Genomic DNA, 72,089 nt, shown 5'->3' on the forward strand with positions numbered 1-72,089 from the left:
CTTCGATTATGGTCGGAGGATACCCTGAGTTCACTCAAAAAAAAAAAAAGTGATCTGCGGGTTGGATTAATTTGACAGGTTGAGTTTTTTTTTTTAATTTAATTAAATAAAATATCTTATTTTTCTTTTAAAATATCTCATTTAGTTTCCCTTATTTTTTTTTCTTTTTTCTTATTTTTTTTACTATAGATGAGTTAACAAGCAACCTACTATAAGACGATATATTTTAAAATCTTTAACTCATTTTTAAAAACAAGCGAGACTAATTAACACGGGCTTTTCAAAATGATTTATCACCCAAATTTAGGAAATATATATACATTTTAAAAGTTGAATAATAAATTTTATCCAACTGATAGCTAGCCACTATGTGGGACAAATTCAATCCTCCATGAGAAGTCTCTCACATAAAAATCATATTGCAATGTGTATTTGGTTAAGAATGTACCAAGCAAACGGAGAAATCATGGTGTGTGATTTTCAATGAACCTTTAACGCTTTCCATAGTGTTTATTTTATATTTATACGAAGGATGTTCCCTCTTTCTTTTATTTAAGCGTGTAAGCGTGTATTTATACGGACATCAAGTATGAAGTTAATTCCATAAAAATTAAATTTAAGAGTTTTGAATAATTGAAAATTTTCCCGAATCTAATTAGCAAAGTTAATCAAGATGAAAAAAGTTGAAAACTTGAAATAAAAAAGTAAAACAACTAAAAACAAAGGCTGAGGCAAATTTAATTGGGATATGTTATTTTACCTACTATTTTTTCTGCCTACCTTTGCTTATCACTTTAAAAAACCATTGGATTAGAATTTTAATTAACATTTATCTTTTTCTCTCCTTTTTAGATTCTAATCCAACGATATTGGAGAGTGATAGACAAAAGTAGGCAGAAAAAATAGTAGGTAGAATAATCTATCCTAATTTAATTTGATTAAGGATCGGATATACCCAATTAGTTTTTTTCATTAATTATATCAAATATATTACTTTTAAATGTTCAACAACTATAAAGATAAAAAAATGTATTCATGAAAATTTTGTCAATTAAAATCTTAAAAAGTAATTAAGTATATATTTTAATTTTTTATCTAATAGAAATTTATCAAAGCATTAATTGTATCTTTTTATTTAAAAAATATAATTGCTACATAGCACATGCAAATTAAAAAATTGAGAACAAATATATACATAGGGATAAGAATCATTTTATACGCATATAAGTTACACTAAAGGTTATTAGTGGTTTTTTTGACCCTTTTGCCCCTCATTAATTAATTAATAACCAATTTGCCCCTGATCCAGAACTATCCACCAACCTGCCCCTTTTAGTCGATTACCTTGCATTTTTAGTCGAGCAAATGATCAAAATTCAGAATGTGGACTACACCAAATTTAGTCGACTAAAAAAGCATCTTGATCGACTACATTTTTGGGATATTTAGTCGACTAAGGCACGATATTTAGTCGACTAATCGACTGAAACCCTATATTTTTCATGTTTTCGGTCTCATTTCGATTGTTATTGTTGTGTAAACCAAAATAGCTCCCTTTGTTCATGTGTAATCCTCTCAATCCGATTGTATTTCATCCCACCATCTCTACAGCCTTAATATTGTGAAATCATTGTCATTGCACAATTCCAAACCCCCAAAATCCGAACCCAAACCCCCAATTTCAGAACCCTAGTCCCAATTTCGTGAGGAAGATGAGCACAAGTCCAAACATGTATGTGACAATGATCTACTATGATGGAAAGCATTATGAAGGCCCCAATGGTGTTCAATTTGAAGGAAAAACGAAAATGTTGAAAATCAAACGGAGCACTACATACAATGAGTTAAAGGGGAGAATTCAGCAAAAATTGGGTCTGCAAGGCAGCCAATGCGTTCAACGGATGATTGCCAGGGTAGAGACTACAGTTAGTAAGGATACTATTTACTACATTGGTAACGATATATGTGATGATGAAGATGTCGAATGTGTCATAGATGCAATTGTTGATCGAAAATTTCAAAATTTTATTGAGATATATGTTGAATTAGATTGTGGTCAATCTTCATCTGCACCCATGCATACAAGAAGTGAACCGTATTTTAGTCATGAAGAAAGAGTAGTCGATTTATCTGCACCTGCACCTGTCATAAGTCAGATAACACTGTGGGAAATAGATGAGGATGAACAGGATGCCGATATGGACAGCGATGAGGACGGTGAACCTGAGAGTGTTATTCCGCTAGGTGACACGTCAGATACTGACATAGAGGGTGATTTCGACGCTGACACAAGCTCACCATCCCCGGGTTCGCAGGTTACGAGACCACTTCGTGTTGACCCTGTTAGCAGTGGTAAGATTTGTTTTTTAAAGATTTAATTTAGCAATTATTTTTTTTGTTATGAATGGTATTGACGGTGGCATTATAATGCATCCGTAGGTTCTGAGGTCGAGCCATTTTGGAATGAAAGCTCACATTATTCCTTCATTAATTGGGCCCACCCTAATGATGAGACAGAGATATTGTATGGTGACAATGATGATCACGGTGGCTGGCAATTAGGGGATCCTTTATATTTGTATCAGGAGTTTCGTAGCAAATTTGAAATGCAACATGCAGTCAAATTATATTGTATGAAGGCTCACCGTACTGCCGTTGTGGCAAAAAGTGATGACCATAGATTTGTGATGAAGTGTCGACACCATAATGATGGATGTCCCTGGTATGTCGACACCAGTACAGGTTAATCGACTAAATTGTTAGTTTAGGACCCCAAATCTGTTTTACACATGTTTTTTGCACTTGGTTTCCACTCTACACTGATCCACTAAGGGAGTGTGACTTAGGGAGCATAAGGACCCCAAATCTGCCAGCGCCATTGTAAGAACCCGCACCGTTAATTAAGGAATTTAATTAATAAATTATGAGAAAATAGGAAATGATGTCTCCGTGTGATTCCACAGCTAGTTCCTCGCCATACATTTCACTGCTGCAGGCCAGGAGAGCGTTGCGAGCAGGGGCATTGGGTTATGTCATGTTGGATGGTTTGGTGAGTGGGACACAGGAGGATATCACTGGCATTTCTGTGGTGGGGGAGTTTCTGGAGGTGTTTCCTGAGGAGATCCCTGAGTTTCCACCGCAGCGGGAGATAGAGTTCTCCATTGACTTGTTGCCCGGTGTGGGGCCGATTTCTTTAGCTCCTTATCGGATGTCGCCACCGGAGTTGGCTGAGCTTAAGAAGCATATTGAGGATCTTTCGGCGAAAGATTTCATTAGACCGAGTGTGTCTCCTTGGGGAGCACCGGTTATCTTTATGAAGAAGAAGGACGGGACAATGCGATTGTGCACCGACTACAGGCAGTTGAACAAGGTGACAATCAAGAACAAGTATCCCCTTCCTCGGATTGATGATCTGTTGGATCAGCTCAGGGGTGCTTGTGTGTATTCCAAGATTGATCTCCGGTCCGGATACCATCAGATTTGGGTGAAGCCGGAGGATGTCCCGAAGACCGCGTTTCGTTCGAGATACGATCATTTTGAGTATTTGGTGATTCTGTTTGGACTCACAAATGCGCCGGCAGTGTTCATGGATTACATGAACAGGATTTTCCAGCCGTATCTGGATCAGTTTGTGATTGTCTTCATTGATGATATTCTGATCTACTCCAAGACTAAGAAGGAGCATGTGGGACGCTGTGCTACGGGGCAGTTGTTGTGCTTCAAGTGTGGCAAGGAGGGCCACTTCTCTAGAGATTGTCCGTCGTCGACGGCGAGAGCTGCAGCTGTTCAGGCAGTTCCTTTGCAAATGGTTCCGATGGCATCTTCTTCGGCACCTGCAGTGCCACCTTCTGTTGGGAGAGTGTATACACTGGATATGCAGCAGTCAGACCGCGCTCCGAACCTTGTCAGAGGTATTGTGTCTATTGGTGATTCTTTTGTTGATGTTATCTTTTGCACGGTGTGTAGGTGATAGACGTATACCTGCACAGTCTCTGGCCAGTAGATTAGTATTGACACACATGGCATGATTATCTGCTGCATTGCATTGTTTTAGAAATGATAAATGATAAACTGCTTTTAAACTTATATTGCACATGTAAGTGAGCTTGGGGTGGAAGATCCTTGAGGACTCACTGACTTACTGAGATTTCTAGATTAGAGATCTTACTCCACGTTTGGGGAATGCTTATTTCAGGATCAGGTAGTATGGGTACTGATGCCTCAGGCGGCAGGAGGCCGGAGCTTAGCTGATTATGTTTTACTGCTTTATGTTAGCATGACTGGATTTGGATGCTATTTATGTTTTCCGCTATGTATGGTATGTTGTTGTTGAGACTGATGTTAGGCATGTTGCCTTATTTGAGTGAGCATGGAGATTGTCCATGACACTTTCTGTTAGTACTCTTAGATTGGAGTTGTATAAACTGTTAAATGGCCCGGTCTACATTGTTGTAGTTCCGTGACTAGAGCCACACTTATATTATCTATGTTAAGAGGTATTTCAGTTAGCTGTTTTATTGCAATTACATACAGGAAATGTTTTATTAATTGATTATTAAGCAAGTTGGTAATGTTAATGGCATCATAATTGAAAAGAAAAAGTAATTCCGCATTTTTAATTAAGCGCGGCTTAATACGATATTATGATAACATTGCCGGATATATATACGGGGTCTTACAACCATCTTTCCTATCTTCTTTGTCATTGCATTTATGCCCTTCATGACATCACGCAGTGAAAATCCACCTTCAGGTTCAGCTATCTCCTCAACCTCAGCCACATCCTCCTCCTCCTCCTCCGCCTCTGGCTCAACAATGTGGTCATCTGGGGCAACATAAGGAACCTCAACCTGGGGCATACCACTGAACTCCCACACACCCGATCTTGTGTTCTTAGTAATCTTGCACTGCTCCAATAGACGCTTTCCGAACTTGCAATTATAGCTCGTGGTCTTCTTCAACAGCTCAGTCTCCATGGGAACACCAAAGTGAATCAATATCCTCTGTACCAGACAGGCGTATGGAATATGACCCTTATGTTTGGCCTTAAACATAAACCAACAGATATAGTGCCTCTAGTTCACCATCTGGGCATGTCGGATAGCCCACAAAATGGGAATGTCATGTTCCAACACCCTGGAATGATTAAAAGATCGCAGAAACAGAATGTGGGTGAGGACATAGTGTAGTATACAGGACTCCACAGAAAGCAACCCCACCGTATAGTGCAAGTGTTCCCCACAGACTCTTCTCTGCTCCTGCACGACATCCTCTCGTACATATCCTGGAAGTACTACACCACTATCAGCGTCATACGCCACAGTCTGAGAAGAGTCAAAATCATAGCCGAGTATCTCCAACCATGCAGGTGCCGTCATGATGATCTCTATTCCACAGACCCTCGACTTCAGCTCGCCCTGTACGTAGCTGAGGTTATGGTAGAAGGCCCGCACCATAAGCTCTGAATACGGACATAGGGTCTCGGCCAACACTCTCAGATGTGCCGCCTCCAACACCCCTACAATTTCAAATCCCTCCTTAGCAAAAAAAGTTGTATCCAAAGATTTTGGAGCACATAACGGCCGGTTCAAATGGTCACGTACGAATGAAGTGTGGATGGCAGGGTCGTCCTCAAACAGGTACCCATACGGGAGGTCAACAGTATCAGGCTCTTCGTCTTGTGGCCTTGACGAAGAAGGCCGCTCTTGCCTATGCTTGGTGCGTCTCTCAAGTGACTCATTGCCCTCATCGCTTGGTCTTCTGCGGACTGTCATTTGTTTAGGGTACCTACAATGAAACATGTCAGCATTTAACTATATGAAACATGTAATGATGGTAATGAAAACTTGCAACATAAGAGCTATAAACCAAAAGCAAACTTTTCCCACATACAAACTTTTCAAACAAAAAAATTCACACAATGCAAAAAAATAAACCTTAGTAGATTAGGGTTACAAAACCTAAAACAAAAAATTTGATTAGGGTTCAAAAATTCGGACAGCAAACAAATAAAAAAAATTCCAAAACCTAAAACACAATGCAAGTTAAGAAACCTTACCTATCCTTGAGATTTCACGATTTGGACCATGATTTTGGTGCAATCCACACGCCTGAGGGAGGGGTTTGGGGCGTTCTTCAGCTGCTCCTGCGGATTTGGGGTTTGGGCCGCCTCCTTAGTCGATTAGGTTTACTACACCCCCTCTGTCGAATGGGGGGTTTTTAAAAAACAAATCTGTCGATATTTAGTCGACTAAATATCGTGCCTTAGTCGACTAAATATCCCAAAAATGTAGTCGATCAAGATACTTTTTTAGTCGACTAAATTTGGTGTAGTCCACATTCTGAATTTTGACCATTTGCTCGACTAAAAAAGCAAGATAGTCGACTAAAAGGGGGCAGGTTGGTGGATAGTTCTGGATCAGGGGCAAATTGGTTATTAATTAATTAATGAGGGGCAAAAGGGTCAAAAAACCGGTTATTAATTCTATTTATATGCAACAAATATGATTTATTAAGGGTGTGCATGACAACCTTATCAAATTAATTTTTTTTCTTTTTTCAATTTTTGTTCCCTGAACAGAAATGGATAGAAACAGTGTTTGATAAAATCGATTTATGTTTTTGTTTCTGAGAATGAACCAAATTAATTTTTGTGCTATAGAATAAAAAAAGAATAAAAAATTTCTATTTTTTTGTTTCCGGACACAAAATGAGAAATTCTTGTCTCTCAATCACTCTACGCCACTACACCACTATCATCACTGTCATTACCACTATCACCACCACCACCACCACCGTCACCAACTACCATTATCATCGCCGCAACCATTGTCGTCATTATTACCATCACCACACCACCACCACCGTCACCAACAACCATTATCATCGCCGCAGCCATTGCCGTCATTATTACCATCACCACACCACCACCACCGTCACCAACCACCATTATCATCGTCGCAGCCATTGTTGTCATCACTACCATTATAATTTCACCACCACCTCCATCGTCACCATGCCACTACTATCGCCACAGCCACTGTTGTCACCACCACTACTATCAGCACGCCTCCGCCACCGTTACTATGCCACAACCACCACCACCGCCACACCATATGAAAAGAAAAGTAATGATCTGAAAAAAATTTATGCTTAATATAAATGTTTTTTATTCTATTATTTATTGTGTTATCAAACGCAATTCTCATTCTCGGAATAAATATAGAACATGTTATCAAACACATTTTTTCCTTCAGAAATTGTTCCAAGACACAAAAGTAGAAAAGAATTGTTTCTTTTTAGAAATAGTGTCAGGGAACATAATAGTTGTCATGTATACCCTTATAAGTGAGTCGTTAGATGCAAGCAAATCAATAGTACCTATTTTAATATTTGGATTAAAACTTTTTATTCTTATACCAATGCAAGAATAACCCTCCCGTCAGAGGAATAATGCTACTTCTAATATTTTTCTACACTATATCTTCGCAATTTTATTTGTTAAAAAAAAAACTTATTTAATGCCTTAAGTTGATAAAAAAAAATAGTGGGTATTCTTGCTTGTCTTGTAATCTAATTTCAAAGTGCTTCCAGAAGGATTGCACATCGTAAGGGTTGAGAGTAAGGCCGGCAAAATGGGCTCCACCTCGGTAGGATAACTAGCCCCGCCCGCTGGGGTGGGCGAGTTTTACAACCCGCCAACTCGCTTAATTCATTTTTTAATTTTAATGCAAAGTGTGTTCGGCTCGGCGGGTCGAGTTTTTCAACTCGCTTTTAAAAAACATGATAGAATGAGTTGTTTCGTTTTTTTGTCGAGTTGATGGCGGAACGAGCCTTCTACTTTGCCACCTTGTGAGGCTTCACATGCTTAGGGAATAGGGAAGCAAGGAATAAATTTATACTTTTCTTATTAGAGTATTTTCACAAATATTACTGTAAAATTATTTTATGAAAATTTTTGAGTACTATATAGTATTGTAATATTGGGTTCACGCTACATTTACTATAATTAGAAACAAATGATTTATTTAATTGTCTTATGTTACTTCTTTGTTTCTTCTAAATAATGTATCGCTATTAAAAAAGTATGGATTAGTAACGAAAATTGAAAATGGAAAAAAACTGTCAAAGATGAAATACCAATACCTAACGAATAGTGACATATATGTCCACATATTTTTAATTTTAGTGACAAAAGGCCTTGGTTTAAAGTTTCTAAATTTACCTTTAAATAGTTTTATCTAATGTTTATCAAAATACACACAAAAAAGATATGTGAGATTTATGTGGATAAATGTGAAGAGAAGAGAAGAGAAGAGAAGAGAAAAAAACAGAAAATATGGATCTCACATATTTTTATGTGTGTATTTTTGTAAATATTAGATAAAACTATCTAAAATAATTTTAGAAACTTTAAACCCTTAAACAATTAATTTTTCAACTTTGGTCTTCTCTCTTGGAATATGAGTTGAAGGTGTTTGGTAGAGGGTTTATTTTCAGATTCTTGGAAAAGTGAGGGTGATAATCCAATTTATTCATATTTAGTAGAAGATTTCTGAAAAAAAATTCAGAAATGTGATTTTCTCGGGATTTTATTTTTGTGTAAAATATAAACCAAAATATCACCTTGGGAAAATAAAAAATTAGATGTGAAAATTCTGATAAAAATTCTGGTAATATTTTGATCTACCAAATAATTTTTTGATAATATTTTCAGGAAATTCACTTTTCCATATTCTCGGGTAAAAAAAAAATCCTCTATCAAACACTACTTATTCAATAAATTCTATTTTGTTTGATACCGTTTGCTACTTTTTTATTAAAAATTATTTTTAAGCTAAAATTAAAACAAAATTTTAGAAATAAAACTGAAAGTAATTGGGTGATTATGTAATGTTGTTATGATAGTTTTGAAGGAGAAAGATAAAATAAATTATTAGGGTAAATGATAAAATTTATAAATATAAATCTAAAATAAAAGTAAAACTGTAAAATAAATATAATAAGTCAAAAAAGTTAGCATACATCTTAAAAAAAGCTCTTCTAGAGAGCTTTTAATTTTTAGCTTTTTCCTTTATTATAAGAGTTTTTATAAAATTTATTTGACTAAGTTTGTACTTTTAAGAAAAAAAAAAAAACCTAAACATAAAGAAATACCAAACAGACAACTTTATGTCTGTATCTACCGGTTCAATTCTACTTTGGTTATACTGTTCTAGTTATCAGTCATGGTTTGAAAAGAAAGTTTATTTGCAGCTTAAGAGCTTGTTTAATGGATACAATAGACTATATATCCTATTTTTATTTGTTATTTGGTGACCTAATAGTATATGATAAATTTATATTATTGATTCATTTTATCTTACCCACAACTCAATAAGCTTTCCTAATAAAAGAGAAATTTTAGCGAATAATAAATATGATAAATCAAAAAATATATTATTAACATTTTAATTTATCTTTGTAAAGAACGATATTTTTTTTTTTGGACCTATATTGAACCCATAATGCGGCCCAGTTTTAAATCCTAATTCTAAACTTACACTCTTCATTCTCATTTCCACACATTTTTTCTCCTTTATATGTTAATTTGAGCGTTAGAGTCATTATAAATACACCACCTCCTCTTTCCTATCAAAGCTTGCAAAGAATCCTCCCTCAATGATCATAATCACCATTCACATATAATATAAGATAATGATGCATCCTTTAACTCAAGCAACAAATATTCAAATATGCTTGAAAAGATATCCTTAATCAAATATCATATATGGTTTCATTATTATTATTTTCCCTTCATTTCACTTTTTATTAAATCAATAATAATTATAAATACACAAAAAATGATAATATATAATGAATTTAATAGAGGATTGAAATTTGGGTACGGAAATAATATTTTACCTAGTGAAGTTAGGATTTACGCCAAAATACCAAGGTTTAATCAAATGGACAAGTTATATTTAAAGGAAAACAACTCTTACAAAAGTTAAATGTGACTTGTAAACGTCGAGTGTCCATTTTCCTGTAATTTTTTATATCAAAAGTTACTATATTAATAACTTGATTTATAATTATGGACACCTTTTCATTAATCAAATTGGACAAGTTGCTTATCTTTCAACTTACATCTTTTTACGTTTTGTTTTTTTCATGTGGTTTTAGGATATTCTACATGTGTGTTAATTACTAGTGTGCTTTCTAACTTCTTTTTTTGTTTTTCTTTGTCCCTTTTATTATGAATTTTTTTCAATTAATTTTGAGATATAATATTATATTTATCTTTTTCATACTTACTCTTCACCAATATTGTTAAATTAGAATCACAATTAACTTTCACTCTTTCCTCTCGTCTTGAAATTCTAAATTAACAGTATTGGAAAGAAATAAGTAAAATAGGCATAAAAAAATAGAATGACCCATTTGGATGAGTTTTGTAAAAAAGAACTTTTTATGTCTTTTTTATTTTATAAGTATTTTTTTCACAAAAGGTAAATCTATATAGAGTTCTTAAAAAATATTTGACTTTTGACTTCTATATTTTTTAGAAGTTAAAATTTTTAGCTTCTAGAAAAAACAGATATTTAACTTTTTTTATATGATTTCTGCTTTTAAAAAAAGCAAATATCTAAACGGAATTTGTGACGAAAGTGTTTTTTTTTCTTCTTTAAAACAAAAAACTAGCTTTTGGAGTGAGAAAAATCCCATCCAAATGGCCCATAATATCATATCCCATTAATTTTTATATTTATTTTGTCTCCGATCTTGCTGTTCGTTTTAGATCGAGAGCTTTATTTTGTTAAATCGTTAGATAGCGTACCAACAAAGATTGGGTGCAATAGTAATTATTACTTTATTAGGAGTTGCGGATTGAATTAAATCAGATTTAGTTGATTCATTTTAATAAGCTTTTTTAACAATATCATTTAATTAATTTTATTCAAAATATAAATTTAATAAACTGACAGATTAAACAAAAACGATTGATTCTGTTATCAAAAAAAAAAAAAAAACGATTGGTTCAATTTATTTTTTTATATATAATATCATTCTAATAATTTAGTTTAAAATGTAATTTTAATTCAATCCAATTCCATTTGGATTAGATTTATTATTCTACATTGTGTTGTAATTTTTTAATATATAAATTCATAATAAAAATTAAATTTCATTACAATATATGAAAATACAAATTTAATTTCTAAATATAGTTATAAATTAATTGTTAATCTTACAATGTCTATCCAAATTCAAGAAAGGAAATTAAGTTTAAAAAAGTTTTAACATACGTATGAATATGTGGGAACTTCCTTAGTAAAATTTTATAAGATATACATGTATGTAATTAATTAATTGGTCTAAATCAATACATTTTAACTGTTTGATGGACAAAAATCAACGACTGAGATAGCAAGTAAGACTAGTTAGTTTTTCACTGGAGTATGATCATTTGATACCGATGTCATACGAGAGCCATTAGATTAAGGCATATAAGCAATATCACATGCTTACAAATCAGAGTCATTGAATTAAGAAAAAATCAACAACTCTCAGATGAGATGTTAAACTCTTATTTTACTGAACAAACTCTTAAAGAAACAAACTTCTTATCATTTAAACCAATAATTATTAGTATTTATTTTTTGGAAACATAGTTATTAGTATTCTAAATATATTTTATAGAACAGTTTCATTCTTTGTTTCTTTTAAAAATATATTTGGATCGGATTTGATGCGTTCACATTGTATAAGATTTTTCAATTTTACAAACTTGTGAAAAATAATACATAATAGCAATGCATGATGTACATGACTCTCATAATTGTGACCTATCTTGCGGCTTATTTGCTCCACACGATCTTCTCTCTGGCCAACATGTCACATTACTATTTATTTATTTTGCAAGTACACCTCGTTGTTCTAGCCTTCTAGGAATCCTATGCTCCTTCTCACTTTCCTTTCTAAGTTGCAAAACTTTCTATTCTATTCTATGGGTTGATTTACTTGCACGTGATATTATAAGCATTCCATCCATATATTGTTAAAATTTCTCTGACATTAAAATAAGGAAAAGAAAGAAATTATTTTTCTATTTATGTCTTCTTGCATTTCACTCTTAAATCATGCATAGATGACAACAAATATAGGAATAAGGCCTATTAAGGAATCTAACACGACTACACGCGTGTTCACGGTCCCACATCGATCCTAATCACAGAACATGGTTTTTATTTAAAAAAAAGAAATTATTGAATATTTAATTTCTTACAACTTTGGCATACAAAAATTCAAAAAAAATTATCGATAAGAGTGTTTTTAAATTAATTTACATGTTGGTAAAGATTAAGTATGAAAACATTCATATTTATTTATTTTTTTATGAAAACATACATACTTAAAAACTAAGTTAATATATATTATATGGAAAAATGTAATGTTCTCGAACCGTATTTTGGTCCTTACCTAGTTCAATTTTCTTGATCTCATCTCAATTCATCCATGAATAACCGGTTATGGTTACCTATTCTTGATATGGTTTATAATTATAGTTATAATTATTGGGTCTTCATCCCTTGAAAATCATTTAAGCTAAGTATATCCTCTTCCCTAATCCTATAGACTTTAGTGTCAAATTAAAGTATAGGCAGCTACATAACCACCAAGATGGGAGGAACAAATTCTTATTGTTTAGATATAACTACACTAAACATATATAATATTTTTAACTTAGATGTATGTGGTGATAACTATTTATTTTGAATAATAATAATAATAATAATAATTGGCTGATTCCCTATTAATGAGGGCTATGAAGTTTGCAATAAAAAGAGAATTGTATTGGTAGGTGGGTTCGGGTAAGACAAGAATGGGATAACAGGTGGTTTCAAAAAACAAATGACGTAACATTACTACGAGCCACATTTAAAACAAATGCAAGCAAGTTGATTATAGTAATCAATAATAGCGGCAATTAAGCTGTCAAATTAGTAGCAGTATAATAATTAATAAAACCTTAGCTATTTTATTTTATTTTTCCTTCTATATGAGATTCTATATGCTAAGCACAGAGTAGGGGATGAAGCTGGATTTGTTTGATTTAAAGATATGCTAATCAATTATAGATATTTCATGCGAAAGGATATTGTAACAACTAATTAGTGTTACTACCAATGTTACTACTAATTAATTTCACTGTTAGATCGATTATGTTGATCCAACGGTTATATTTATTTTCATTTTTGTATGGTTATGATTTCCCATATTTAATACTTTATATTTATTTTCATCTTTGTTTGGTTATGATTCCCCGTATTTAATGTGGAAAATCACAACCATACAAAGGTGAAAATAAATATAACCGTTGGATCAACATAATCAATCTAACGGTGAAATTGATTGATGGTAAGTTACAATATCATATCCCATAATTCATTTCATTTTATTGTTCTGTATAGTATATACTTATGCTATATATATAAATATATGCGTGAAGCATGCGAGTGATTGGTTTCAGTCTACATGTTCATGATCTGGTGACAGAGAACCAGTGACCCACATTGGTCATTGGGGTGGCCTATTTCATTGCTTCTTTCAAATTGAATGAAGCAAATTCATCTCCACACGCACCCTTATTGGAGCGTGCACTTTAATTACCCTTCTAGCTGAGAAAGTCTCCAACTGAAGAAAAAGAGAGGCTTCTTTGGCATCTGCTTATGAATTCAAATGAATATCTGAATAACTATCTTTGATTACTATCTATCTATCTATCTCTCTTCAATCTAGAGAATCCTTATTTGTTTTTTTATATACAAAAAACATCCTTAGTGAAACTTGTTTGTGTTTAAGGAAAACATAGATATATGATTAAACTCTGCATATGCAACAGAAGCCAACAAAACAACAATTAAAACACACCCAGAGAGACATCCTTTAAGGCTTGCTTTTACTACTACTGAGCTACTACAGAAGTGGCCCTCCATCATATTTTGTAGTTTTGTTATCTTTTTTTTCTTTTTCTTTCCACTACTATTTTTCTCTCTTGTCTTTCAAGCATAGGTTAGATGATTCTCTTTTTTCAGCACTTTTTTTATTGAATCACATCCAATCTCAAGAAACTTTTTCTTCTTCCTTGTTGCCTTTGAATTTCTCCTAATCCTTCTGGGCAACCCATATCCTTGTAGAATTGATGTCTGGTTTGTACAATCAGATTTCCTCACCTGCATCCCAAAGGGCCAATTCTCCAAATATAAACATCAGAAGCAACTTTGATGTTGATAGGTACGTACCCTTATGATACTTCTGCCATTTATTGTGAAAGTTTTGATTTTCAGTTATCTATATATATGTGTGTGTTTCTGTGTTGAATTCAATTAATTTCTGGGTATATGTTCTTATTTACGTTTGTTCTAGTCAGTACTTAACGGAGTTGCTAACAGAACACCAGAAGCTTGGACCTTTCGTGCAAGTCCTACCCTTGTGTAGCAGACTCCTCAATCAAGGTCAGTTTATTCCATATCTATGAATTCTTGGTTTCTGTTGTGAATCTTTTCCTTTTATTGTGCCATTCATTTTAACTGATCTCCCTTCTTGTTCATTTGAATTAGGCCAAGTCAAAGCATAGACTCAGTTTTCTGGTTATTTTAATAAGTTTCTCATTGCTCTCTCTCTCTCTTCATGGTTATATTCTTTCTTTAAAATGCACTGAATTGTCAACTTCTGACTTTATTTTACGCTTTGACTCAATCATAGTTACTAAATCGTTAAGGAATTAGAACTAGTCTCCTACATAAATGACAAAGCGAAGGAGAATAAAAAATCCATATAGGGTACGAAATGATGGTGTCAATACTGATTAGTCATTACTCTCCTTAATTATATGTAAGTCTATATGTGCTTCCCTTCAGACATTCCTCTCCTCTAGAAAAGACATAAATTAGGCATTGTCTTTTGCATGACTAGAACAAACTTTCAGGTGATCAGGTTTATTATAAATTTTTTATGTAACTTTCAGTTTTTATAATCAAGATGTTCATATAGACAGCATCCACTATGTGTCTGCTACTACACTTTCTGATCATAATTTACAGTTTCTATCATAAACTTTGCATTAACATTATTTATGTTCTTTGATTCATTTGTCTTTATACAAGTTCTTATATTCACAATTATCTTATTATCAGAGATTTTAAGGGTTTCTGGAAAGAATGGATTGCTGCAGAACCAAGGACTTAGTGACTATGACAGAATGCAATTTGTAAGCCCTAGTCATATGGCTTCTTCAGACTTAACACCAAACTTCACTGGCTGGAACAGCATGTCACATGAAGTAAGTATCTGAGTTTTTGTTCATTTCAATGTAGAATTCTCTACCACTCCTTAGTCTCCAGTTCCTACTTTTTTCTTGTACCCCCAATATAAAATTTATAATTAATTTATATGTTGTTGTAGAAAAATTTGATTCTTAGCCCATCAAATTCAGGTACTTGATTGCTTAGATTCCCTCTTATCCACTGTGCTTATGGTGGTGTCAACATTGCCTCTATTTGTGAAATTTGTATGTGTTGCTTTAATCTGTGTTTTCTAACACACAGTAGTATCTACAACTTGATTTCTTTGTACCATGTACCAGTATTTCTCTGTTTTCCTTTGGTTGGTTCTTCATGGTTCTTTCCCAGCTAAGCTCTAATTTCATTTACTGATTTGTTAAGCTCATTATACATCAGAGGTTAACAGGAGTACAGGGACTAAATGTTGATTGGCAAACAGCACCAGTTGTTCCAACTTCTCACATTGTAAAGAAGATATTGCGCTTGGACATTCCTAAAGATAGCTATCCAAATGTAAGATTTGTAACATATATTTTACAATAAGCAATTAATCATGCATATTCAGATATATCTACTGCTTTATCGATTACCTAGTCTGGTTCGAGTACTGTCAGACTCATTATAGGGACCGACTCTTCTAAGATCATTTTCTTCATTCCCAGGTCTCGAACTCGATACCTTTGATTATGGAGAACAAACTCCTTACCACTTAAACAAATGGTTGTCTGTAATCATGCATTTTCTATCATGCTATTTATTGACCTGACTTACTAAAGCTATTTTTAATTTTCAGTTTAATTTTGTTGGCCGGCTTCTTGGTCCTAGGGGTAATTCACTGAAGCGTGTTGAAGCTACCACAGGTTGCCGTGTATTTATCAGAGGGAAAGGTTCAATTAAAGACCTAGACAAGGTATCATCTCTATGTTATTACATTTTCACTGTAACTCCGCAGAGCCTAGTTTTAACTACTTGGGGTTTTTGTATGTTAGTCATTTAGTGTCATAAAAATTTGCATAGTTAACCTCCTTTCAATTTGTTGGCAATTTTTGTTGCTTCTACCAACTTATGTTCTCTACCTTTTTCACTCTAAAGGAAGAGTTGTTAAGGGGAAGGCCAGGCTATGAGCACCTGAATGATCCTCTTCACATTTTAATTGAAGCTGAATTACCTGCCAATGTTGTTGATGCAAGGTTGAGGCAAGCACAGGAAATCATAGAAGAGCTACTTAAACCAGTGGTAACTTAACAGCAGAACCTGTTTCCTTCCTACTCTTTTGTTGTATCTTCACTATTCTCTTCTGCATATACTTGAGAATTGAGATAATCAAAGAACTATTTGCTTTCTCAACATGCTAATACCTAGCTGCTAACAAATAGAAATGTATGTAAAGTGAGTTTTCTTTTGAACCAAATTTTCTTTGAGCTTAAAGCAAAATAACATTAATGGGATGTTCTTGTGTTGTTATAGAAGTGTTTTTGATTCGCCTTCCTTTACATTTGCAGGATGAGTCACAGGACTTATACAAGAGGCAACAACTAAGAGAACTTGCTATGCTCAATTCCAATTATAGAGAAGAGAGCCCTCAATTGAGTGGTAGTGTCTCTCCATTCACTTCTAATGAAATAAAACGGGCCAAAACTGATCAATAATGGTTATATATTGAGAATTGATGCATTTGATGTTGCTTCCTTTAACTAAATTCTGTAAAGTTGCAATGAGAAAGCCTTGCTGATATGAAGCAGATTTGGAGAACAATATAAGGGGGAGAAACATATTCATTGTTAGTCTATTGCTTTAGTAGACTTGCAAAACTGGCATAATTCTTGTTAAACTATATTTTGATCTATTTATCAATCTATCTGTAATGATGTATAAATATGACATTGCTTGGATTTATAAACTGTTTATTGATAGTATTGAAAACCTTTGTTTCATATCAGATTTGTACTTCACTGAGCATAATGTTACAACACTTAGTTCTCAATATCATGACCACATCTTTGGGGCACAATGCCCATATCTTAGGGATAAAGTCAAGTGGTAGGACATTTGAATTTAACTTTGATGTGGATGTTGTTGACTGTGACTCTACAGAGACAAGCTAACCTTCTTTTGCTTTGACTTAATTTGTGATTGTCTCTGTAAAGTGGGGTTTATTCAAGAAATGATTTGTCCACCATGGAGCAATCTTGTCACTTGTCACCATAAGCTTCTCCATCCATTTACTGGACCTCATTTACAAAGATATACTTTTCTTGGTGGGAATAAAGATAAAGTATGCTTTATAACTTACTACACTCAAGAATTAAGGTAACAGATCTATCATCATTTTTCTATAACATTCTTTTGGTTGTGATCAACAAAATGAAGTGTTTGTATTTTTAAATGACATAACTTATTTTATTTTACTCTCACAAAGAGATGAGACCTACACATTTATATCTTTTTTGTCCACTCTCTCTCCTCCTTTATCTATTTTTTTCTCTCACTTAAAATGACACAACTTTATATCCTTTAAAATAATAAACATTTTTCCCTTAACAAAATTCGAGACACTACATAAGTCTAAATAAGTTGCAATATATATATTTTTATTCAATTGCGGGAAACAAGCTGCTAATATATATGGGAAAAATGTGTATTATTTTAAAGAACACAAAGTTGTGTCATTTTAAGTAAGAGAAAGAGATAAATTATGTGAGAAAGAATGCGTGGAAAAAGTTTTAAAGGTGTGTATCTCACTTCTTTGTGAGAGTTAAAGGATATAAGATGTGTCATTTAAAATGGCAAACTTTTCCCAAAATATATATATATATATATATATATATATATATATATATATATATGATTAATAAATTAGAAAAGTTATAATTATATGCAAGTGGAATCAATTACTAAATTAGATGTAATAATTACACCAATATAAATTAATCCTTGTTCTATATATGTGCATTATCAGCTTATAATGATATAGAAATAAAATATTAAATATCTTTTTTAGTCTTCAGCAAAATTCACAATATCCGCTTTAGTTTCTAGTAGATAAAAAGGCTATTCGAAGTCCTAAGAAATTCAAAATGAATCCATTTAGTTGAAATTGTAGTTCTTTACAAATTCAGAAAAGACCCATATTAGTCCCTTAAAAGGACTAAAATGGATCCTTTTTGAATTTCTTAGTGACCACGAATAGTCTTTTTATTTGCTAGGACTAAAGCTATCACCGTGATATTTGCTTAGGACCGAAAATGATATTTACTCAAAATAAAAAGTCTTACACCTATTGTTAACTGTTGATCTACTTATAATTATTTTCTTTTGTTATGTTTAAAAAAAAACGTTAATATATAAGAACGGAGTTATCACATTTATTATGAAATATAATTAAATAACCATTCAATTTATTTATTATTTTTAAATCAACGAAACGATTGCATTAATAATTGTACGTTTCCCTTTCTACTTACATCATTGCCACGGTTTCAAATCTCCAATTTCAAATGGATTGGTCATTAATCAATATCAATGACATGTTATCTTCCTTTCCCATCAGTACTCTCTCTCTCTCTCTCTCTCTCTCTCTCTCTCTTTCTCTATATATATATATATATATATATATATATATATATATATATATATATATATATATATATATATATATATAATAAAAGATATACATAATTAATTTAAAATATATATATATAATAAAATATATACATAATTAATTTAAAATATATATATATATATATAAAATAAAAGATATACATACTTAATTTAAAAATAAGTAAATTTAAAATCATAAAAAAATTAAGAATGTCATGTATTGTATTTTTTAAGAAAAAATATACTAAGAGATTAAATTACATTTAAAAAATAGAGTAAATATCATTTTTGGTCCCTAACAAAAAACACGGTCCCTATTTTAGTTTCTTAAAAAAAAAATTAGTCAGTTAGTCCTTAACAAATTCAAAGTGAACTCATTTAGTTGAAATCGTGATCCCTTACAAATTCAAAAAAGACCCATATTAATCCCTCAAAAGGATTAAAATAGGACCATTTTGAATTTGTTAAGGCCTAACTGACTAATTTATTTTTGTAAGAAACCAAAGTGGAAATCGTATTTTTTGTTAGGAACCCAAAAAGATATTTACTGTAATATAGTCTAATTCAAACAGTTTCCAACCTTAATGATTATCATTGGGCATGGTATATATAAGCTGTGCATCAGTGAAAAAAGCCGATAACCTATGTCCGTAGTTATGTATGAAGTTGACTTTTACGTCTATTTAAATATAATATAATTATATAAAAAATAGTGTCTAACTAAATATAAATTTGACATTTTTTTTATATTATTAGTCTATTCTGTATATAATAATGCATCATGATGCATGCGCTCCTGTAATAATTCAAATTCTTAATAAAAGAAGAGAGGAACCGATTCAACATCATACTTTTTGGAAAGATGTCAATATAGCTGACATGTTCAAACTTTAGAGTAACCAGTTAACTATGATATAATCCAACGGTTTAGCGTGTGTATATATATGAGATTCAACTTTGTGCTTAAATTGTTGAAGAACCTTATATATTATCAAAGATTCAAATAAAAATAAAAAGACTAGCACAAGGCTAACAAAAACACACAAATTTGTGGTATTGGTGTTGAATGCATATCCATATATACCTTTACTCCTAACATACATTTTGATTTTATTTTTTTTTAAATCTGATTGAAGAATTAGAAAAAAATGATTTTTTTTGTTTGTATTAGGTGTTTATGTTTTAATGTGTTTCTAGTTTAGATGTAGTAATGCTTGCACTTTAAACACATGCTAATGCTATGACTTGGGTTTTTATTTTAAATACATCTTTAGGGTATCTATTTTTGCATCAATTAATCAATCATACATTTTTTTTTTATGTTACATTTTTAAGAATTTATCATATTCTCGAATCTTGTGGGCTGCGTTATTCATGTTTCAATTTTTAAAAAATGCACCAGGGAATAATTGGCCCGATTAAACCCAAGCCCAGTCAATACCCACAACCCACCCCAGCACCCACACGGTTGGACTTGACTGGACTAAACCGGATTGCTATTTGTTCTTGCCTTTCTCAATTGAATTGGATCAGATAAAAACAGAGGCAGGAATCACATTGTTGCAATTTAAATTAACGTCAAAGTGTAGAGAAACTAGAAATGGACTATTCGATCCTGGTGGATTGGAGATGTCCAATCAGGGATTGACATGTCGATATAGAATCTATGTGCTCTTTTAAGTATCTACTAAGAAGATATCTTAGAGGGGAGTAAATAATTGTACACTAGAATAAATAGAACACGAGGTGTATACAACGGCGGATCTAGAAAATTTAATTTGTGTTTGCACATTCAATGGTGGAGTTGCTCATGAATTTTTTTATAAAAAAAATTTTAAATGCATATCAGAAACAACCAAAAAACATGAAATTGGAGCCAATTAACATCCTCTACTAGTAGGATAACACATTAATAGGAGAAGATATTTTCACTCAGTGAGGGTCGTCTCATTCCACAGAATGAGATCAATTTTGTTGTTCTGCCTAGAGTTCGGTACTTTAAAGTTTCAACTTATTCTGGTTAAGAAGCAATTTCTAAATGAACGTGACAAAATTATACCTACCAGCTTCCGAGGTTTGCGTAAAGGAACAAACCTTGCACCAATGCACAATGCAATTGATGGACCAAACAGAAATTCCCTTGCTTCAATTCCTAAATGTTATCTAATCACATTCGAACGGAGACCAACCAAAGGCAATATTCTCCAGTAATACCTCATTAATCTAAAACCTCATGAAATTCCTGATTTCAGTGTTTAAATAATATCATTTTAGGTTAAGAAAATATTTTGAATGGTACAAAAGGTACTCACAACCTATCTCTCAAGTTATTCCCCCCCTCCAAAAAAAAAAAAAACCTGTTAGTTCTTACCAAAAAATAAACAAGTCTAGTCACGAAAATTAAAATACAAGTAACCCCCCTCCTCCAAAAAAAAAAAAAGTCGGAGATAGAGAAAGAAGAAAATGAATGCGAAACATTTTTTAAGGAAAAAAAAGGGAGAAAAGTGAGAAGAGAGTGTATTTAAAAAAGATAAGCATATCTATTTTCAAGTTTTTGCATCAGTTGCATTTAAAGAAGACAAAAAAGAAACCCATTAAATGATTTAAGCTTTGAAAGGAAAGAGTGTGCGTCCGCCAAAAAAAATTTAAAAATTATTGTCTGCACTTGCAGACAAGTGCAACACTGTGCGTCTGCCCCTGGGTGTATATCTAGTGATAAATAAGAGAAAGAGTTCAAAAGTGCATACCTATATGCTTAATCCTTTATTTATAGAGAGTTTACTTGGTGGAAGTAAAACTTTAGACCTCTTAGAAATATTATGGGCCTAATGCTTGATCCAATAAAGATATGGTAAGATTGTTATCTTTATGGCGAGATTCTTTCCTTTATTTCTTTTGTTAATGTAAAGAACCTTGAGATACACTACCCCAAAAGCTAACTCAAAGGGTGGGAGTGCCCAAGACCTTATAAACTCCACATTAGTTGCACATACAACCAATGTGGGACTATATATCTCAACACGCCCCCTTACACGAGAGCCCATTGGGCTTGAAGAGTGGACAATGCAACAGGCCCAACCTACCTGTGCTAAGAAACGCCACAAGAGAAAGTGGAGGGCGGCGAGGCTTTGATACCATGTAAAGAACCTTGAGATACACCACCCCAAAAGCTAGTTCAAAGGGTGGGAGTGCCCAAGAGCTTATAAACTCCACATTAGTTACACATACAATCAATGTGGGACTATATATCTCAACAGTTAATCATCCCTTGTGGGTCAATAGAACATGAACCTATAAGTTGGGCTCATAACATGGATCAAAAGTATATTCTTTTTTTATTCTTTTTTTAAATACCTGCTAGTTTATCGAATAATTACTTGATTAGGTTGAAGTAAGCTCTTTACCACTTGAACCAATGTTTGTTGGCGCCTTGAATATGTGTGGTGAAATTTAACTCTTTATTTATAAAGATAATTTACCTTTAATTAACAAAACATGATGTTGCTTAGAGTATGTAGAACCCATTATGTGGGTAAAAAAACAAATGAACATGAGAATTTTCATTTTGAGTTTTAGATCACGGACTTCAATTTGATACGTGCATAACCCAATTCAGGATTAAACATAATCCTCTTGACACATTTTATCATAGATTTGTTAAGGCTAGTGACCTCAAAAGCTATTCGAACGATCAAGTAGAGTAGTAATTGTTGCTACCATAAAACTATCAGAATCTACACGGCAGTTAAACATCATAACTACAATTCTCTAGCGTGACTATTTGTACAATGACAGTGACTTTGCACATTATTTGCGGTAAACTTGCATTTTCTATTCTCTACTCTAGCTAGTTGTTTTCAGCATTTTGTGTTCTGTTCTTGGACAGGAACTAAAACTACCATTGTACAAATAATGTGTACAATGTTAATTATATTACATTATCATAGTTAATTATTAATTAATTATGATAATTATTTATTAATATCAATTATGTAATTGACTAAGAAACGCTTAATTTAGATGCACTAGTACTTTATATTCTTTTTGTTTTAAAATAACCTAGTGGCCCACAACTTGGTAAGTCAGCAAAGATTGTTTTCTTCATAACAATCATTTGTGAATGGTGGGTGGCACTTGGCCCCCTCATCAAAACATGTGGGCCCATAACGTGCGTATGAGCAGTGTGCACATGACATACTGCCAGTGAGTTTCTATGTTTGGACAAAGTTCATAGCCTCACATAGATGCATGCAGACTATCATACCTCGTTTGTTATTCAAGGTAAACTATTCATGGCAATTTCACCTACGCACCCACTTGCCTCATTTCACATGCATTACACTCAACTTTCAACTCAATACCAAATAAGTATCTAAGAATTTGTCACCTGAAAAGTTTCATCTAAGTTTTGTCCTACCTATATAAATACTCCTTCATTCTTACATGATTGTTTTGTTTAATTTTAAGGTGGATCATCATTCTTTACGATAAGAACAAAAATAGAAAAGGCTAAAATACGACGTTATCGTCAGTAAAAGAATATATGACATTATTATACTGGCATATACACCCATTTCTTATTTTACTTGAGCCTTGAGGTACTATATTTCATACATGTTGATACAATAACTCCAATTTACAAACCCACCCAAGACAGTTAGTTAACAAGAGAAATGGCCCGAGAGATTTACTTAATCTATACTTGTGAATTATATCATCCTTTTTCTTTTATTCTTCAATATTAATAAGCAACCAATGATTGGAAATTTGGAATAGTTAATCCTATTAAAATATATATATATATATATAGGGGAGTGATCTTTTGACTCTAGAGTAAGACTTACAACTCTTACTCTCCATCTCAACCGTTGATTTCCGTCCATCTAACAGTTATTATTTATTTGAAATAATTAATTAATTAATTGTTATAGATAATCGTTGGATGGACGAAAATCAACGGTTGAGATGAGGAGTAAAAATTGTAAGTCTTATTCTAGAGTCAAAAGATCTCTCCTATATATATATATATATATATATATATATATATATATATATATATATATATATATATATATGGTAAAATCATTTCTACAGCCGCTTTACGTACAACAATGAAAGATGTATGATTATGATTCCTCATATTTAATACTTTCACGTATATATATGACAAGTATTTGACTGCTGCATATATAGCAATTCTAGAAATGTAATCCCTATATATATATATATATATATATATATATATATATATATATATATATATATATATATTATGGAGAGAGATCATTTGACTCCAGAGTAAGACTTTTAAGTCTTACTCCTCATCCTAATATATATATATATATATATGTGATACAATCATTTGACACCGATCATTTGATATATGTGCAGTAGTCAAATGAGTATGACCCAATAAATCTTAACCGTTGATTTTCGATAATTTTTTTTTGTAAGCTTTTAGGAACGAGATCATTTGATACCGGTGTCAAAAAAATTTACTTTGACACCAAATTTAACCGTTGATTTTTGCCAATCTGGTGGTTATAAATTATTACAAATTAATAGTTAATTAATAAGTGTGACCCAATAAATTGTAACGGTTAGATTCACGAAAATTAAAAGTTAAGATTTGATGTCAAACATTTTAATTTGATACAGATGTCAAATGATCTTGCCCCTATAATTTATTGAAAATTAATAATTAATTAATAAGTATAACCCAATAAATTATAATCGTTAGATTTACGGATTCAACAGTTAAGATTTGATGCAAACTTTTTAGTTTAATATCGTGTAAAAGGATCCTGCCTATATATATATATATATATATATATATATATATATATATATAATATGGGAAGGATCCAGTTACAAACTTTATATATAATATGGGAAGGATCCGGTTACAAACTTTTTTTACGAATTTTTGCAAATTATATTATGTACTCCCGGAAGTACATAGTGTACTTCCAACACAGTGTAGTTTGTAAACAAAAAATTTGTAAACATAACCCTCCCCATTTATATATATATGGAAAAAAAATTGTAAAATAACTGCACCTAAAGATTTGTATGATTCACTATATGTACTTTCGGAAGTACATAATTGACTGCACCAATTCTTAGGTGCAGTTACTGTACATCGACTAAACCTATATATGTGCTTCGATAAAATTTATCTGCAATTTGAACTTAATTAAAATATCAATTTATATATTTTACTTATTATATTTAGGCTTGTAAATGATGATCACATTAACAATTTTATATTAATATCTCTAGCAAGTATTAAAAAATCCATCTTCTAATAGCATACAAATTTTTTTAATAAAATAAAGAGTAAAGTGCATTTTGGATCCCTAACAAAAAATATAGTCCTTATTTTAGTCCTTTACAAAAAAAAACAATTAGTCAACTGGTTCTTATGAAATTCAGAGTGAATCCATTTTAGTCCTTTTGAAGTACTAATATGGATTGTTTTGAATTTGTGAAGTACCACAATTTTAACTAAATGGATCTATTTTAAATTTTTTAGAGACCTCAGGACTAATTTTTTATTTTTTTTGTAAGAAATTATAATAAGGATCGTGATTTTTGTTAGTGATCCAAATTCCAAAGGAACTTTACTCTAAAATAAATTATGTGAGATTTGAATGTACCGAGACCTTTGCTGCCATCGAATCGATTCTTCCTTTGTTTATGAACTCATTATTATGTCCCTATATTATTGGGTTCATAATCAATTATTGAAAACATGACAAATTTTGGTGGGGCATGGATTCTATTCCTTTTAACTTTTAAGAGAGTCCCATCGATCACTTGTGTACGGAGGTGTCGAAAGTTAGAGAGACCGAGATGAAAAATTGAGTATAAAATAAAAAAATAAAAAAATTAAGTACATTATAACAACAAGTACACTTAATTCGGTTGGTTAGTGTATTGGCTAATCTGAATGAACTTAATTCCTTCTAATAGTATTATCCTTCTATTTGTAGATGTTTAGTTTAGCAATTATTATCAATGAATATGAAGTAGTTATTGAAGAAGTAGATAATTAACAATTGTATAAATCGTGATTTTAACAATACAGAGTAGGAAAGGATCGTGAATTTAAACCCACGCATAGAGGCATTGGGCCAACACGAGTTATACATGGCTGGACCTATCCAGGTTCCTCACCCGGAACACATTCAAACATTTTTTAAGATAGGTATCATCCTCTTGTTCGCCATTAATTTTTGAGTATTTTTCCATGTCTGAGTTGTTAGTATGGTGCTTTCTTAAGTCTTCCAGTCTCTATGATTTTGATGGCAAAAGAAATATTCAACTTTTTCCACACAAAAAATATATTCAACTTTATACTATTTGTGTTAAGGTACAATATTTATTAAGATTTTATACTATCTGTGTTAGTTCTTATTAATAAAAATGATAATATTTAAGTAAGGGACAAATGATTCTGATATTAACATTCACGTGGGTCATGACCTCCGTGGCGGTTGCATGGGTCATGACCTTTGTTGATATTATTGATATTTGCAAGAATTGACTTTTTTCCAACAATGTTATTATAAGAAAAAGTCGAACCCTATGTTAATGGGTCATTCACATATATTGAATAAGAATAAGTTGATCACTTACATTTTTGTACCTAATCTCTCTTCTTCTTCTTCTTCTTCTTCTTCTTCTTCTTTTTCTTTTATTTTGAGATATGAATTTTTTTGGAAAAAGGTAACTTGTGGTTACACTTTACTAACATCTACAGCCTTTCTTTGTTTTTTACACTTTGTACATTTTATTTTATATATATATATATATATATATATATATATATATATATATATATATATATATATATATGAGGTGGGATCCTTTGACACCGATGTCAAATTTAAAGTTTGACACCTCATCTGAGAGCCGTTAGATCAAAAAAGATCAATGGTGTCACATGCTTATAAATCAGAGCCGTTGATCTTTTTTGATCTAACGGCTCTTACATGAGGTGTCAAACTTCAAATTTGACACCGGTGTCAAAGGATCCTGCCTCTATATCTATATAGAAAAATTATTTTTATATCAATATAAGAATAAGAAATCTTACCTATAAATCAAAATTGTTAAATATAAATAAAATGAACTATGAAAATTAAAAAATAATTTATATTAATATAAAATGATCTTTTATATATATATATATATATATATATATATATGAGTTTGATGTCTCTCGTATAGCAGAAGATAAAATTATCTCCTATATACATATAAAAATATATGGAACCCATGTGAAATCTTGTAAACAGAAAAAAAAAAAAAATTGAATTTCAGACACTTTTATATTTTATATGAGTATAAAAAATAAAAAATGATCTGTTTACAAACTCTTTTTATAAATTACACTAAATATAGTTTGTAAAAAAAAAAAAATTCGTAAAAAAAAAAATTATTTCTTATACTATGAAATACAATAAACTCTGTGTATATATAAAATGGATCCACTAGTACTAGGGAATATTATACAGCAGCGAAAGAAGTGGTCCATGATAAATAATTTACTAATAGTATCTGTACAGTTGGGCCAAAAGCCAGATTGTAATGCAACGTTGGTCCTGTCCTGCTACAACATAACGTGTAAGGCAAAGACAAGACAGTATCAGCACTCAGCAGGCGTGGCCATTTCTTTTTGGTCTTTGCGATGCTTCTAAAATGTACTTTGCATTTACGGATTCGAATCTGTTCTGTATAATTTAACAAGATTGTCATTAATTAAGTTAAGACAAGAATTTTAAGTGAAGTTTTTTTCTTAGTTTTGGTACAAAAGGTTTATTGTTATTTATTTGAGTCCGAATTCTCTCGTGTGAAAAAAATATGACATGATCATGTGGAGAACCATAACTATACAAAGATGAATTAATAGTAATAAAAGAAGATATAGAAAAAATATTATAACAGATAGTTACAAAATCATAACCATTTATTTACTTTTCTATGGTTGTGATCTTTTTATATGACTATGTCATATTTTTTTTCAATATCATTTCCTATTTATTTTTATAAAAAAAAAACTGTTTCACATAGAAAAATAATATGATTTTTTTAGGAACACGACAAGATATAAATTTAAATAAAAACATGCCCTATTTAAGTGGAATATATGTCTTTTACTTTTCTATTTCTCTCTTAATTATTACCACAGAAATGGTAAAGACACAAAATGAGATCTTGAAAATAGGACACAGGCCCGAGTAAGAAGGAATTCAACTCTAAATTTAATTTTTTTAATAAAATCTAGGATGCACAATAAGACATAAAATGCAAATAATAAATACTAATATAGTACAAAAATCAAAGCAGAATATTTTTCCAAAAACAAAAGTTACTATTCAGATATTTTAATATAATAATTTATAGTTTTTTTTTTCACGGACAATTAATTGCTTACCTAAATAATATTGTATGCACCACCAAAGAATAATAATATTTTGCACACATTGTCAACTATTACGCACACAATTTAATAATCGTGAGATTCTTGTCAAATACAACACCATAATTATAGAAATAAAGTATTTCATTTTTAAAAAAAATCTTTTAGTTTCTCCATTTGTCATCATTACCAATAATAGTATACATGGCAGTAACATTTTATTAATTTATAATTTCTTTGATAATAGTCCATATTATAATTGTCAAAAGGCTTTGGAATACACCAAATGATAATACCTCACTTGCCACTAAGAAACTGAGTAGGTCAGGACAAGGATGATAATGTATATTTGATTCTTTTCAATATCATTTTTGAAAGTAATTTAAAATCTTAATTCCAAAATTCATTTTAAATTGAACTAATTGCAAAATAATAAATCGATCGAAATATTTAAAAATAAAATAAAAGCTTCTGAATACAAGTGACGTAGGATGAAACTCTTTCAAGAATATTCGAATTAAAAAATTTAGTTATTATTATTACATCAGTCATTAAATGAATCTATCTATGAATCAGTGTTTTTTTTTTCGCTTTTTTCTTTTTCTCTTATATATCTGTGTGTGGCTGTTGCATGGGTTCTATGACCTATTGACCTTTGTTGATAATTGATTATTCATGGACGGGAATTCGGGTTCGGATACGACGAGGCCGCTGCTGGCCAAGAATGATCGGAGCTCCGCCGAACACGGTGGTTGGATAGGCCGAATCACTCGCCGAAACTCTGTTAACTCGCTCAGAGCCGCCTTCCTGTCCAAGCTTCCCGATAAGGTCCGTTCTGGCCTTGACTCTGAGTCTCCTTTCGACCTTGATCTCTCCACCACCACCGCCTTAAGCCAAGGTCTCTCTCTATATATATATATATGTGTGTGTGTGTGAAATTGAATCTTGAACACTTAAGGTCGTATCATTGGTGTTTAATCTTGCACATAATAATTTTATCAGAAATCAATTATTAGATTGAAATTGTGTTACACATATCATGCTCATAAAATTTCACATCAATTAATGTGTTATATATATATATATATAGAGAGAGAGAGAGAGAGAGAGAGAGAGAGAGAGAGAGAATATCGCTAATGTTTTGATACCAGAATTTTCTGTTTAGCATTATGTTGTCAAGAATTATACTCTTTCCTGCAATATATCTCTATTTGATACATTGATAATAGTAATTAGAGTTAGTAATGGGACAATGTTCAATCAATAACAGAGGAATTAATTTAAGTCGAGTGTGTTACAATTTCATGTTGTGCATATATGTCCTTGAACTAATGTGTTTCGATGTTTATAGGAGAGAAAGAATACTATGAAAGACAATTTGCTACTCTAAAATCATTTGAGGAAGTGGACTCTGTGGTGTCATCTGATTGTGTTGTTGAGGATGACGATGAGGAACAGATTCAGCAAGAAAGAGCAATGAAGATCTCTAATTATGCGAATATAGTTTTGTTGATATTAAAGGTGATATTTCATTTGATGTTTCTATGTTTTCATTTATCACTCTAAGGAACTGTTCTGACTAGAATTGTACTTTGTGATGTAACAATATGCACATCCATATCTAGATTTATGCCACATTAAGGAGTGGGTCAATAGCTATTGCAGCATCAACTCTGGACTCCCTACTTGATCTTATGGCTGGTGGCATACTTTGGTTCACTCACGTTGCAATGAAGAATATAAATATCTACAAATACCCAATTGGAAAGCTGAGGGTGCAGCCTGTAGGCATAATTATCTTTGCTGCTGTCATGGCAACACTTGGTGCGTCAAACTGACTTAAACTTTTCCTACCATCCACATTGTTCATTATGTTGTTACTCAAGTGTTTATATCATTAGCGTTTCCTCCTCCTGAGAAATGCAATCTACAAAATCTGTTTCATTTAATAAGATTTGTATCAAAATTTCTTTGTCTTTTATCTTTGAGTTGAAAGATGCCTGGTTCAGATTACAATGGTGGTTCTGTTTTATTCATTGGACCATAAATCAGAAGATCCTAGTATGAGAAAGAATGGTGTCTGACCTGTATCTGCCCCAAGTTTTAATACATTACATAGCTTGTTTTTTGCCTCAAAAAATTGACAACACACAACTTTTTGTCATACTATAGTGAGAGAACTTGAACTTAATTTTGTTAATGAAGTGCTGGATAAAATGTGTACTTCAACCTATCGAAATATACATTCAAGTGTTGATGGTTAGAATTCTACTTCTTTTCAAATTACATATTTTGGTACCTTACAGTTTTCACGAACTTGTTCTCTTGGAATCTGTCAAAAATATCCATACATTGTCATACAAGAAATTACAATTTACATGATTTGTGGAATCTATTTTGCTACAGGATTTCAAGTATTAATCACCGCTGTAGAACAACTAATACAAAACAAACCTCCTGAAAAGATGTCTGCTGAACAACTAATATGGTTGTACTCTATTATGATATTTGCAACGGTAGTGAAGCTTATGCTCTGGTTTTACTGTAGAAGTTCAAAAAACAAGATTGTCCGTGCCTATGCAGATGTAAGGGTCCTTCTCTTCTGATGTTTACTATATGAATTAAGTCAAAATATAATTGAACCATCTCAAAAATGCCAACATGCAGGATCACCACTTCGATGTTGTGACAAATGTGGTTGGATTAGTTGCGGCTGTTCTTGGTGATAAATATTATTGGTGGATTGACCCAGTTGGTGCTATTTTGCTTGCTATTTACACCATCTCAAATTGGTCTCGCACTGTCATGGAAAATGCAGGTAATTAATCTACGATATCCTTATTAGAATTACGAAAAGAAAAATGTTACAAGTATAGATGCCCGTGAGAGGGAACAAAAATGTAAATGAGCTTTGGTAGCAAATTAGCAATATCTAGTGTTTCTGTTGGGAAATGGGATGGTAAAACAGTGTTTTCCAGGAAGCTCAAGCCACATCAATACTAAAAAGTAGATTTGTTTTCACCTCTTACTCTCGCTGCTTCTACCAGTTCTCTTAAGTGTTGTCAGTCAAAGGCTAAGTAATTTCTAAAATTTCACTGCCCTGAAATAACTTTGTTTTTCGGTCAGCAACGAAAGATTTTTTACACTGGTTCTTTGTCAGTTTAATATTACTAAACCATCTGAACTTTTTTCTTTTTCATTACCTTACATTAAAATTGATACATAATTATTTGCTAAAACTGGTATCTAGCGTCTGTTTCACTGAATTATACCTCCAATTTGTTTGGAACAGCAAGATAGTAGTAAGAGAGGAATCAGATAGTGAAGTACCAACTTTTATGTATGTTCGAATACAGGTGAAAGTTCAGGATAGATGTTTCCAATATTGAACAGAATTATATACAATATTAACTTTTTCTACCGGTAAGGTCTAAAAAACAAATCTTAAAAAGAAATAAAAGATGTTAAGTCAGTAGAAGCAGTTAAGATGTTTAATGGAATTGGTTATTTTTTAGGTCTTTTGCTTGTTATGACCCCTCTCCACCCCCCCACCCAAAAAAAAAAAAAGAGTTGTTGTTTGTAAAAAAATTGATTATTAATTCTGATTATGGATAACTTCCTATGCAGTTTCACTAGTGGGACAGTCTGCACCTCCTGAAGTTATGCAGAAGCTAACATATCTCGTTATAAGGCACCCTCAAATTAAACGTGTTGACACTGTCCGTGCATACACATTTGGCGTTCTATATTTTGTGGAGGTTTGTTGTATTATACAAAATAAACTTAAAAAATAGAAGCATTAACTACAAGACTAACCCTGTTCTCCATAAAAAATATTTTTATTATTGTCCATTAGTAATGACAAATACTTATGCCTCATCATTTGGGTTTGATTTGGAACAGGTTGACATCGAACTGCCAGAAGATTTACCCTTAAAAGAAGCGCATACCATTGGAGAGAGCCTACAGATAAATCTTGAGAAACTTCCAGAAGTTGAGCGTGCTTTTGTTCATCTAGACTTTGAATGTGATCACAAACCAGAGCACTCAGTTCTCAGCAAGTTGCCCAACTTAGGGGATTGAGCCTGAATTTCTTCATGAAAAGTAAAACTGTAACAGAGCAGGATCCATCTGTTGGCTTATTGTGAAAACCTGAATCTCTTACATATCGGTAAAAGCTGATGCGGCAACCATGCTGTTGGCACACTTCCAATCATTTTTAAACCAAGCAAATTTCCTTAAGTTCCATCGGCAAGTTACAAACTTTTCAAGGTCATTCAAAGTTCGTTAGTTATATAGTTCATTTTGAAATAAAATAAAGCCTTGATGAATAACCTGTAATATCATGGACAAGATGGATATGGTAACTAGGTAGCAGAGAGGGCAATGATGAATTGAAAGCCGGGAGATTATATAAGGGGCAAATGATAATTTAATTTGGCTTTAGTCAAGAAATGATGCATTTTAGTTTTAGTTCGTTTATTAATTAAAGTATCAAGTTAATGATCCATTCTCGTTCATTTCATTTCAACTCGTATTACTAACTGGTGAACTCTAAACTGTTGCCTATATTCTTCTCCAGTAATTATTTATTTTCATTAAATTGTTATTATTTATTTATAAAAGTTATACAAACGGAAATAAAAAATAAAAAATATCGTGAAATCCCTTGTATATGATGCTCTACCAACTTTATAGGAAGGGCGAAGGCCCAAACAAAACACAAAGGGGTGAGGAGCCCCGTATAATATGTAGACCTTTTTTATTGGAACAGGCGCATGCAGTTTTTATTACATTTGAGAACCCCAAGGGTATAAATTAGCTTATTAGCTATAGTTAAGAAACAATGTACACACAATGAAAAAGCACATTTATTTCTATATTGTTCCAACACCGACAGAATAATTAAACTGAAGATACATCAAATTTGCATCTTTCATGCCCCAGGACATCTTGGAAGGCAGTAAGATACATAATTCAGAGATCTACTAACAAGATGCAGAGCGAAACACAGTTTTATAGATACATTCACACTGTAATCGATAGGAACATCCATTCACAAGGCGAAAAGAAAAATCATATATTCAATGAAATTCCCCTGCTAAATGGCCTAAGCAGTAGCTCGCAAGAAAGCTCTTCCAGGCTGACGATTGGCCAAAGGGCCATGGCACCCAAGAACCTGAAAAGGACACACAAAAATTTAGTACTGATCCATCCAAAATATAGTCTAAAACTCCAAACTCCCTCACTAGATAAGTAACCAATCGATTCAACAAACCATGAATTCCATTGCTGAAATTCTTTCCAAAACCATATATGAATATTATTATACCATAGTAAAGACAAACCTTGGCATTGACACCATCCGGCACAATTCTGTTCTCAGACTTCAACTTCAAATAGTCAGTTCGGTTGAACTTAGTAAATCCCCTAAAAATTGGAAGACAACTATTAAGTCAGTACTACTAAATAAAAGGGGTTTAAAAAAAAAAAAACTATACACAGGACAAGAAGAAAATCAACAACTGCATAAGATAACACATAAGTCTCCAAAAAAACATCTTATGTGTTATCCCAAACTGGCATTTTAACTCATTTTTTTATCAAAGATGACTTTATTTCTTTGTCTTCTACTTTTTTAATAATTATTCTTCAATATTAAATTCACAACTATATGGGAGGGTTATTATAAAAAGTCCACTTCAATCAAACCCATATAGAAGGTGTATTTATGCTTAAATTTAATAAACAAAAATCATAATGGTCCTGACCATTCTCCAAAGCATGCGAATAATGAGAGCTTTATAGAATTGGACTCAAACTGATTGATTATTTAACCAATCTATTTTTCTCTCTTCTTAATTTATATATCAATCTAATTTGATCAAACGCGAGTCCTTGGTAACTCATTTACTTGAATAAGTGTGGATTAAACTTTAGTCAAACACAAGCAGAGTGATATATAATTTGAAAAAAATGAACAAATTCATATATAGTTTGGAAAAATGAACAAAGTGATAAATGGATTTAAAAAAGGAACAAAATACAACCAACCATATAAATAACCTTGCTCACTTTAAAAAAACAAGCTTCTCTTACCCATCAATTATATATCACCATTTATGTAAAATGTTAGATCAAAGATACCAAATTGCAAATGAATAACTGAGAATAAAAAAAAAAAAAAAACACTAACCACTTTCTGCTGACAATAATCTTCTGGCGACCAGGGAACTTAAATTTGGCACGGCGAAGAGCCTCGTGAGCATGGTGGCTATTAGTATCCTTACAACGAACAGAAAGAAGAACCTGACCAATATTAACCCTCGCACAAGTCCCTTGCGGTTTCCCAAACGCACCCCTCATCCCAGTTTGAAGCCTATCAGCTCCAGCACACGAAAGCATCTTATTTATCCTAAGAACATGAAAAGGGTGAACCCTAACTCTCAAATGAAACGCGTCTTTCCCTGCAAACTTCGCCATGTACTTGTTGCACGCTATCCTTGCTGCTTCCAAAGCTTCGCTCGAAACGTTCTCTTTCTCCCATGACACCAAGTGCACGCAGAATGGGAACTCGTCAACACCTTTCTTCTTCATCCCCACATCGTATATTCGGATCTTCGGGTCGGGTACGCCCCTACAGAACCGTGACTTCGGGTATGGTTTGTTCTTTATCTGACGGTAACACCTCGCTGGTCCTGTGTCACCCAACAACAACAACATTGTTTAAAACAAATTATAACCGCAGTTATGAAAATTCTATGTTCTAATTTTTTTTAGTTTTGAATGAAAGATGAGATTTTGCTTACTCCTTCCCATGGTTGTGTCTCTGATGCGATTCAACTAAGAAAATATGATAAAAACCTTAGAAAATGAAGAGGATAGTGTTTCCTTTTTATACCTTTCGCTCACGCGGTTTGTGTTGTGCGTTTAACGCAAGTGCGTGCGTCATTTTTTTTCATTAAGTGGGCCCGCCGCCGGCGCAGACTTTTTGTATATCTTGGCCCATTATCGGCCCAGAATGTTCGAGAAGGTGTTAGCTTGTTGGACCCGTTTCTTTGAGGCCTGCTAACACCACCGACACCACTAACTCTTATATTAAATCATTTTCAAAAGATATATATTTTTCATGTTGCATGAAATAAATTATCTCATGCAAGACACACAAAAATGAGTAGAATTTACTTTTTTCTTTCTCTCTCTTCTTTTTACTGAGTCTCACTCACTCTTTTGTATGTTGCATGAGACAATTTGTTTGTCTCATGCAATATGAGAAAAATATTTTCCTTTCCAAAATCATGATATGAAGAGTGTGTAATGAAAATCGATTCTCTCGTATATTATTTAATATAATCATGTTGTATAAAAGAATCTTAATTGCTTATATATAAATTAATAATTATTCTTTTTATTTTCTATCTAAAATTCTTTTTTTCTTTCACCTCTTATCATCTTGGTTTATTCATTAAAAAATTAAAAAAAAAATTCACATGATTTGTGCATTATAACTCACGCGAGAGGATCCATTTTTGTGCTTAAGGATAATAGTGAGAATGTCTTTAGAGTATCAATCTTTTAGTATATATTTTAAAAATATTTTTTTTATTTTATTGAGATTAAAAAGGTTTATATAATTAGTTCATTATTCTTGTATTATTTGTTTAAAAACAAGTTGTAACTTTAATTAGTAATTTGATAAGTAAAAAATCATGATTTAAACAAATATGTAGTATGACTGAATCAGAAAATAAACAAACAAACTAGAATAACCTAGATAAAAAAATCAAGAAGAAAATTAATGGTGTATATAAGTAGGGGTTTATTTATGTCATTCTGTCTGCAGGAAATATTCATAACTTTCTGGATAGACAGAATTCAATGGGCTCTACTATAAAAATAAAAAAATAAAAAAAGAATGTTGGCACACTTTTCGAAGGGCAAGTAGGAAATATATTTCCCATATAAGTAATTAATTATGCATATAAAAAAGTTATATTCCTTTGTTAATTACATCACTAATTTATAATCGTCGTGTCACGGGTTAACTCACATGTCAACTAGCAAATTATTTTTTGTCAAAAAAATGAATTTATTTTGAAATTTTAGTGATTTTGACATACTTCATTGCAGGTCACAGGTCAATTTGTATATTTTATATAATTTTTCTCTTTTATTTTGACTTTTTTAGAAGAAGAAAAATCAAATTTTCAATTTTTGATGGTCAACCCGTGTAACCCGCAACAAGTCATATCCGGGTTCAATTTTAGACACAAACAAAAATAATTCATGTTTGGGTTGGATAATTTGACCCGTGGGTCAGTGTTGACACGATACGAACCCAATCCTCTAACATGTTTTTCCACCCCAAACACGACACAAATAAAAAAATGGATTAAAATTTTTTACACAAACACAACACTTTTATTTTGCGGGTTGACACAACACAATCTGACATGAATACCCCAACCTCAAAATGTATCTCTTATAATACGAATTGACACGATACAATAAGATATAAATAACATATATACCTGAATGTTATTTTGACCAATGTCATGTTGACCAACATGAAACAACACGAATAATCAGCAAAATAAAAAAATGCACGTCAATTTCGTGTTTATGTATTGACACATAATGCAACATGAATTTTGTCATGTTATTTTTATTTAAACACAAACATGTATGAATTTAAAAACGACTTGATCTGAACACCAATTTCTTTTTACCGTGTAAGTGAGTCGTATTAAAAATTATGATCCCTAAATAATCGTACACATTCACGAGTACCGAAGGGACTTTATCGAATCAATGTTCCCGAAAAGCAAAAGATATTATTACAATCACATGGTTGTCGGTTTGGTATTAAATTCTTCTCATTTATTGAACATGCAACTGAAAGTTGTCAGAAAATTGACAGCAACCATGACAAAGTGTGAGGAAAGGAATTGGACATATGTCAAATTTTAGGTTGTAGTCGAAGTGCTAATTTATTCACAAGCTTTTGGGGATACAAAATATGCTTGATCTCAAATCACAAGTCTACTTCCACCGTTATGTTAATCTCGTGTTTAATAAGCCTAAGCATATCTTAATCCAAAACCAGAAAAAAAAAAAAAAACTATCCTTAGATGTAACAATAACTACATTGATTGCGTCCCAAGTTTACTTCTACAATGATGTCATTAGCAAGAAAAATTATATTTTTAGTGTTTATTTAGCTGAAAGATGATAGATGAGAAATGAGGATAAAAAAAGATTGAAGAAAATATTCTTTGTTTGGAGATTTTTGAACTTATTTCTTCAAACATAGTTAAGGAATTTACTAGTACTTAAAAATTGCATTACATAATAAACTCGTCTGCTTAAATGGTGTCCAAAATCGATATGTTATATATAACATCCATTGCTCTACCAGTTTAACAGATTGTACAAAGAAGAGAATGTGAAGGGTGAAGATGAAATGTAGTAATGTATAGGCTCATTATGCAATTCACAAAGTAATGACCATAATTGCTAAAGCCAAATCTATCTTGGTTTGATGCTTGGTATTACTCCACTAACAAGGTCACTACCTGACACATCTCCTGATACAAAAGGAGTCTTTATAGCAGAGGATGAAGATGGAGTACTGGCCATTTTTCCAGAATCACTGGTTATAGATTCAGCTCTCTTGGTATCTGAATCCGGCATCATAGACCATATGTTTTCAAGCTCTCTAACCACTTCTGACATTTTAGGCCGCGCATCTGGCTCGTCGTTGCAACACTTAAGGGCCAAAGTCAAAAATCTCTCCACAATTTCAGATGGATAAGACCCCATGCGTCCATCAATAACTGAAAATATCACCCCGGATTGGTATGCAACATTAACCTGAAAAAGATGGAGAAAAGCATCAACTTCAAGCACTCTATTATTTTCATGTTTGATTTGATTCAACCTATGTTTATGTCAAATACTTAGTTCTGTCTACTACCCCAAAACCTTAGAAGAATGGTTGGACATTACAACTGCATCAACTTATTTCAAATCAAATTTGAAAAAGTGAGAGTTGATGAAATGGATCTCCACAATCCTGTGGAGGGAAGGGGGTCTCTCTCTCTCTTTCTACTAAGGTGACATGATTCAATTACAAAGGTGACAGTGACACTCATGATTTGTATGAAGACAAAGTAATAAAATGATGCAGCGGAAAAAGAAAAGGAAAATGTTTGTTTTTATTAAGATTCAGTCCAACAAATGTACAAAACAAATTACAGAAATTAAATTTTTCAACTGTTAATCCTAGTTTGATCCAATCACACTTGTTAGGCAATAGGGAGAGAAATGAAGACCAGAAGTATGCAAATACCTCTCTAACAATATTTTTGCCATGGGAGATAGGTTGCATCCCAGTCAAAAGTTCCAGAAATACAACACCAAGACTATAAACATCACTCTTGTCGGTCAACTTGTGAGTTAAGAAGTATTCTGGATCAAGGTAACCCTGCATATTTAAAACATTGAAAAAATAATAAAGATGAAAATTCATTGAATAAATAAAATCAACCTTCCAACCCAAACACTTCCAATTGGTCACACTAAATTACAGGGGGCGGGGGAGGAGTTGGTTTATAAACTAACCCTATGATTTGAAAAATAGGATTGCTAATTTTGTATTCAATATACACATGCACAATTTTAGCAAAACCAAATCCAATCATGAAAGCCTTACCGGGGTCCCTTTTACCACAGTAGATACGTGACCAGGCACGATTCCTTCAATATCTGGAACTGGAGCAAGCCGCGAGAGTCCAAAATCAGCCACTTTTGCAGATAACTTTGGATCCAACAATATGTTGCTGGCCTTGACATCTCGGTGAAATATTGGAGGATCAGCTTCTGTGTGTAGATACATTAGACCTTTAGCTGACCCTAGCGCAATCTTCACTCTCATGGCAAAAGTCAGAGCTTCTTTTGATGTAACTGTAGTAAAACATTAAACACACACTCAAGAGACAACAGAGAAAGGCATTTGGGCATAAAACTGTCAAACAAATTATCCAAATATCATTGTGCTTCAAATTGGAGCCCGATAGAGCAAGGGAAATTTATACAGCATCTGCTGTTACTAAGTCATCGGTAAAATGCAATGGAAACCAAAATGTTAAGAACATAAGACGTACTGGATAGGTGATCCCTTAGTGTGCCATTCGACATAAATTCATAAACCAGCATCTGCAAAATTAAAGCAACAATCCAAATGGAAGAAATTCAATGGTCAGAGAAAAGAAAACACCAAAATATTTTTAAACGACAACAAGAAAAAGAGCAAGGACTTGGATTACCCAACCTCCCTAGGTTATAAGCTTAAGAAAGTTTTTATCAACATCTTAATTTTAGTAGGAATTATATCCTCCTGGATTTAACACGTGATAGCAACCCCAATGGGATTTGCGGATATTAACACTTCCAAAAATGACACTCAGAATCCAAGATAATCATAAAATTTACTAAAATAAAATCCAGCAAGTGTTGAAGTTTCTGAATTTTGAAACAAAAAGTACCTGTTCACCTTCTTCATCACAGTATCCGAGGAGAGACACAAGGTTGCGATGATGTAACCTTGATAGTAACGATATTTCTGTAAGGAACTCCTTCTCACCTTGCAGTGATCCTTCCTGTGCACGTTTTATAGCAACAACTGTGCCATCAGTAAGAATACCTTTATAAACCTTTCCATAGCCTCCTTGTCCAACTTGAGCAGAGCTGCTAAAATTGTTTGTAGCGGAGGACATTTCTCCGTAAGTAAAGGCCTTTACACCATCAATTTTTATTGAGATCTTAGACACTGTTAATAATACAAGTCCTTTGTTAATAGATTTCTTAATAAATAACTATCAGATATAGTTTGCAGTAGTAAATTCATAGTAATTCCAATATTGCAAGTTCAAAACTGGAAGAAAAATTGGATCTAATTTCACGCAGGAGATCTTAAAGTTATGTTATAAAAACCTTAGAAAAAAATAGTAATTTACTATTAAGTGTAAACTATATCTACAGAGCTTATAGATGAGTATCTTAACTGCAGTTAAATTATTTTACATTTTGACAACATTAAAAACACGCAGAGGCAACACACTGGCATTTGCATCTTCTTACTCGTAAAATATCAAGTTTATGAACTAGGCTCAGGTAAAGGTTCATAAGTCACGATGGGAAGAAGATGGGGAAAAAAAGGATTTGTAACAACTTGCAACCCCCTAAATTTGTCAGATATGTTACGACTGAGCTCCCCCAACTAGTTTGGGATAAAGATGTTATTGATGTAGACATTATGACTGAGCTGCTCAAATACATAACTATCAGTAATGTTATGGAAATCAACCAGCAACATCAATTAAATAGTGCACTTGAAATGCTTAAAGGAAGATAAAAAGAACATGAATGTTAAGTATGATTTCAAATTATGGGAATTCTAATGACATTCCCTTGAGCTAAACCTCTGCTTGATTCTCCAAATGATTTTTCAACCTTGACTGGATACAATGTAACATTTCATTCCACGATTATGGGATAGAGCTATCATTGGGGTTCTATTCATAGCAGTTCCAGAGGGAATTGCTATTTGTCTTTTCATGTTCCTTTTATGTGTAGAATTCAGTTTTTAATGATATCTTGTTCTCCTCCATTCTTCCTAGTTGTACTTTCCCTCTTTTATCTCTAATAAATATTTCCCTTAATATAAAAAATCAACGGGGGGAATTCTAATAAGAACTTTGAGGTGCACCACCCCAAAAACTAGCTCAAAGGGTGGAAATGTCCGAGGCTTTATAAACCCCACATTAGTTTCCCATACAACCAATGTGGGACTCCAAGTCCCATACCTTGCAAATGGGTCCTAACATTTCACCACGCTCCGCAGCCCCGGCACCCACGCGGGCTGGCTTTACGCTAGTTTTTTACTAGCCCTGGGCAAACACTGCAATGCCAGCGTCACCACCCGCGCCGCACGATTTCAACTGGGAGACATAGTGGAAAGCTCTGATACCATTTGATAAGAACCTTGAGGTGCACCACCCCAAATGATAGCTCAAAAAATAAGAGTGCCCAAGGCCTTATAAACCCCACATCAGTTGCCCATACAACCAATGTGGGACACCAAATCTCATACCTTGCAAATGGGTCCTAACAAATTCAAAGGGACATAAATCAATGAATGCAATAATAGGCTTCTGTGAAGATAAACATGGATCTTACAATTCTTTCAAGAAATCAATTTAATATGGCAACAAGAGTCGCAAAGGTTTACGAAAACAGTTATCCTACTTTGAATGAGAATAAGGGACAATTAAATTACAAATATGATTCAGTTAAAAATATAATAGCACACAATAACATCAAGACTTCCCATTGTGATTGAGGCAGAGCACTTGAGACAAGTGAAAGAGCAAAATAACATTACACTTGCTGATTCATGATAAGGAACTCACCGTGACGTCTTTTGGAAAGAGCGCGATGATCTCTCAATTGTGTTCTCAATATAAGAAGAGTAACAATTGCAGATAACGTCACTGCACAGGCAACTGACCCTAAGATTATGCCAACCAGTGCGCCAGTACTTATCCCTGATTTGGAAGAGGTGCCAGCGACTGCAACAATAATGAGAAGTATGAGCATAATCATATGACAGTTTGCAAATATGATATTGAGCATATTGATGAGTACAGTACATATTGCGCGGAAGCTTATTCATTGATGAGCTCTAGCGACATTAACTTTCCAATACTAACTAGCACTATTTAAAGTTGCATTTAACTTGACTGCAACACTTACAATATACTCTTGATCAGAACACTGCATCTGAATCATGCAATTCTCTCTGTTTGTCACAGTACGATTGTTTCATTTTTTATTTAGCATTTCCGTAAACATTAGGATGAGCAAATCAGAATATTTATTGAGGAATAATCAAACAGATGACAACTCATCCAGAATATGACTAATAGACATATGTTGAATAGTTGACCTTTACTGAAGCTTCAGAACAGTTATGCACCAATTAGCAAGAGAGGTAAAGTAAAAGTTTTTATCATTTTTGCAAACTTTAACATGTGAAGCTTGCATATGGAGTGAAAGCTAATTTGTTTACAGGAAGATGGAAAACCATTAGCTCAACATGTGCAGAAAATATTATATGATCAACTAAATCAATAGAAATTAGACAAGAAATTCATGTCGTTCATCCAGCTAAAGAAAATGTTATCGCAATTTTATTGTTAATAGTTATGGCATTAAATCCAAATTCCACCAAGCACTCTGGCAGATCACAAGAAGTTTCTGAGACTTACATTCTGCATACGGACCCACAAGAGTGAGGTTAATCAGTTCATAAGGCCCAAACAAATCATCGTCTGGAATGTTCCATCCAGTGAACATGCTTCTGATCCTTTGGACCTCACTTCCATTGAACGTATGAGCACTACTGTTATCGACATATATAGGAAAAAGCTTCAAGTCCATTCTTAGTCGAGGTCCCTCTTGCCAATAAAAAGTAAATTGTAGCTGACTGGTATATATTTGAAGACCAGAAGTCAAGTAGTTCTGAAATCTATCCACGTATGGACCAAATTCTTTAAATCCCGGACTTTTCAGCCGATAACCAACCAGCAATGGTACCGCACAGAAACAATCCACAGAGTATTCATAAGGAGGTGGGCATGCTTGTGGTGGACAGGAACCAATGAAGTTTGTTTGAAATAAGTCATTTGTGTCATTAGCACCTTCAGATCCACATAACTGAACCAGGGATTTATTTGAGCATACAGGATTCCCATGAAGCCTGAAATACAGTAATTTTCAATAATAACGAGGGAAGCTATTTAAAATTGATGGAATATATGCTAAATCTAATGTTAAATTATTGAATTTCAGCTAAACGACACTGATATTTCGAACGTGCATAACAAGGAGAAAAAAATATGGAAATCTCTATCCACTACAATGATTTCAGTACAAACTGCACAATAAATTTTGAACCGTACAAGACTGTGACATTGGGAGGAAGATTAGTACTGCCTGATATGTTTGTAAGTTTATTATTTTCCAGCTCCCTGCAAGATCAGAAAACCATGCTCAGCAAATCAAAAGTGAAAAACTCAGTACTCAGCAGCAACTACGCAGAGGGAAATACAAATGAATCAATGATATTAGCATAGAAAAACACCCAATATATGCCACAAAGAATAAAAATGCACACATCTGCATGTCTACACATACTATCAGCTAATCCGAACCCCCCCCCCCCCCCCTCCGCGCACGTGCCTGTTTCTTTCATAGACTAAAAAGAACACATACACACGCTCCCAAATACACATCTAGTAAGGATAGCAAATTGTGGAACTCATCACTTCAGGTCTTACAAGAGAAATTTTTCTGTTCCATTTAAAGTCTTGTTCTGCCAAATGATGGAAGGAACACTGCCATTCAATGAATTGTTTGAAAGTAACCTGCCACATAGAATGGTATCAGTAAAAAGTCATTTATTTTATAGCATGTTTGACTAGAAAAAAAAAAAAATCTAACTAGTTACTGCAAAATTCAATATATGATGTGTGAGTGAGATAAGGTGATAGATAGTAACTCTCTTTGGCCTATAGTAAATACTACATTTTGATCTAGAAGAAGAATTGATAAAACAGAAAACAACTTACAATCTCTGAAGACGTGGAAGACCAGAAAAGTAGGACGGAATAGGTCCAGTAAGCTTGTTGTTTGATAAATCACTGCACATATCCCCAGAGGTCAAAACCTAAAAGTATATCAATAGATGAAACTATTTGAATGATAAGATTCTTACATGGTTGTGATATTTTCAGAAAGCTTATTGCGAGGAATCGATCCATTCAACTGATTGGAACTCAGGTCACTGGAATTTACACAAATAATAGTCAGTAAATGCAGTTACAGATTGCATTAGACTTTCTTTTAAACATGTGCATCAGAATCTTCACTTTGTCAGAAACAGTAACTTCTCTTAATACAGATAACCAAACTTACAGATAATAAAGGTATGGTATCTTGCTTAAATCGGGAATTGGTCCTTGCAAGCTGCAATTCCTAAGGCTCCTGATAATATCAAGCAACCAATAATAACATTTATATGGTCAACCTTGACATCAAACCTTCCTCTTGAACAAACTAAAATGTTTTATTGTGACAAGAAATTTTATTAAGCAGAGGAAAGGAGAAAGTACAAAGAGTGGCGAGGTGCCATCCTTTAAATAAAGACAAAAGAGAGTGGAGCAAAGTTAAAGACTATATCAAAACAATAAGTACATTACAAAATGCAATAGTAACAGAGCATCATTGCTAATGAATGTTATACGATGCTCATTTCAAGAGGTATTAAAATTAAAATAAAGATACGGGATCACAAAGTTCACTTACATCTTCAACAATTTTGACATGTTGCTATAAGTATCTGGAATGCTATTTCCGCCAAAGTTATTGTTATCAAGTTGTCTGCAAGAACAAGAAGATCCAAAAAAACACTTTAAAATCTAATTATGCAACATGGAATACTTATTAAAACAGTCAACAATTTAAAGGAAGTAAACATAAAAAAAAAAAAAAGGATTAGAAAGTTCTACGATGACAAAAATAGCAAATTTTCAGTATTCATTCATGTGTAAAAAGTATGATAGATGACACCGCTGGCATTGGCAAAGCACTCACTCCTTTGTTTTCCATCACTTTCCAAGCAATTTCATTTAGAGCAACCAAATATTGATCAGGAATTAAACCATCAAATGGCATTGCAAGCAAACCATGGCTTTGCAGCTATTCCAATACAGAACTAAGATTGAAGCACAATTATGCTGTGTTGAACACCTGATTCTCTATTATGGCAAATGGGATGCATCAACATGACATATTCTGTCTCCTACTTGAGCAAACTAGACATTTATAGGTTTTTAGTCATTTTACTAATATTTTTCCAATTTCCCTTCATCAAATTTTCTTCCTTTTATAAATCACCAGAGCATATCTCATGAATCATACATTATCAATGCTTCTCTTTATTTAACAATTCTCTAGAGCAGAAGCACACTTCAGTGAGCCTATCACTGGCTATCTGCATGTTTGGATCACATTTTGGTGAACAAAAAGGGGAAAAAACACTCCACAATCCTTTTTTAGAGGAAGAAAATACATTGTGCTGTGGTCAAATGTCCAATTGCAACATCCGAGAATCTAAAACAAACAAACCATATACTGTTAACAGATGTTATGGGTACATCAATAACACAAATTTGTCATTTTCTTCTTGGTTCATTTGTTAAAATTTTCCATGGCAAAGCATAGCTGAAGCATAAATTAAAAGAATAATACTCATTAGTTCTAACGTACCCTATTTTGGAAGCACGAGTTATAAGTGATGACCAGTTTATAGAGTCTAATCAAGATGACTAATTAATATTTTAATAACATATAAAAGAATGAAATAATCCCAAAACATAAGGAAAAAGGAAAGGGAGGGGGGGAGAGCAACAATTATTATACTTACATATATTTTAGAGATAATCCAAATCATAGATGTTACAAGATGCAAAATGCCATCAGCTTCATAAAGAATATGTGCTTTTTTTCATTCAAAATAAAAAATAAAACTATATGTGCTTACACACACACACAATTATCACACGAAGAATAAGAAACCATACAGTATAAGTAAGCTTGGCAAGTTGGATAGCTCGGGTGGAAGATATCCTGATAAGTTGTTGTTGTCAAGAAGGCTGCAGGTTCAGAGATACATATTGTGAATAAGACAAAGGCGTGATAATTAAGGATTAAATAAAACCCAGAAAAATATGTTATTGGCTGCAATTATGTCAACGATATCCAATCACCAACTTACAGATGAACAAGGCTTGGTAATCGGGAGAGCTCCGGTGGGATTTGCCCGCTAAGTGAATTATTGTTCATGTGACTGCTCCATCGAGGGAAAAAATGAAAAATTATTTTCTTTCCACTTTCTTGGTAATAATAACAAAGATTGAGAAACAAAAGAGTTCAAGTAAAAATTGCAAAAGTGGCAGTAATTTATAAGCTACATTTTCATCATAAAGAACCTTACAAGTGCTTTGTCAAGTTCAGGTTTGCAAATGATGGTGGTATAGGTCCTGATATATGGTTCTGGTCGATTTGTATTCTATTTAGGACCGGAAGATAGCCAAGCTCCTCTGGCAGCGAACCTGTTAATTGATTTCCATTCAGGAGCCTACAAAATGTATATAAATATATCAAATGAGAAGAAAGCACAAATGATAAAGCTCTTCATGTTAAAACACCACTCCTTTGTTTATATAACCATTTGAATTTATTTTCTCATCCTATAGTAACCAGTATTTAAATTCAATTTATTTAGAAGATACAATTCTGAATTCATGCAATGAAAATGATGTCTATGTACTAATATGTCTAAAATGAGTCAGAATTTACCAAGGTTATAAAACAACTGACTTATTTAATCATACAGCGACTAACATACACGCCAAAAGGGAAGGCTGAACTTACAAGAGTTGCAAAGATTTGATATTGCCAATTTCCTTTGGAATACTCCCAGTTATGTTGTTCCACATAAAGTCCCTTTAGAAAACAAAGCAAAGCATGTATCAGATGAAGAAGGTAATTAAAAGCTGCAAAAAAGTGGAAAGTGGAAACAGTCAATTGAGTCAAATCTTGTTAGAGAATAATATAAACCATCAAAATGGCCCTCACCCAACACCTTAAGGTTTTTGGTTAAATTGGTTCTTTACATGGTATCAGAGCTTCAGTGACCACAAGGTCACGAGTTCGATTCTCACCTCCCCCCACTTTCTAGTGGAATTAAATAAGCACAAGGTAAACCAAAAATTGAGCCTGTGCAATATTCATGCTTCAAGCCCAATGGGTTTTTGCGTGAGGGGGTGTGTTAGAGAATAATATAAACCTTTAAAAAAGCCATCACCCAACACCCTAAAGTTTTGGGTTGAATTGGTTCTTTACAAATCTACTACACAATCAGAAATGGCATCTAGGCATTGCGAAATTGAAATCGCTGACCATATTTGTCAGTTTAAACATCAGTGTGGATTCAGACTTACAATATTTCCATATAAGATAAGTTGCCAATATCTGGTGCCAAAGTTCCATACAAGTTCAAATTCAGTAGTTGCCTACACAAACAAGAAAAACAAACTTAATAAAGGAGTAGTATCGATGCTAGAAATAAAATGCAATTGATGACTAAGATTGATAGCTTGTCAAACAGAGATTATTCTTCAAGACATGTAAACTCATCAAAATACATTGAAAAGATTATCATAGAGAGTTGTGCCCTTATGGCCCACAAATCCCATCCCGTTTAGTTGATTATACTATTTTCTATTATACGACAAACAATTGACAAGAAAGTATTTGGCCCACAACAATAAATGTGAATCTATTAGCACCTTAATTGACAAGAGAGAGAAATAAATTAAAGAGAGACAAAGGAAATGGAAGCTTGTAAATGTTAATGTCTTTAATGAAACTGAAATGTCGAGTAGAAGATAGAAGTCGTACAATTCTCGAACATGTAGATAGCCATCCGCTTTCGTTTCATTGAAGCATAAAACTCCAGTCCAATTAGATGTACATGGGTCTCCGCTATTCCAATTGCTCAAATTTCCATTAGGATCAATCAAACTTTCCTTTATGGCTTGCAATGCTTTAACTGCATGTAAATTCAAATGAAATCATCATATCATCAAAAGGGCAAAGGGAAAACTCTAGTGCACAGAAGCTCCTCGACTATGCGAGGGTTGATAGTACTAGCACTATCCTTATATTTTTGCAAAGAGACTATTTCTTATATTGAACTCGTGACCTTCCGGTCACAAAGGACCAACCTTACCATTAGCTCCCAAGCTTGCCCTTATCTTATAATCAATAGAACCAAAAAAAACTAAAACAATAAATAAATATACATTATAAGCAATGCTTTAGCTAGTACCCATTTTTTTGCAGTAACGAGTCTTCTGTTCTCAAGGCTTGTAGAATCTGGATATTATTATTGTAAGGGGCATATGAATATCATATTTGCATATTTTGTAGTAATTTTACCTGTGATCTTTTACATGATAATTACACACATAAACAAATTAATATGCTGGAAATATTCATTTTGTAATATATGCCATGATATATTACAGAAAATACTCCCCAAGAGCATAGCTACCACTTCCAGAAACGCTTGTCTGCTATCGGCAAAGAGAAGCTATTATGAACCAAGTGTTCCAAAAGCTTAATCTATTAGATTAAAGCACATTGGATAATGCACAGGCCCTAACACGCAAGAGCTTTTTGGGCTTTAACTGTAGATAATGCAAAGGCTCACCTATCATTTGCTAAAATTTAACTTCTTCTTTTTTATTACTTAGAAGAACGGGAGTGGCAAGAATCAAACTCTAAACCAATTACTTATAAAGGCTCTAATATCATGTCGACTCAACCAACTATCTCAAAAACTTAACATTTACATAAATGGTTTTTGATATTAAGTACATCCTTAATAGAAACAAAGCAACCATGGAATATCAAAAAAGGAGAAAAAAAACATACCTTCAGTGTCGCTAGTGATATTACCCTGCGCAGCAGCCAGTAGCAAATAGTAGCAGAACCACAAGATGAAAACAACTCCATGCTTATAACCCTTTGAAAGATACATCCCAGGAACTTAGAAATCACCAAAACTCTTAAATATCTTTCATGAACTAAGCAGCTTACTTTTCTCTCCCTGATAACAACAAATCAATTAAGAAACATCCATTGATGTAAATCCAAAAACAACCCCATGTATGCATCAAAGCTCAAAATCCCAGCACCAGCAGCAACAACCAAAACTTCAGAGGAAAACCCCCCATTTTTAAAAAGGAACCCCATGTATGCATCAAAGTACAGAAGCTCAGCAATCATCAAACTAAACAAGAATACCTTAGACAACAGAAGCAAACTTGAAGCCAAATAGCAGAAAGACTCAAACTTGGAAGCAAAAATTATGAACAAAGCGAAAACTAACACATGGGTGTTACAACAAAACACATGGGAGTTACAGCAAAAGTACCAAAAGAGTGCAGCATCAACGTGAAAATAAAGAGAGGGTTGTGAAAGCGTGGAGGGTATTGTCTTGTCTTTATGACTAGGTCGCCACAACAAATGCTGCAGAAAATGTAGGTGTCGTTGATGAGGAAAGCCATCGCTTTCAAAACCTGTAGCTTTGAATCAATAGCAATTAAAAAATTCAGAAAAATAGAGCTCTCAAATGGTGTAAGCGATTTTGACTTCCTGAGAAGGAACTAAAATAAGCTTGTAGGATCCAACTACCGCCGGCGAGTCATCTATTATATTCTATAGATACATGTAATAATTAATGGGAAAGGTTATACTTACTACCTATTTTTTTTACTACTTGTTACTACTAAATCTTAACCGTTGATTTCCGTCAATCTAACGGTTATAATTTATGAGATCATACTTATTAATTAATTATTAATTTGTAATAAATTATAACCGTTAGATTCACGGAAATCAATGGTTAAGATTTAATAGTAACAAGTAGTAAGAAAAATAGGTAGTAAATATAACCTCTCCCATAATTAATAAGGGAATAACATTAATATTATATTTGAGGTGTGCACGACAATAATCAATTTTATTTATTTATGTTCCGGAATAGAAATGGATAGAAAACTCGTATCTTAAAATCGGTTTATTTTTTTTATAACCGGTTTTATTTTTGTGCTGAGAACCGAAAAAAGAACCAGAAATGAGAAACACTTATCTCTCTCAATCACTCTCCATTTCTACCATCATCATCACCACCACTGTCATCCTGACACGACCACTACCACCATCGTCGCCGTCGCCGTCGTACCACTAGTGTTGTCGTCACCACCCCACCACGATGCAACCGCCATTATCACCACCACACATTACTACCAACATGCCACCATCACCACCGTCACAACTACCATAGCTGCCGCCACCATCACCACCACCATTATCATTGTCGTAGTCACTACCGCCATCAATCACCACCGCCATCTTCACAGCCATTACCGTCACTACCACCACCATTACACCACCCCCGCCACTACCATCACAACGCCATCGTCACCACTATCACCACCACCACTGTCATCTACCACCACCGCCGCAGCAACTGCCACCACCACCATGATGTCATCACAACCACCACCACCATGTCATCGCTACCATTATCGCGCCACCAACCACATACGCCACCACTATTGTCGCAGCCACTGTCGTCATCTCCACCACCACCATCCCTACCACTGCCGTCACAATGACCACCACTATTGTCACCACCACTACCGAACCGCCGCCGCAACACCACCACCATGCCACCCTCGCCGCCACCACCACAACCACACCATATGGAAAAGAAAGTGATGATTCGAAATTTTGTTATATTTAATAGGAATTATTTTTTATTATATTATTTGTTGTGTTATCGAACACAATTTTCATTCTCGGAATAAAAAATAGAACATATTATCAAACACATTTTTTTTTTCAAAAATTGTTGCAAGGCACAGAAATAGAAAAGAATTGTTTTTTTTTCTGAAACATTGTGCTAGAGAATAGAATGGTTGTCATGCACACCCTTATTCTCCCCGAATTACATAATTACAGGTGATGTCAAGTGGTTGGAGAAATATTTTTTCCATATCATAAACACATTGTAATGCACTCTTGTCTTTCTTTCTAAACTTAAAATACAAAAAGTGATGTAATAATTTTGTATATGAATAATATAATGTTTTTGTTCACAAGGGTTTAGTGTTTTCAAGGAGTGAAATATGTTTTTCATATTATATAAGACATAAATTATTTAATGTAACACATAACAAAAAGGGTATAATGTTTTTCCAGAGATAAAGTTATCCCGTACTTGAAAGATTAAAAAATTATAATGATATAAATTAATAATCACTAAAATAAATTAGAATTATAAAAATACTTTTTATTCAGCCTCAAAATGAGATCATTTTGAGCTAAATAAAAATAAGTTATCTCCATTAACCGGAGATACATTAAACCCTAAAAATAAATATGGGATCCATTTTTTTCTCTTTCTTCTCCTCAGTAAGTTTCATCTATTTTTTATGTGTTGTATGAAATAAATTTATCTCATATAAATATTTTCCTTTCAAAAGAACTAATGTCCCTAGAAACCCATAAATAATATTACTCCTTTGTTTTAAAATTAGGTGTAGCTTCTTTTACCAAAAAATAAATAAAAAATAGGTGTACCTTCATTATTTTTCATTAATATTATTTTTACAGTTTGTTAGAATTAATATGATTTGGTGTGAACCATTTTTACATCAAATTTATTTATTAAGGATGACTCAATTATTGGTTAGCTTAATTTTATAAATTATTTATTCTCTTGAGACGAGCTCAAATAATAGAATTGTAGGATATTTATTGAGAATGTGCGAATTCAAACTTCACGATTACTCCCTTTTTTTTCTTCATTTTCTTTTCCTCTCTCCCATTACGCGAGTTTCTTATGAAAAGTTTTCTCTTGAAAAAAAAAAGTTTATAGATTATTAATAGGTTCAGAAATAAGTTGAGTTAGATTTTGTCTAAATAGGCGTAGGTCGATTTTGCAAAACGTTAGCTTATTTTTGGTTTGTTACCCATTATTAACATTTTGTAAGGTCAAATCTAATTTTTCCCGTAAAAACCTAATGCTTAGTTTTAGAGGAAATTGAAAGTAAAGTTAACTATACCTTGATTAAAATGTCAGACAAATCAAATCTTAAAGTGGTCGTTTTGAAGATAATTTTATAACAAATGATGGTAGTTTAGTTGGTGCCAGGGAACTAAACAGGTGGGGGTGAGGGCATGTATTCGATCTTCCTCGGTATCTTCTTTGGAAAGGGTTTAAAACCTTAATCTTGGGACTCGCCCTGAATTGAACTAGTCGTAAATCGATAAACCAATTAGAATATTTATAAATAAATAAAAAGATAATTTTATTTAATCATCCCTCACCTCTTGAGTTTTATGAGCAATTATCTACATGCAAAATATGACTTTAATGTTTCTATAGTAAATGTAGATAAGTTATCTACATTCACTCTCAAAATAATGTCGCTTTGGGTTGAAAAATTAGAAAATTATAATGAAAAAAATCTATTATAACCCTGAAATAAATTATAATTACAAAAATACCTTGATTTCCTTCTCAAGACGACGTCGTTTTGGGCTCAATGTAAATAAGTTATCTACATTGATTGTAGAATATATATATATATATATATATATATATATATATATATATATATATATATATAGCTTTAATGTTTATACAGTGAATGTAGATAAGTTATATACATTAGCTTCCAAAACGTCGTCGTTTTAGGTTAAAAAGTTATAATAAAAAGACTATTATAACTCTTAAATAAATTATAATTACAAAAATACTTTGATTTTTGCCTCAAAACGTCGTCGTTTCGGGTTCAATATAAATAAATTGTCTATATTGACTGTAGAAAAAGAGTACTTATATATATATATATATATATATATGAAAGCCTTTAGAGAGACTTAAAAAAGTCGATTTTTTTATTTTTGAAAATTAGAATAACATATAATAAAATTAGCATAATAATATATATTAATTTATATTTAATAAATTATAAATTTTTTATTATATATCTAGATAATACCTAAATAAATTAGTCTAAAAGGTTAAATAAGATTTTTTTTAAAAAAATCTTAAGACTCAATGTATATGGTTAAATATATCTTTTTATTAAGACTAACTTGTTTCTTAGCAAATGAGGTCAAAATAAAACAAAGTAAGTTAAGACGTAATAAGACCGAGATAGGTTATTGACCTATTCTTATCCGTGTGAATGAATAATGTGCTCTTATTGTTCATGTCTTGAATATTATTTAATTAAGAATTGTAAGAATGTGGGTTTGACTTAATTATAAAGTGTAAGAATGGTGAACACCGTTTGGTATTCAAATAATTGCACTGTTAGATCAAATAATATCGTGACAATATTTCATTCATCTCATGGTTATTAGATATACTACTTTATATTAACTCTTATTTTAGTAAATTAATTATGGTCGAATCATACTTTTCTTCTTATTATTATTATAACTAAAATCGACAAATCGTCATATACAAATTTCTTATCATTAAATGACCGTTTAATTTTATTACTGACTTATATGATCAGAGTTTCCCTGGAACAACAAAAAATAAAATAAAAATTCCCTACCATGTATATCTCTTCTTCTTCTTTTTTCTTTTTTTTGGTATAATATGAAGGTATCCTCATTCAACCTCATTTGGTTACCTTGTTCTCGGGGTACGCCCGAAGGCTATCCCTCTTTTTCTTCTTTCATTGACTAGACTTATGTCCCATTTGCTTTATTTAAAAATGGGATTAATATTTTTATATTGTAAGAGATAATTTTATCTTCTATGCACACATAAAAATATATGAGATCCATGTATGGCCATGTAAAGAAAAGAGTGAAAAAAGAAAAATATGAATCTCTCATATACTTTTATATTTGTGTTGGAGATAAAGTTTATCTCCTACAATATAAGAAACATTAATTCCTTTAAAAATTATATATATTCAATTCAATGTCATACAGGAAGCTTCAAATCAACTTTCCAAATTTTTATGCTTGTGTTCATATTGGTTTACACTATCGAAATCAACCTACTCCTAGTAAATGCATAATACTTTATGTTTTTCTAAGGAGAATTAGGTAACCTATAGCAGGAACTTAAGCAAATCTGAACAAGATCTACTTGGTGTTGGAAGCAACTAAGAATAATTATTAGTGAAACGAGTTTGGCTTTTTTTAGTGTTCATTCTGGGTTAAAGTTTGCAGTTTTTGTCAAACATGTGCGATTGCTGAAAGCACACCAAATACCACTAATACCCAACCTTGATTAGTCTTTGGCCACGAAAGTCAAAAGTTCAACTTTATCGTTTGATTAAACTTTATAATCTCAGAAACAGAAAGATCAATTAAACTATGCGACTAACATTTTTGCTTTTGCTTTACAATTTTTTTTTCTATCACACTTACATAAAAGTATGTGAGTCTCATTATAAAAAGAAGATAGAGAAAAATTAATGAGATTAACTCACTTTTATGTGAATGTAATAAAGAAAAAATTATGCAGTAAAAACAGAAATATTTTTCGTTAAACTATATATGAACTTGTTTATGGAAACCCATATTCCTTAGATGTGAATTGTGATTGTTGTCCTGCCTGTTTGAAAATTGATTACTTCTAATGGAATTTATCTAATTAAAAAATATCATACTATGAAAGAGTAATCGATTTGTGTCAAGTTGTTGAGGGATTTGAAAATTAAAGAGAACCTTTGAAATTTTTGTCTCATAGCTTGAAATATAAACTGACTTGTCTCGTAAGAGACCAATTAAACCTAAATATGATAAAGGAGAAGAATACGAAAAGGATAAGGAAGTACGGATCTTTGTTGATTGAATCAATTTTGAAGAAAAAAAGGTCTATGATATACTTTAATTAATTTTCTTATGACATTGTTGTTTAACACTTTTTTATTTTGGAAAACCTCTCAAATTATTAATTATTTAATTTTTTTAATAATACTTATCAATATATTAATTTAGTAATTATATAATAATGCAAAAAAAAGTATTTAAGGTTTGCATGACAACCTTCACAGAATCAGTTTTTTTTTTCAATTTTTGTTCCCGGGAACAGAAATGGATAGAAACAGTGTTTGACAAAACAAGTTTATTTTTTTGTTCCTGAAAATGAATCGGTTCAATTTCTGAGCTGGACAACACTAAAAGGAATCAAAAAAATTATGTCTTTTTGTTGCTATATACAAAATGAGAAATATTTATCTCTATCAATCACTCTACACCACTACCATCATCACAACCACCACCACCACCATCACCATCCTGACATGACCACCGCCACCATCGTCATCGTACCACCATCATCGTCACCACCTATGATGCACCGACACCGACACAGGATACGACACGACACGCCGACACGTTAATCCTAAAAAATATCATATTTTGACACGCTGTGACACGTTTTGATATTAAATAAAAATTTTAATATATAATATAATTTATATTTAATACATATAAGAGTCCATAATAAGTCATATAACCAATCAAATATTTAAATTTCATAACATAAATATAAATAAAAATAATTTTTCGTACTATGTTAATTTTTTATGTCAAATTTCATAATAAAAAAAAATTAATTTATAAATTGATTTTTTTATATTTAGTTAATAAAATAAAATTAAGATTAAAAAAAACGTTACCGAGTGTGTCCGAGCAATGACCGCGTGTCGAAAAAAGTTGACTATGTGTCCCCAAATGTTGACCGCGTGTCGGAACATGTCCGTGTCCGACACGCAAATTTTTCAGAGGAAAGCGTGTCCGTGCTTGCTTGGTCACCACCACCATCACTACCACCACTATCATCAACCACCACCACAATCGCCGCAACCACTGTTATTAGCATGATTGAAAAACATGTCTTGGTAAATCAAAAGGATATTGATTATAATAGCTATATTATTTGGCATAACCGGATGGACCATCCCGGATCAAATATGATGTGAAATATTATTGAAAATTCATATGATCATGCATTGAAGAATCAGAAGATTCTTCAATTTATTGAATTTTCTTGTGTTACTAGTTCTCAAGAGAAATTATCACCAGCTAAAGTTGAAATTCAATATCTTACATTTTTAAAATGCATATAGGGTGAAATGTATGAGCACATTCACCCATCATGTGGACCTTTCAAATATTATGAATTTAATAGAGGCATTTATAAAATGGTCACATGTTTGTCTATCTTGACATTTGTGAGATTGTTTGGTCAAATGATAATATTAAGAGTACAATAAAGACAATTCATCTTCATAATGCTGGTGAATTTATATATTAGCGAAATTATTTATTAAATGTCTCCAAATGATTACTAGAGCATTGCCTATGAGAACAAAGCTTCCTATTTTTGCATGGGGATATGCTATACTTTACGCTGCAATACTTATACGCATCGTGCCAATAAGTTATCATCTCCATATTACATTAGCTTATGGTCAGAAGCCAAATATAATTTTTAAAAATACGATCTATATTCTAATTACTCAATCATAACGCACAAAGATGAATCCCCAGATATAGTTGAGAATATATATTGGATATGAATCTCCTTATATCATGAAATAATGACTGGAGATTTAGTTAATTCAATAATTGATTGTTGTTATCAATCTTTCCAACATAAGGGAGAGAGAATAAACAATTGGAAAAATATATTAATTAAAATGCATTAACATTATCTCATATAGATTCTCGCACAAAACAAATATGAGAAAATGATATATATCGACTGCCTGATGGTTTAACTGACCAATAAGTTAAATATTGTAACTGTAAATGCTCCAATTCATATTGTACATAGAAAAAATGAGCAGTTCCAAGGATAAAAATCCTCAAAAAGGGAGGAAAGGAGCAAATGATTAAGATGGTCATAATATGGATACAATTCTTAATCCTAAAGACATAACTTTCATCAAACCTTGAGGAGGTTCATGTAACTGAAAATAAATGAAAATAAAGAGATCTCTATTGGTTATGTCATTACAGGAAAAAGTTGGAACCATTAAGATATAGTTGTCGACAACATTTTTGCATAAAATGAAATGATGAAATAAGATGAGGATCTTAAAGATAAATTTATTAATGATGATTGGCCAAAAATATAAAGACGTGATTCAAATTCAAAGTTTTTGGATCTATAATACAAACATATGAAGGTTGTGCAAAATTATAATAGAAAATGAAGTCGTAAGATATAAAACACGACTTGTAGCACAATAATTTTCACAAGAGCCTAGTATTTATTATATGAAAATCTATTATCTTGTGGTGAATGCAATTACCATTAGATATCTTATTAATCAGACGGTATACGAAAAATTGGCATGCGTCTAATGGATGTTATTATAGCCTATTTATATGGCTTATTCTACCGATAATGAAATTTATATGAAAATTTTAGAAGGATTTAAAACTCTTAAAGCATATAAGAATTCCCGGGATATTTGTTGAATAAAGCTTCAAATATCATTAAATGAATTAAAGAAATAAAGACATGTGGTATAATTGCCTTGATAAAATATTTATCAGTTGATTTATAATTTAAAGAGATTGTACATGAATAAAGCAAATTCATTTAGTACCATAATGGTTATGAGATCGCATGACATGAATAAATTATCCATTTCACCCCCCATAAAAAATAATTTTCTAATCTTAAAATGCTATTATGGCATAATATATAGCACGATAAAGGAGATTAATTATATGGCTTAGTTAAGGGAGATATATTGTAATGATATTTACTCATATAATAACTACAATAAATATTCAGAGGGTGGGTTGTAAGAATTAATTGCACTCTGTAAGAACCTGCACCGTTAATTAAGGTATTTAATTAATTAATTATGTGAAAATAGGAAATGATTTCATAATTGACCCTAATAATTATTAAGAGGCTTTAATAATTATGGTAAGTGATATAGAATGTTGAAAGTCGCTTTTCGGAAGAAAAGTGCAGATACCGGTTCTGCTAGTTGGTATAAATGCGTACCGAAAAAGTATCCCGGAAAATTAATGTAAGTGCATGATAATTACTAGAATAATATGTAGGACTTGTAAAAGAGTTTCAAGTTCAAATAACGAGAACTGATGCCAGAATCTGGTACTGGCTTTGAAAAACGCGTACCAGAAATGTGCTCAGAAAAATATAATAAAAATACGATAATTCTAGGAAAAATGTGTAGTTTCATATTTCAAAGTATGAGACTAAAATTCTAAGTGTAACAATTAATGTATTGAGTAAGTGGCTATATATACCCTTTTAAGGGCACACAACCCTAGATAACTAATTCTTCAACGTGGCTTGGGAGAGGGTGGCTGACCAGAATAGTGCCTCTTGGTTTCTTCTCCATTTTCTTGACCAAGGTGTCACCTTTACTTGATTTCTTCCATCTTTGAGCTTGCAAACACTTGGTTGGGGTGAGGGTGAGCTTTGTGAGGGTTGTGACCAGCTATTTTCTGAGTTTGGAGGCTGTCTTGGAGTACTTTGAGGGTTGTCTTGTTGACTAGAGTGTTGAGGGGCTTTGTTCTTGCCTTGTCATTGCTCCAAGGAGCAATCTTTGTGAAGAAAAGAGTCATCTTGTGTTACATTTTCGTGTACCTTTCTAGTCTGAACCTAGTAGCTTCATTGAGAGCTCCAAGAGCATCACCCTTTCTGTTTTGGTGCTAAGGGTAAGTGGTTGAACCTTGAACTTGAGTTCTTTTGTTTAAAAATGGAAGCTTGATGCATGTTAAGGTTAAAAGATGATAACTTAACGTTGGGTAATGTCAAACACACCTAGAAATGCATGTTTAAGTGTTTAAAATCGGTAAAAACCCAACCTTGGAAGGATATCTTCACGAAATGCAGTTTCTGCATTCTGTCGTAGAATATCCGGAGATCTTCCCGTGGAATATTTGGATATTGGATATCCGGATATGTGATATCCGGATATGGGGTTTTGGATATCTGGATATTGGATATTCGGATATGGGAATCTGTATATCCGGATATTGACAGTGAGATATCTGGATATTGCATATCCGGATATGTTCCCGTGGAATATCCGGATATTCTGGGATTTCGCAGAACAGTAGCTGTGCTGTGTGTACAATAGGCTATTGGGGGTTTGTGGACCCTAGATTGATGAAGTTGAACATCTGTGATTAATGGTCTAAGCCAGAATCATGTGATTAAGGGCTTGTGGCTTTGTTAGAAGCTTTAAGACATAAAATGTAATGAAAAGGTGTTGTCTTTGATTTGTATGCATGTGGTACATGTTTATTGATTTATATTTGGTCCATATCAGATTGTGATCTGCTGTGATTGGACTTTGAGCTTGTGGCATTGGATAGCTAGCTTAGAGGTAAGCTTTTGTGTCCTCAGTTTAGCCATGTTGTGGTTCCACCATGTCCCATGGGGGTATGGTATATGCATGCTGTGTTACATGCTTTTGATGTTTTGGAAATGCTGTTGAGCTATTGTATGTTAGTGCCTTGTTGATATGCATGGAGGTGTTCCACCTATACGGTAAGCCTGAGTATGTGGTACATACAAGATGGTGAGGCTGTGGGTGAGGTGCAAGCAGTGTTCCTTGTACTACATGTAGGAGATAGACGTATTCCTACATTTCTTTGGCCAGTAGATAGTGATTACACACATGCCATAGATATCTGTTGCACTACATAGTTTTGGAACTCATAATAATATAAATGCTTTTAGAACTTATATTGCACATGTAAGTGAGCTTGGGGTGGAAGATCCTTGAGGACCCCTTGTCTTACTGAGATTTCTTGTTTAGAGATCTCACCCCACGTTTGGGGAATGCTTATTTCAGGGTCAGGTAATGTTGAGACCTCAGGCGGCAGAAGGCCGGAGCTGAGTTAGATTTGCTGTTATATTATGCTACCATGTTGGATGCTGGATTTGCATGTTGTTTATTGCTTATAGCTTCAGATCATGCTTATGGAGATTTATGTTTATCTTGTTGAGACTATGTTTATTTGGTGAGCATGAGGATTGTCCATGACACATAGTGTTGTTATGTCTTGTTTATGTCTTGAGTCTTTTGGAGTTGTAATAATGTATCAGGATATGGTCCGGACTACGAGTTGTAGATCCGTGATTTTAGATACACACTTTATCTATATATTGAGGTATTTCAGTAGATGTCTTGTTGCAATTTATATACAGGCGTTATTTTATGAAATTGATTAAGTAATCAAGTTGGTAATTGATAATGACATCATAATTGAAAAGAAAAAGAATATTCCGCATTTTTAATTAAGCACCGCTTAATACGATGTAATGATAACACTACCGGATATATACGGGGTGTTACACACTCTTTTTCCCTTCACCAAGTTTTTAACCCAGTGAGTTTTTCTTGGGAAGTTTTTTTAATGAGCCAATCTTATTAGCGTATAATAGAGGGTGAACATCCAAGGGAGAGTTATAAAAATATCAAATAAGTGGATGTTCAACTTTCTAACCTCACATCTTCTCCCATTTTACCTTTACATTTTTACTTTCTCGCTTGTAAGTCTATTAGCATGATCATAATTTTATCCAACACGAAAATACTAGAATAGTTTTGAGAAGTTGATATATGAGGCTCAGAGACATTAAATGATGTCACCATCGGGGGGTAAAATATAGCTATACTCTTTTTCCCTTTTTCGAGTTTTTATCCCAATGAATTTTTCTTGGAAAGGTTTTTAATGAGGTAGTCTATATTAACATATGAAAGGTGGTATATTAATTACGAATATTGTACTCTTTTTTCCTTCGCTAAGGTTTTATCCCACTGAATTTTTCTTAGCAAGGTTTTAATGAGGCATATTCAAATTAAATCGTCGTCCAAAGGGGAGTGTTACAAAATATTGATGGATGACGTTTTTGTATTCTGAAATGGTAATTCCAAATCGGAAAACCGTTGATATTTATCTCCCAATTTATGATTATGTAACCACCACATAATGATATATTGAATTGTACTTATTTCCTTGTTCTTGTATATCCTCTATAAGGATATGACTTCTATGTAAATGCAATGATGAATAAGAATTAGATTCTACCCTATTTATGTGTATCTTTTCTTTTCTCGTACTTCCTCTTATTTTTCTTATTAATTTTATAACACTTATTATATTATTTAAAATTATTAAAATTATTATTTTATTTAAAATAAATAATATGATATAAGCATGTCTGTAGACTTATAGCCTGACATGTAAAAAAGCCTATTGTCTGCTTTCTAAAGAGTTTTTTTAAAAAGTCTAACCCTATTTTATTTGACTATTTATAATAGGACAAGTGTGGCCTGATATAGACTAGGTCGTAGGTCCCTGTAGGCCAACCTAACTCATTTACACCCCTATTTGCGTGCACTTAAGAGAAAATAATGGAAAATTATAATAACTTTTCAAAAAAATAATGAAAACAAAAAAATATAAAAATGATATTAGTAAGTGTAATAAGGGATATTATTTTTTTATTATAACAAATAGTAAAAATAGAGATGACGAAACTAGTCAACCAGCCCAATCTGCCCTACCTCGCCCCACCTTTAACCGGCTAAAAATGGGGCGAGGCGGGTTGACCTGCCATTGATGAGTGGATTGAAAATACCAACGCACCTTGTTTTAAGGTAGGTTAATGGGTTAATTCGTCTAAAAAATAAAATATTAAAAAAATGTCTAAATATATTAATACTAATTTTTTGTTTCTAATCTCTAGCATCTAAATATTTTTCAAGTTTAAAAAAATCAAGCAATAAGTTGAAGATAAAAAAATTATTTGAACCAATAATTTCATTTAATATAACTATACAAATCATATCTTAAGATTAATTAATAATTTCAATGTTATTAATATATAATAAAATAATAACATCAAATATGTAAATATTTGTAAATGAACACATAATTGTGTATGTAACTAGAATTTCATAAGCATTAGTTTGATTTGTATAGATATTATCATTTAAATCTAAAAACAAGTTTAAGTTTCTTTTATTTTTGTCCTAATCTCATTTTATGCTGAATCAAAAAAAAAAAATATCCGCTGTAAAAATAATAACATTATGACCATAAAAGAAAAGATTTTATCTCCGATAATAGTCTTCCACATATACCAATCAAGTCATAATCTAACATTTAATATATATTTTAAAAAAATACAAACGAAATAACCCGCCCCGCCTCTTTTAGTGGGTTGACCCGTTGTATTCAACCCATTTTGTCATGTTTAAGTAAAATTATGTGTTTGTATCTAGTTGTAAATTTCAATATAAATATAATAGATATTTTTGAAGGTATATCATCAGAAAAACATAAGCGCATCGTACCGATGCGATGAAGATTAAAGACACCGTTTTGATTACCTGAGGTGAAGTAGCGAGCGTGACAATTTCTCACGTTCAGTTCTCCTTCTCAAGTCTCACGATCTGCAGCAACGCACCACGAACGGTCACAAATTCGCTCTACGGTTGATCTTCCAGGCTATGACTCAAGGAGATCAGGGGGTCGTATGGGCAACCGTTCAGATGATGAACGTCTGCCTCTTTGGTGTGTTTCTAATGTCTGTAACCCTAAGAGGCACTAGAGAGAAAATAGAGTTTATATATTCTGCCCAATTCAAAATTAACCCTAAGCTTCATGGGTTAAAATTAGACTTTGGGCTCACTCTTACTAAAGCTATTGGGCTTAAGTGAAAGAGCATACTATACCCAACAATTTTTGTATGTGTTAAATTTATCTAATAATTCCTTTCAACTACTAATCTTGTTAATTGGTCATTGCTCTTTTTTTTTCAAGTCTAGGTAGTGTTGTACTAGTTAATTAGCTACACATCCCAGTTTCAAACACTAATAATTGCTCATGATTTTAATTCGTGATGTATTATCTAATAATTCCTTTCAATTACTAATGTAGTTGGTTAATTTTTCTTGCTTTCCTAATCTAGTTAGCGTTGTACTAGTTAATTAGCTACAAATCCTAGTTTCAAACACTAATAATTGCTCATACTACCAAAACTTTAATTAGTGATGTATTTGTAGGCAAGTACTTAACTATATATTGATTTTGAGCTTTAATTCTGGAAAAAAAAAAAAGTATATAATGTTACTTTAGATAACTTTGTCAAATGTTCACCGAAACAATGTTGTTTTGAGGTTAAAAAAAAATTGGAATGATAAAGATTATTATAACCCTTAAATGAATTAAAATTACAAACACATCATATTTTTACTCAAAAAAAAATCGTTTCGGTGAAATTAGACAAAATTATCTAAAATAACTTTAGAAAAAATGAACTCTTTAATTATTTGTGACCCACTAACCATGTAAGAATCAATAAAGCGTTGTACTAGTTAATTAGCTACAAATCCTAGTTCCAAACACTAATAATTGCTCATGCTACCAAAACTTTAATTAGTGATGTATTTGTAGCCAAGTACTTAACTATATTGATTTTGAGTTTTAATTCTGGAAAAAAAAAGAGAGTATATAATGTTACTTTAGATAACTTTGTCAAATGTTCATCGAAACAATGTTGTTTTGAGATTAAAAAAAATTGGAATGATAAAGACTATTATAACCCTTAAATGAATTAAAATTACAAACACATCATATTTTTACTTAAAAACGAAATCGTTTCGGTGAAATTAGACAAAGTTATCTAAAATAATTTTAGAAAAAATGAACTTTTTAATTATTTGTGACCCACTAACCATGTAAGGATCAATAAATAGGGATATAAATAAATTAGACGGTGTATGGGCTTACAAACCAATCTATATCAGGTAAGGCCTAATCTAATATATTTAGTAAAATATAATAAGTTTGGACCTTAAAAATTTTGATTATAAAATAGAATATAAATCTATTTTTACTGCGAACTTATATTTATTTATTTATTTTAATTAAAATAAAATAAAATAGTTATTTAAATAATTTTAATTAATAGAATATTAATTTATATTTATTTTTTATAATTGAAGATTTCATAAATTAATTTAAATAAGTTAATTAGTAAATCTACATGTACCACACCGTTTTTTAAAATATTGGTCATATTAAACTTTCAATTTATTAGATTAGACTAATATCAAAATATTTTAGATAAACGTAATTTATTTAGACTAATATCACAGAGCTGATTCATACCATTATCGAAATGGGCCCATCACATCATTCACTAGGCACAGAAGTCAAATTTCTAGAAGTAATCATGCTGGTGTAGAACATACTTTTCAAGTTTCAAACAAGCTGAAAAATATCCGATAAAGTTTTAAGTTCACAAATATCCAAGACATGTCGTCATCGAGAAACCATTAGGTTTCGACTGCCATTCGTGTTTTCAATGTGCCATATAGGTTCTATTTATTTAATAAAATGAAAATTGAGTGAGTGAGTAAAAAAAATTCAAATATATTTTGAGTGAAAGATAATTGTCAAACCATCAAGATTGATCTAGTAACGAAGAATTTAAATAATTTGCTTTGTTGAGAATGGTACGGGGGAGTCCAAAACCCTTTGCAAAGGGTACAATCAAGTATGAGTTGTAAAGAAGTACCACATAGACTAAATATAGACCAAGTGATGACTATATAAGTGTGAAAGACCCATAAACCTACAGCCTTAAGGTTTTAGGTTTATGGGTCTTTCACACTTATATGGTCATCACTTGGTCTATGTTTAGTCTATGTGGTACTTCTTCACCACTACTCACTCACACTTGATTATTTCCAACATCCTCCCTCAAGTGTGAGGCTCAATATCATAGTAAGTTCTACATAGGCTAGACATAGACCAAGTGATGACCATATAAGTGCAAAAAGACCCATAAACCTACAACCTTAAGGTTTTGGGTTAAAATGTGGTGTCGGCCCCACTTGCTACGGTTGGTGTAGCCTTAGCTCATTGGTGGTGGTTCCCCGCCACGGGCTTCCCCTCGACCCGCTTGACATTGGAGTTTGAGGGAACGAATTTCCCAACAGTGGTATCACACTTATATGGTCATCACTTGGTCTATGTTTAGTCTATGTGGTACTTCTTTACAACTCATACTTAATTATTTCCAACATGCTTATGAGATTATAATTCATCAGTGTCACTAATATTACATAAAAAAATAATAAAAATAAAATAAAATAATTGTCCGGTACATGATATCTGAATCGGCTGCTTATGTGGGTTCTTGATCTGTTAAAAGTGTGGTAATGAAGTATTGATGGTGACTTAATGATTCTTTGGCATGCATTATGATGTTCAAATTAGTAAGAGAATAATAAGTACGGGAGAGAATGACAAGATGTGTATTTGAGAGGATTCTGCCCTCGTATTTAAGGATCATGAATATTCATGAGTTTAACTAAGATTGTGAGGAAGATCCGGCTAAAATCGTGGAGATGGAGAGATTACTCAATGTTTGGACGATAATTTTCAACATCACATGTATAATAGAAGAAATTTGTTTTTTTCAGTTCGATTTATTTTTTAATTCATAGTGGCAAAATTCAACACACAAAAAAAAAAAATTGTGTCATGTTATGTGTCTACTCACAAGTACAACACTAAACGTTAATTTTCTTCCATGTTATTGATGTTGTGACATGTGGTATTATATCAACTTATGTAATAAGTGAGATATTTTGAAGTTAATGAATTATTTATGTCATGTCAATCTGTAAAATAAGTGGATTGTGTTTGACACGAATATTTATCTATGTCATATTCATATTATTAATTTTATTTGTATTTATATCAAACCATATCATGAGTCAGACCCATCACAATTATTAAAAAAAATATATGATATGTTTAGGGTTTATAGCATGGCAGCACAATTAATCTATCTCTGATTGATGAATCCTGTGGTTTTGTCGGGTTATCTTGCTTGTGAGATGTCTCCTGGGGTGAGCTAGCTATGACCCTTCGATTTAACTGAAATCTTGTGTTTGTCATTTGGTTATGTTAAGGAGGCTTTTGAGTCCTGTGTTACTATAAGCTTAGTTGTTTAATTTCAGAATTGTGTGTATGCGTTATAAACATATTTCCTTATTGATTAGGTCTTTATCGATCTTTGCATCTTTGGGGCTTTTATTGAATTGGACATCCTATGCCGTTCATAATAGGTGCATATCATTAATTCAATTTTATCCTATATTATACTTACACTAATTAAATAATTTTTTTAATGAATTTAATTTTAATCGATGCATTCTTATAATACAAAAATAATTTTATATGTGTACTCAATAATATATTACTACATCATTTAATGAGGTATCAACATAAGATTTAAATGATAGTATAAAAAATTATACTGATTTTGCATGAAAATTATTTTCTTTCTTAATTTGGTAGTAGAAAAAATTATGAAAAATTATATTATATCAGTCTTGACTTCACAGCGACATATACCAAATACAATTCTGAATATGATATATATAGGCATTATGAGCTTGACCCTACATCAAATATAGTCTACAGTCAATGCTTCGACAGATCCTAAACCTTGTAGATTCATACTTCCCTAGCCTCCAACTTGAATAATAAAGACACAAAACAAGTAAACTCAACAACTACAACGACAATAATAATAATAATAATAATAATAATAATAAAAAAATATTATTATAAGGGAGAAATTAATTTAGAGGTAAGAGTTTCTTGCAAATCAAGTAAATTGCCGATATTTGAAAAATTTGATGAAATGTGAACGGGGGTACCCATTTGCACCAAAAAGAATAAAGCTTGATATATTATGATATTCCTTCTACATGCATGGTGTGCAATAAATATTATTAATCTGAAATTCTAGATTAGTACTTGAAGAAAAAGAAATTATATCATGCCAACTAGAATAATTAAAATAAGCATGATTATAGCCGGCTGATACAATGGATTCAATATTTTCCACGTCAATATCCAATTAAAAGCGTGGATAAGCAGTCTTTATCCTAAGTGTCACTATAAAAGCATATAAATAATATTGAATAATGACATATTTGCAAGAATTTTTGAGTCCCCAATTGGTTACAAGTCAAAATTAAAATTATGGCACTCTTTGAATGTCACAATAAAATAAATTTCTTTTAAATGAGTTCACTATTTTCAAATTCAGATGCAAGCCATATACAACAAACTATGTCCAATTTCCAATTTCCAATTTCGTTCATATGGTTGTGTTATTCAACTTTCGTATACCCAACATGGTGGTCCCTAAAAGTAATTGCCATTATTATATTGACAGGTTGCAGCATTCTTTTCAGGGTTGCTTTCCCTTTCAATTCCAATCATAAAACCAGATAATCAGTGGATAACACGAATACGAAACTGAAAGGTTTTGTGGATGGGCCTGGCTTGTTGTCATGGCTCAACAAAGCCCAACTACTAGTCCCAAATGCATGTTATTTTAGAACTTATTGTGAAATTGGATAATACTGTGTTAACTCGATTTTGAAATAATTTGATTTGTAAATTTTGTTGCTCTAAAAAACCCTTTATTTAAAAACTGATATATAATTTACCAAAAAAAAAAAAAAAACTGATATATATATATATGAAAAATTTGTCATAGTTGCACGTAAATCGACTGCACAAAAATCAAACTTATATATATATTTGAGAAATCATTCTCTTATGTTATAGGAGAAAGCACTCTCATACTATTCATCTTTCAATTCTTGTGCCACATTTTTTTATTTTTTTAAAGGGTTTTATTTTTCTTATGTTGCATGAGACAAGTTGTCTCATGCAACACACACAAAATGGGTGGGACCCACTAAAAAGGAAGAAAGAGAAAATAAAGAAGCGGGTCCCACTCATTTTTTGTGTGTTGCATGAGACAACTTGTCTCATGCAACATAAGAAAAATAAAACCCTTTTTTAATAAGTGTGGGTCTCACCGCATCTTGAGTCTACAACATGTGATATCACATCTCCACCAACAAGAAAAAAATGGAAATCCATATATATATATATATATATATGAGAGAAATCTTTTAATTTTGGTGTAAGACTTAGAAATCTTACTCCTAATTTCAACCGTCGATTTTCATCAATCTAACGTTTATAATTTATAAAGTTATATCAATTAATTAATTATTAATTTCAAACAAATGACAATCGTTAGATGTATGGAAATCAAATGTTGAGATAGGAAGTAAGACTTCTAAGTCTTATATGGGAGTCAAAAGATCTCTCTCTTTCTCTCTCTCTCTCTCTCTCTCTCTCTCTCTCTCTCTCTCTCTCTCTATATATATATATATATATATATATATATATATATATATATATATATATATAGGTTATTCTGCTTATCTTTTTTCTTCCTATATTTACTTTTTACTCTCTAACACCATTATATCAGCTTTTTGATCACTGTAGCCCTTATTTAATAATTAATTATCAAATTGACCTTGATTATAAACTATTTCAAAAATTTAACCTGTTCAGAAAACATAACATCAATTTGTCCCTGTTTGACCTTTGACCATCAAGCCTACCCGGGTAGCCCCCTCACTACTCGGGTATTTTTTGAAATTTTTCCCCTACCCGGATAGTGAAGGGGATACCCGAGTATATTTCAAATTTCTGAAAAAAAGAATTTTTGAATTATTTACCCGAGTAAGGAGGGGCTACTCGGGTAAATAATCAGATCAACAATCTTGATCTGAATGGATTGGCCATAATGCAAGTTCTAGGAGCAGCTGCACTGATGCACCGCACCTGACACTGCCTCCCACATGCAGCACTGTTGTCCCATATACCTTCCCCTGCTGAACTAAGCATGTTGCTTGATGGAAACTGTGATGCATCTCTGATGCACCACACCTGATACTGCCTCCCACATGCAGCACCGTTGTCTAGGGGTGTTCAAAATGTCCAAAAGAACCAAACTGATCCATAACCAAACTGCTCCACATTTAAAAAACCGATTATTTTTAAAAACTGGTTTCATATAAAGCTGCATTTTATTTTATAAACGGGTTATTTACCAAACCATAAAAATAATTGGTTATCCATAACCAAACTATTTTACAATTAAAGAACAAATAAGTATTATCTTTTATCCTTAACATTAAAAAATGAAAATTACATAAATATGAATAATTTTTAAATGTAACATTATTAGAAAAGTCTCAAATACTAACAAAATTTATCGAAGAAAAATATTTCGTCAAAAATTTTGACAAAAATCATATTACGTCGAAAATAGAGACGAAAAAAAAATTCGTCGAAACTAGAGACGAAACAAGATTTTGTCAGAATCACTAACATGAATTTTTGAGGGACAAAATATTTCAGTCAAAATTCTTTATAGAATCTATATTCCATCGAAACTTTTCAACGAAAAATAATATCGTAAAAAATTTTGACGAAACACATTTTCATAAAGAAAATTGACAGAAAATAATTTCGTCAAATTTTTTTACGAAAAATATTTTCGTCTAAATTTTCGACTAAAAATATTTCCAACAAAATTTTCAACTAAACACATTTACAGCGAAAAGTTTGACCAAAAATTAGGGTCGGCAAAATGGGCTGAGCCCGCCGGGCTGGCCCGCCCCGCCTGCCAAATGGGGCGGGCTGGGTTGAGTCTTTCAACCCACCAGACCGCCAAACCCGCCAGCCCATATGGGTCAGCCCGCCAAGTCATTTTTTTTTTTTTTTTTAGGTTACCCAATTGTTATGTAGCTCCGTATCTTAGATTTCTCTGCTTGCAAGTGGCTTTTTTGAATTGTTGTGGACTGCTCATACAACACTTTGTTACTTGTTTTGTTATTCTATTTTATCCTGATATGATTTTATTTTTTTATTATTATTTTTGGATTGAAAGATGCATATTTATATGCAGATTATTAAACACTGATCTTCTTGGTTTCATAAGCACATTAGGATTTTATACAGATTTTTGTATGCTTTTATGCAGATTTTTTTATGTGATTTTATGCAGAATTTAATTTTTTGTATTTTATTTTTATATTTTTTTTATTTTAGGCGGGCTGGCCCGTAGCCCGCCAGCCCACTCATAAAACGGGTCGGGTTACTCAATTCAACCCATTTTATCAAAACGGGCCGGGGCGGGACAGCCCATTTTGGGCGGGCTAGTGGCGGGCCGGGGCGGGCTGGCCCATATTGCCAGCCCTACCAAAAATATTTACGTAAACAAATTTGACGAAAATATTTCAGAAAATTTTTTTGATGGAAAATATTTCTATAAAAAATTTCGACCGAATTTTTTTTTGTCAAAGTTCTTTATAGAATCTAAATTCCCTCCAATCATTTCCCTCAAATTTTTTGACGAAAAATATTTTTGTCAAAAAATTCTATCGAAATATTATTCGTCATAAAATTTTTACTAAAAATTTTCATAGAAATCTGTTCCATTGAAAATTTTGATGGAAATATTTTTCGTCGAAAATTTTCGATGAAAATGTGTTTCGTTAAAAATTTTGACGAAAATTTTTTTGTCGAAAAGTTTAACGAAAATGTTTCTGTCGAAAACTTTCGACGGAATTTGAATTCCGTAAAGAATTTTGATGAAATTTTTTTCCGTCAAAAGTTTTCGAAGGAAATGTGTTTCGTGGAAAATTTTGATAGAAATATTTTTTCGTCAAAAATTTCGATGAATATGTTTTTTTGTGAAATATTTTGAGGGAAATATTTTGACGAAATTTATATTCCGTAAAAAAATTCGACCAAAAAAATTTTTCGTCAATTTTTTTTTACAGATATGCTTTTAGTCACAAATTTTGATGGAAATATTTTTTGTCAAAATTATTTATGGAAAATCTTGATGGAAATGTTTTCCGTAAAAACAACGTGAACAATTTCTATAAGAATCATTTCGTCCTGAAAGTTCCAAAACAATGAAGATTCTTGCAAGAAATAGTTGGTCAACTACCTATAACCGGGAGAAACAAACGATTACTTATAAAAATAGCACAATCCATCAAAAATTGATTTTGAATTTGTTAAAAAACCGATTTTGAACTTGATAACCGATTTATGGTTCATAACCGATTTTGATTTAAAACCGGTTTTAATTCAAAACCGGTTATAAACCACATACCGGTTTTAAACCGGTTTGGACAAATTAAAAATCGATTTAAAAAAAAAAGTAGTTCGGTTTAAAATTCAAACCGTTTAAAACTGGTTTGGTTTGATTTTTGACAACAACCGAACCAAACCGCTCCATGCACATCCCTCCGACGTTGTCCCATATACCTTCCCCTGCTGAACCAAACATGTTGCTTGATGGAAACTGTGATGCATCTCGGCCGAAACATGCAGTAGCTGTATCATCACAAGTCACAACCCATAAAACACATTCATTAACTGAAATTTGGTTTTGGTTCGTTTGAGGATAATATATGTCAACGTTTCAAATAACTCATTTTTTTTTTTTGGTACATGAAATTTACAGTTTTATTCAAGCACAATATATATACGAGAACTTTTTTTTTTTTTTTTGTACTTAATGTAAAAAAGGAGGACCATATTGGGAAGCAGTGCCAACGTCACCATGAGAGTAGTGGATGAACAGGGTTGAAAGTAGTACATGATTATTTACCCGTTCCTTACACGGGTAAATAATTTAAATATTTTTTCAGAATTTTTAAATATACCCGGGTATCTGGTAGAAGTTTTTTTTCAAAAAATACTCTGGTAGGGAGGGGTTACTCGGGTAGACTTAATGGTCAACGGTCAAATATGGGCAGATTGGGATTATATTTTCTCGAGAGGTTAAATTTTGGTAATAATTTATAATCAAGGTCAATTTAATAATTAATTATGAAATAAGGGCCAAGTGATCAAAAAGTCCCGTTATATCATAAAGTAATAGGAATAGGAAAGAGAAATGATAATTTATTGTTAATCTTCTTCTTAGAAAACTTTGTAAAATACGCCATATTCCTAAAAAATAAGCAAATTTAAATATGCATTCAGTATAAATAATTATGTTG

General features: G+C 32.3%; 4 protein-coding genes across 5 annotated transcripts; 2 read left to right on the plus strand and 2 right to left on the minus strand.

Annotated features, from left to right (window-relative positions):
• Positions 1 to 13,691: 13,691 nt before the first annotated feature.
• Positions 13,692 to 17,204, plus strand: LOC133310941 (KH domain-containing protein SPIN1-like). The gene is made up of 7 exons (XM_061511935.1): positions 13,692 to 14,277; positions 14,410 to 14,498; positions 15,180 to 15,325; positions 15,723 to 15,839; positions 16,120 to 16,236; positions 16,419 to 16,562; positions 16,829 to 17,204. Exons 1-7 carry the CDS (start codon positions 14,186 to 14,188, stop codon positions 16,973 to 16,975), a joined length of 852 nt encoding a protein of 283 aa, XP_061367919.1. The 5' UTR covers positions 13,692 to 14,185; the 3' UTR covers positions 16,976 to 17,204.
• Positions 17,205 to 28,983: 11,779 nt separating this feature from the next.
• On the plus strand, positions 28,984 to 32,807 carry LOC133310944 (metal tolerance protein 4). The gene is made up of 7 exons (XM_061511938.1): positions 28,984 to 29,251; positions 29,705 to 29,874; positions 29,979 to 30,177; positions 30,760 to 30,938; positions 31,021 to 31,171; positions 31,981 to 32,111; positions 32,257 to 32,807. Exons 1-7 carry the CDS (start codon positions 29,029 to 29,031, stop codon positions 32,434 to 32,436), a joined length of 1,233 nt encoding a protein of 410 aa, XP_061367922.1. The 5' UTR covers positions 28,984 to 29,028; the 3' UTR covers positions 32,437 to 32,807.
• Positions 32,808 to 33,421: 614 nt separating this feature from the next.
• LOC133310949 (large ribosomal subunit protein uL16-like) lies at positions 33,422 to 35,172 on the minus strand. Of its 2 annotated transcripts, none has more exons than XM_061511945.1 (4): positions 35,163 to 35,172; positions 34,550 to 35,051; positions 33,702 to 33,783; positions 33,422 to 33,532 (listed from the first exon to the last, which is right to left on the minus strand). In XM_061511945.1, the coding sequence occupies exons 1-4, from the start codon at positions 35,170 to 35,172 to the stop codon at positions 33,464 to 33,466; spliced, it is 663 nt and encodes a 220-aa protein (XP_061367929.1). In that variant the 3' UTR covers positions 33,422 to 33,463. The 2 variants fall into 2 exon arrangements, with proteins under 2 accessions (XP_061367929.1, XP_061367931.1); XM_061511947.1 differs by lacking the exon at positions 35,163 to 35,172 and having other exon boundaries at positions 34,550 to 34,662; positions 34,834 to 35,037.
• Positions 35,173 to 37,718: 2,546 nt separating this feature from the next.
• Positions 37,719 to 49,178, minus strand: LOC133310932 (probable LRR receptor-like serine/threonine-protein kinase At1g06840). Its single transcript, XM_061511927.1, has 20 exons — positions 48,979 to 49,178; positions 47,941 to 48,091; positions 47,481 to 47,552; positions 46,912 to 46,983; positions 46,472 to 46,615; positions 46,253 to 46,324; positions 46,059 to 46,130; positions 44,782 to 44,856; positions 44,392 to 44,460; positions 44,192 to 44,260; positions 44,046 to 44,117; positions 43,755 to 43,841; positions 43,377 to 43,445; positions 42,684 to 43,174; positions 41,826 to 41,984; positions 39,900 to 40,183; positions 39,519 to 39,570; positions 39,068 to 39,318; positions 38,705 to 38,839; positions 37,719 to 38,226 (listed from the first exon to the last, which is right to left on the minus strand). Exons 1-20 carry the CDS (start codon positions 49,082 to 49,084, stop codon positions 37,882 to 37,884), a joined length of 2,847 nt encoding a protein of 948 aa, XP_061367911.1. The 5' UTR covers positions 49,085 to 49,178; the 3' UTR covers positions 37,719 to 37,881.
• Between the last annotated feature and the right edge of the window lie 22,911 nt (positions 49,179 to 72,089).

This window comes from Gastrolobium bilobum, unplaced genomic scaffold (genome assembly GCF_033153095.1).
Source record: "Gastrolobium bilobum isolate Gb01-03AN ecotype WA unplaced genomic scaffold, APGP_CSIRO_Gbil_v1 utg803, whole genome shotgun sequence".
NCBI lineage: Eukaryota > Viridiplantae > Streptophyta > Magnoliopsida > Fabales > Fabaceae > Gastrolobium > Gastrolobium bilobum.

Bases quoted from the DNA above. Each gene is read 5' to 3' on its own strand.
- LOC133310949 (XM_061511945.1), bottom strand. The intron at 33,784-34,549 runs GTTAGTGTTTTT...TCCAATTTTTAG, and splicing joins ATTATTGTCAGCAGAAAGTG to GGGATTTACTAAGTTCAACC. The intron at 33,533-33,701 runs GTTTGTCTTTAC...TGTCCTTTTCAG, and splicing joins CGGATGGTGTCAATGCCAAG to GTTCTTGGGTGCCATGGCCC.
- LOC133310932 (XM_061511927.1), bottom strand. From the start codon at position 49,084: ATGTATCTTTCAAAGGGTTATAAGCATGGAGTTGTTTTCATCTTGTGG. The intron at 47,553-47,940 runs GTACGACTTCTA...TTGTTTGTGTAG, and splicing joins TATCTACATGTTCGAGAATT to GCAACTACTGAATTTGAACT. The intron at 43,175-43,376 runs GTACGGTTCAAA...ACTGTATTTCAG, and splicing joins CCTCCCAATGTCACAGTCTT to GCTTCATGGGAATCCTGTAT.
- LOC133310941 (XM_061511935.1), top strand. From the start codon at position 14,186: ATGTCTGGTTTGTACAATCAGATTTCCTCACCTGCATCCCAAAGGGCC. The intron at 14,499-15,179 runs GTCAGTTTATTC...TCTTATTATCAG, and splicing joins TAGCAGACTCCTCAATCAAG to AGATTTTAAGGGTTTCTGGA. The intron at 16,563-16,828 runs GTAACTTAACAG...TTACATTTGCAG, and splicing joins AAGAGCTACTTAAACCAGTG to GATGAGTCACAGGACTTATA.
- LOC133310944 (XM_061511938.1), top strand. From the start codon at position 29,029: ATGGACGGGAATTCGGGTTCGGATACGACGAGGCCGCTGCTGGCCAAG. The intron at 30,939-31,020 runs GTAAGGGTCCTT...GCCAACATGCAG, and splicing joins TTGTCCGTGCCTATGCAGAT to GATCACCACTTCGATGTTGT. The intron at 32,112-32,256 runs GTTTGTTGTATT...GATTTGGAACAG, and splicing joins GCGTTCTATATTTTGTGGAG to GTTGACATCGAACTGCCAGA.